This window comes from Leguminivora glycinivorella, chromosome 9 (assembly GCF_023078275.1).
Source record: "Leguminivora glycinivorella isolate SPB_JAAS2020 chromosome 9, LegGlyc_1.1, whole genome shotgun sequence".
In the NCBI taxonomy this organism is placed as follows: domain Eukaryota; kingdom Metazoa; phylum Arthropoda; class Insecta; order Lepidoptera; family Tortricidae; genus Leguminivora; species Leguminivora glycinivorella.
In genome coordinates this window covers 14,341,133-14,413,221 of record NC_062979.1, presented here as the reverse complement: position 1 = coordinate 14,413,221, position 72,089 = coordinate 14,341,133, and the positions used below count along the sequence as shown (strand labels likewise).

At 38.3% G+C, this 72,089-nt stretch overlaps 3 protein-coding genes across 3 annotated transcripts; 1 reads left to right on the top strand and 2 right to left on the bottom strand.

Annotated features, from left to right (window-relative positions):
• Window positions 1-12,944: 12,944 nt before the first annotated feature.
• LOC125229893 (circadian clock-controlled protein daywake-like) lies at window positions 12,945-34,200 on the bottom strand. Its single transcript, XM_048134831.1, has 5 exons — window positions 33,970-34,200; window positions 32,809-33,046; window positions 29,668-29,798; window positions 22,388-22,537; window positions 12,945-13,296 (listed from the first exon to the last, which is right to left on the bottom strand). The coding sequence occupies exons 1-5, from the start codon at window positions 34,025-34,027 to the stop codon at window positions 13,145-13,147; spliced, it is 729 nt and encodes a 242-aa protein (XP_047990788.1). The 5' UTR covers window positions 34,028-34,200; the 3' UTR covers window positions 12,945-13,144.
• Window positions 34,201-40,609: 6,409 nt separating this feature from the next.
• On the bottom strand, window positions 40,610-63,994 carry LOC125229638. The gene is made up of 5 exons (XM_048134522.1): window positions 63,873-63,994; window positions 63,020-63,245; window positions 56,552-56,703; window positions 49,973-50,134; window positions 40,610-40,908 (listed from the first exon to the last, which is right to left on the bottom strand). Exons 1-5 carry the CDS (start codon window positions 63,934-63,936, stop codon window positions 40,733-40,735), a joined length of 780 nt encoding a protein of 259 aa, XP_047990479.1. The 5' UTR covers window positions 63,937-63,994; the 3' UTR covers window positions 40,610-40,732.
• On the top strand, window positions 57,956-61,561 carry LOC125229637. The gene is made up of 3 exons (XM_048134521.1): window positions 57,956-58,324; window positions 58,725-59,610; window positions 61,431-61,561. The coding sequence occupies exons 1-2, from the start codon at window positions 58,117-58,119 to the stop codon at window positions 59,594-59,596; spliced, it is 1,080 nt and encodes a 359-aa protein (XP_047990478.1). The 5' UTR covers window positions 57,956-58,116; the 3' UTR covers window positions 59,597-59,610; window positions 61,431-61,561.
• Window positions 63,995-72,089: the final 8,095 nt, after the last annotated feature.

The following is a 72,089-nucleotide window of genomic DNA, read 5'->3' as shown; positions in this document are numbered from 1 at the left end:
CTATTGTGCGCGCACAGAAGGCTCAATTCATACTGGCTTTACCGGCTTTCAGCAAACTCGAGAAACTAGAAGCTTTTAACTGTAAAGAGATGGAATTGTTACGTGTAAAGGAGCATGGGATGAACACATTTTAAACACCTCCCCCCACATTTTAGTGCTATGGTTGCATTGCATTGCGGCGCATCGAATATTTTTCAACCCCTGAGAGTTTTGCCTTGTTAGAACTACGTATGTGTCTAGATAATAAAAATGTGTTAAGATAAGCTTCTTTTTCGTAATAGGGTAGGAAATATTTAGGGTTTAATCAAGCTTCCCTGTGCACCAAATATGCAGGGTAGTTAACTACGTACATGTACAGAGTGGGGCCTGTAACAAAGGCGAATAATTAAACTGTAGGCTATTCTCCTTATACTGATCAACATTTGTTCGGCGACTTTTAAAAATAACTTGTATTTTGATTTTTATCACCCTTGAAAGCTTTTTCTAAGAGGTAATGTATTGCGAATTCTGTTAAGTCTAAAGTGTGACAGACAACGTCAATGACAACAATAATGGCGTACATTGAAGCTAATATTTATTTTGTATGAAAAATTTAAAATTTAAAAACTTCATAATTTTTAAAAGTCACTGAACAAATGTTGATCAGTATAAGGAGTACAGCCTACAGTTCAATTTTTCGCCTTTGTTACAGGCCCCACCCTGTATATCATATTTAAAACATACCTAATAAGTTCAGAAAAACTTATCAGTACAAGATAAGATTAAGACTGGTCTGTTCGCTGAGAAAGGTCGTAGAATGTATTGGTTGCCAATTTGCCACACATTCCACGATTCTTCTCTTTCTTGATAGATTATAACTAAACCACACCTCGGACACTGGCGATCAAATATATGACAGCTGTTCGCGTTTTTGACAGGCGGTAACTGTGAGGTAACCGAGAGGGGGTGGGCGGCACTTTCAGCGGGGAGCGGGAGTGGCCATACTGTACAATAGTACTCTTTATTATACTGTGACTAAATTGAGGACTTATTTTACACGTCATACGCATACGGCTTTATTTACATTGCGGACTGTTGAGGTTAGATACATTCAACACACCAATCAAATACCGCAATGTACTGAAACTTGTATCTTCTTGAGCTTACCGTGGGCCTCAGTCAATCTGTGTAAGAATGTCGTATAATATTTATTTATTTATTTATATTTATTTGTATACGATGTGTTGCATCGTGTCAAAAGGCCCTAAACTCAATAGAATTATGGCATTTTACCAACGCAATACCTGTGGGTATAGCACACTAGTGGAATAAACTCTATCGCATCGATGCGGTGCATCCCTATCGCATTTACTAATGGTGCCAAAAGGACGGTCTGACGTTATATCATTTATCACACGACCGTGCTTGCCTGCCTACATCGGGTCTAATTAGATATTTTTTTTATTCAAAATAGTAATATTTCGTTTTATGTCGTTTTATAGGAACTTGAATACAAATTTTTGATCGTGCAATTTTACAGAAGTTTAAATTTGCGATCGTATCTAAGCGGACAAATGACATTACGTCCCTATTCCTCGTAATCGCGTCTCCTAAGCACATTGTTCCACCTTTATCACGTCTAAATTACATTTCGGCTTGCCGCTCCACTAGTGATGGGGGATAACAGAGTTGAAAGAAAAATCAAATTATTGGAAATAATTTCGGAGAATATTCTCGAATTTAATGAAGGGACCTATTGAATATAATGATAATGAGATATTCGATAGAATCGAGTTGTGCCTAAGAGGCCACAGTACTGGCTGTTGAAGGAATACTGTCATATTTTGTATTTGGTATAGCAACCGATTCTTTGATATGTTTGTTTACGTTTTGTAAGTCAGTCGGTCAATAACAGTTCTCATGTAAACATTGAATAAATTCCTGGTGTACACTTTCTTGGTTTCCTTGTGCTATAGATCTCTGCTATATAGTGTTAGACCTGTGGGATATCCCCCACAGGACCTTCATAATTCTATCATCCTATCCTAAAGGCCAGAAACATACATCCCCTTCTGCAGTTTCGGGCGTCTATGGGCGGAGGAGATCGCTTACTATCAGGCACTTTTTGTGCGTTGGCATCCTATCTCTTAAAAAAAAGGTTTCGTTTCGAAATGAAAATTATTAAACTTATACAAAAATAGGAATTAAATGGTAGGTAAAAAAAAAATACCTCCAAGAGAAATCTACCGACAATGTATAATCCCTTTGATATTTACTTCAGAGCGTTATAACATTTCGGCGTCGGGCGAAATTAGGTATTTTACCCGCCGCGCGAGCCCAATATGCCGACCCTTTCTAGCACGTCTTATCACTCGCTCGCACTACAATAATGGACAAAACAATCTTGATCCTTTCTATGGAATCTTGATAACAACCACAATCTACTATCTCGATATAAACTTTTGGTTTCTAATAAACATTATTTTGTACGAAAATACGAGAATATAGCGCGAAATAATATCAATTATGTTAAAATTTATTTAAAAAATTAAAGTAATAATTATAATGATGACAAAATAGACCCCATCCCAAATATTTGCTTTTGTTATATGATAAGTATTAGAGTAAAGTATATATTAATATGATGATAAAATAAGACAAATACAATTCTAATTACTTCAAGGTGGTGCTCAGGGTCTGATGATGGAGCCAGATGGTGGTCACCAATACTAATGAACAATATGACTATACAACTTCGTGGTTTACATGTCATTCCAGCATTTTCACTTTCACATTTCAAGTGCATATACCACGAGTATAGGTTTTCGGGTGTGCTGATTTAAAAATTAATGACCGATTTGGAATCTGACATTGCTGACTGTCACTTTGACACAAAAGTCGTCATGGGTGTCGTAAAATAGGTTTTAGGGGTGCTGATTCCAAAATTAATGACCAATGTGGAATCTGACATTGCTGACTGTCACTTTGACGCAAAAGTCGTCATGGGTGTCGTCAAATAGGTTTGCGGGGGTGCTGATTCCAAAATTAATGAACAATGTGGAATCTGACATTGCTGACTGTCACTTTGACACAAAAGTCGTCATGGGTGTCGTAAAATTGGTTTTAGGGGGTGCTGATTCCAAAATTAATGACCAATGTGGAATCTAACATTGCTGACTGCCACTTTGTCACAAAAGTCATCATGGGTGTCGTAAAATAGGTTTTAGGGGGTGCTGATTCCAAAAATAATGACCAATGTGGAATCTAACATTTCTGACTGTCACTTTGACACAAAAGTCGTCATGGGTGTCGTCAAATAGGTTTCCGGAGGTGCTGATTTGAAAATTAATGACCGATTTGGAATCTTGACATTGCTGACTGTCACTTTGACACAAAAGTCGTCATGGGTGTCGTCAAAAAGGTTTCCGGGGGTGCTGATTCCAAAATTAACGACTATTTTGGAATCTCACAGTGCTAATTGTCATTTTGACACAAAAGGAATCATGGGTGTAGTCAAATAGTTTAGGGGGTACTGATTCCAAAATTAATGAAATGATTTAAAAAGTAATGACCGATTTGGAACCTGACATTGCACAGTACCCCTGGAAACCTATTTGATGACACCCATAACGACTTTTATGTCAAAGTGACAGTCAGCAATGTCAGATTCCAAATTGATCATTAATATTGAGATCAGTACCCATGAAAACCTATTTGAAGACACCCATGATCACTTTTGTGTCAAAGTGACAGTCAACAGTGTCAGATTCCAAATTGGTCATTAGTTTTCAAACACCTCCGGATACCTATTTGACGACACCCATGACGACTTTTGTGTCAAAGTGACAGTCAGCAATGTCAGATTCCAAATTGGTCACTAATTTTGGAATCAGCACCCCTAAAACCTATTTTACGACACCCATGACGACTTTTGTGTCAAAGTGACAGTCAGCAATGTCAGATTAAACATTGGTCATTAATTTTGGAATCAGCACCCCTAAAACCTATTTTACGACACCCGTGACGACTTTTGTGTCAGAGTGACAGTCAGCAATGTCAGATTGAACATTGGTCATTAATTTTGGAATCAGCACCCCTAAAACCTATTTTATGACACCCATGACGACTTTTGTGTCAAAGTGACAGTCAGCAATGTCAGATTCCACATTGGTCATTAATTTTGGAATCAGCACCCCCTAAAACCTATTTTACGACACCCATGACGACTTTTGTGTCAAAGTGACAGTCAGCAATGTCAGATTCCAAATTGGTCATTAATTTTGGAATCAGCACCCCTAAAACCTATTTTACGACACCCATGACGACTTTTGTGTCAGAGTGACAGTCAGCAATGTCAGATTGAACATTGGTCATTAATTTTGGAATCAGCACCTCCTAAAACCTATTTTACGACACCCATGACGACTTTTGTGTCAAAGTGACAGTCAGCAATGTCAGATTCCACATTGGTCATTAATTTTGGAATCAGCACCCCCTAAAACCTATTTTACGACACCCATGACGACTTTTGTGTCAAAGTGACAGTCAGCAATGTCAGATTCCAAATTGGTCATTCATTTTGTAATCAGCACCCCTAAAACCTATTTTACGACACCCATGACGACTTTTGTGTCAGAGTGACAATCAGCAATGTCAGATTGAACATTGGTCATTAATTTTGGAATCAGCACCCCCTAAAACCTATTTTACGACACCCATGACGACTTTTGTGTCAAAGTGACAGTCAGCAATGTCAGATTCCACATTGGTCATTAATTTTGGAATCAGCACCCCCTAAAACCTATTTTACAACACCCATGATGACTTTTGTATCAAAGTGACAGTCAGCAATCTGAGGTACTACATATTCGTAATCTGAAAGTAATCAAGTCAATAATTTCAGTTATTTTGAATCGACTATGATTCCGAATTATTGGTAATAGTAATGATTGTATAGATGATTAGTGATTCCTTTACATGTAATGGTAATTTACCGTTTCACTTGATTACATTACAAGTAATCTGACACCCAGTAGTGTCAGATTACAAAGTAAAATCAAGTAATCGTGTAATCCGGAATCGATTACGATTTCCCCATCTCTGGGTTTAGTTATATGGTTCATTGGTACTGGTGACCACCATCTGGCTCCATCATCAGACCCTGAGTACCACCTCTTGTCAAAGGTCTTGTTGAGACGAACCCAACGAGCCTAAACACGAAGTCGTTTACTTACATGGTTCACTGGTACTGGTGACCACCTTCTGGCTCCATCATCAGATCCCGAGTACCATCTTGATGTGTCTTATCATCTTGACCGTATTGTAATTTTCACATTTTTATCATCACAATGTTGTAATACTTTAAAGATCGTGCTAACACGCGCCGTTTAAACGCACCTTAACATTCAAACATAACAAAGTATTACAAAAGCAAATATTTACGGATCTAGGATCAAATTCGTTGGTCGCTGTTTACACACACACAATGCGAGGATAGCCCGTGTATAAACAAGGCGTCCGACCCACACAACGATAAATAATATTCTCGACGTTTGCGATGAAAACTCGGAGACCAAAGCGACATACGTCTTACCTCCTCGAGCTCCGGCGCGGCACTGAAATCGCAGGCGTCCGTCGCCGGTAAAATAGCGACAGGAAGGCTAGTTTTCAAAAAATTGGCAAAAAATCATGATAAAATATTATAACGACAAATGGATAACAGCAGTATAAGCACATTGTGCAGATTATTTATATACTAAAATAACTTCGATAACATGTAGATTTTCGGAGAAATGATCACTTGTTTCGATGTATTTTCAAGACAAAATTGAGTTCGTTTTACTTTCAATTTCTCAATTTCAAAGGATTAAATGATAAATATTGTTTAATGGGCCTAAAGTACAAGATATTAGGAATTTAAATTTACCGCATTTATGAGAGTGAGCTTATCAAATTGTACATAATAAGAGCTCCGAAATCTGTGCTTCGCGCGGTTTTTCCTAAACGAGCATCAGAAAAAAAATCATTACTAATTGAAAACGCTTTTTCATCCATATGTTTTTTAATGAACCGACAGTTAATTAGATTTTCTAACTGAAACAAGTACTTTAACTGTCTTTTAGTATGAGTAAAGTTACAATTTTGCCGATAAATATTGTACATTTTACAATATATCGCCTTTTTTTGTCATAGCGCTCTTAAGTCTGACTGTCCTGGCGTCTGGTTAAACTGCTCTGCGGTGAACAGATAAGCAACTCACAAATAGGACTCTCAGGATGTCATATAGGTAAAATTCGAATCGCTTCCACATGCCGAACTTTCACAACCACCAATAAAATTCATTCGAGTTCAAGGTGAAGTAGTCATTTCTTAATATTGTCTTCGGTTACCGCGATAGTTACTCATGAAATAAAACTATGGAAACGGATTAAATCGCATATAATGAATTTAAAATACATCCCGACGTTTCGAACTCTTTACAGCGTTCGTGGTCAACGGGTGACTGAGGAAAAATTAAAATGTGCAAAAGCTACCCACTTACAAGAAATATTAACGAACCATGACCACAAATAATCTAGATTTCTAAGGCAGGTTCACACACTATTAATAAAGCTAGTTATACAATATTCAAAAAATTTTTACCATTACTCTGTTAAAAAATAATTAACCAATTAATCTACACAAAATTGACAAAGAAACAAACTGCAAATGTCCAACACCATACAACACAAATGCCTCACAGCCTTCGTCGTGCTTGTTCCATTATCAGATGTACTACTGGATCCCAAGCCGGTGGTAAAGTAAAGCCATCCTCTCTATTAAAGTTTGGATATTTCTTGATCTCAATGGCCTCTCGCAACATTCTGGGTATATATCGCTTCTCCTTAGCGAGAACCAGAGAATTTTTTGAATATTGTATAACTAGCTTTATTAATAGTGTGTGAACCTGCCTTAGAAATCTAGATTATTTGTGGTCATGGTTCGTTAATATTTCTTGTAAGTGGGTAGCTTTTGCACATTTTAATTTTTCCTCAGTCACCCGTTGACCACGAACGCTGTAAAGAGTTCGAAACGTCGGGATGTATTTTAAATTTATTATACGCGATTTAATCCGTTTCCATAGTTTTATTTCATTAGTCATTTCTTGTTATCAGGTTATCATGAATAGGAAATTTTTGAAACTCATTCCATTTTTTCGTTTTTATGTAGGTAGGTACATTCTATTTACACAAGGTAGATTATTTGTATGAAATTGTTTATAATAAATTACGAATTTGAATTCAGAATTTTACAATAGTATAATTAGAAACAATAAATAACTCTTTTACAAATACATTTTCGAGCCTGAGATATTTGTGAAACTGCACATCACTACGCATTTTCCTTTTCTTCCGTGTTTTTCTCAGAAAGACCTATGATCATGAGAGCCACGGGCAAATTTAGATCCTTTTGATGCGATGTTCGTGCTACTTTTAGTTTTTAAAGTAGAATTTTGTGTAAATTCCGCTGAAGAAGAAGGAAAACGATTTTAGAGCAACGAAAGTAGCAAATGCAACGACGCGACGGAAACAAAAATACCAACTTATAATAATGAAAAAATTAACATTAGCGATTTCTTCATTGTAATCATATTATTTCTTTAATAAAATGATTTTATAATAAAACTAAGATATTATGGTTCAAGTATGTCACCAACATACCTACATAATATAATATATACAGGGTTCGGCACAATAAGTGTCCTATTGTAATACATGTCGATATCTATTTAAATATAACTGATTTTTATTCCATGTCTATCATTTTAAATCGTCAATTTAATCCCCTTCACGGATTCTAAAAGACATTTCGGTTACAGTTTGTTTTATTATTTTTTTATAACATTTTTAAGAAGGAAATTTAACAGTGAACATTGCGGATTTGGAAAATTTAACAGTGAACATTGCGAATTGGGAGAGATATTCAACTAACTGAAAAAAGTAAATATCCAATACTACTTTGATACTGCATACCAAAAATCGTTTATAGGGGCCTTCCACTTCTGAAATTAAGTAACCATTTTATAAGAATTGGATGGTTCGTGTCAGTAAAGTAACTACAAATAATCATGGGCGATTTATACAAAATTGTGCCTAAAATCATAAAATATTCAATAACATAATATAAATGAAGAGGGGACAACGTTTTGCATACTGAAAAATAACCATGAACTAAAGGACCTTAATAGAAAGGATAATTTATGTATGTACGCTGTTTCTTTAGAAAATATAAGGGCTAGATACAAAATGCTATTTACGCGGCACGATGGCCATTTTCCTAAGAAAATGCATTTCAATTTCAGGAGTTGAACAAATGTCAGACTGATGTTGAGTATGGTGTTATATTAAGGAATAAAAACGAAGATATTTTAGCCACACACGTATTCAAAAGAGAAACTCGGTTAGAGCATATCTTCATGAGGAAAAGTGCCATTTTCCTCGAAATTTTTAAGCTGATATTTTACCTTGAAAAGTACAATACGCATCTTCATGCAACCGTTAACTATTAATATATTCATATACAAATAAATGCAGAGTTTTATTCAGATGGCAAAACGCTAAAAATGTGGTATATTCTGGGGTCGGGTAATCATTTCACATAGCAGATGAGGTCGAACGTGCCGGGTCAAATTCCTTCTACAAAAAAATGCCTAAAATTATTCAAGTTAAAGAAAAGCTAATATAATATATCACATAGGACATTAAAATATAGAATATTATGAATATAATTCATAGCACTACTCGTCAAATTATCGTGTGTTTAAAATTTAACACCACTTTTAAACTAGGTCAGTTTATCTGCCCAGCCCTGTATATTTACAGCAGATAGGTAGCTTCTACTTTACTGAGCCAGTACGCAAAGTACTCCCTTCAGTCGTGTTTTAATAAATCACTACTCATTGTTTAGTTGTTGCACTTCTATCGTTATACACTAGGTACTATGTACCTATCTGATATTATGATATGTTACTCTATAAGTCTAATTACATTTTTTAACTGACAATTTACAACTGTATTCGAAAAAAATTATGAACGTTCGTTTTGTTTTCAAAAATACCTCAATATTGTGTATCAAATTGTGGTAAAATATCAAAATATAACCTTACTTATTTCCCAATAAAAGACTCAAACATAAATGAAGTATCGTCGCCCATAGCAACATCGTGTCCAAAGCTTTCAGTATGCCTCACAACCACAGACTCACAACCGTTATTGAAATAAAATATCAATATACAATCAAATCAAAAATGTTGGTTACCGGCAAGGTACACAGTAACATCGACATGTGCTATCACATCAAAGGGATGCGATTTCATGTTTGTAAAATGTAACTTCCAATACTTCAAGGATAACTTGATTATTTTGGTTTTATTTAGTAATAAAACCTAACATGTCTTTAGAGATAATGTATATATGAAAATCATAGGTGAACTAAGTGTATTTATTTTGGTTTACTTAATTGGATCAAGTGGACCAGGCTGGAAGGAGATTGAAATAGACGCCCAGGATTGATGAAAAGTGGAAGATTCGTATGAAAGCCTTATGACCTTAATAAGCCATAGCCGAATCACATCATCATCACCAATTGACTCAGTAATCTGAGCTAGGTGAGCAGAGTCAACTTCAGATCTTACTTAAGTAATGTCAATCACTTTAAAATGCAAAATATGAAAGACATAAAGAAATTAAATATTTTGTTACTAGTGTGAATAAATGTCTCAAGGTGTTTTCCTAGGTACGACGTAAGACGACAGAGGCAAGGATAAAACGCTTAATCGCACTCCTATTTAGTTTGTTCCTTGAGACAATAAAATTTGTTGTGACTGGAGCATTTTTTAATGAATAAAAAAATGAAACTTGCTAAGGGCGTACCATTTTTGTACAATGAAGCAATTGCCTATTAACATGGCCGCGAGATAGACTAGACTACCTGAACTTATGTCATAAATTGACGTGTATTCTATGGCGCGGCCAGATCTGATACTGTGGCGGCAATCATGCGCTATCTCCGCAGAGTGACTATCGCTAAACAGGAATGAAATTTTGCCTTTTTCTGGCAATTAGGTCCCTGCGAATATTTGGCACTTACTCAGATACTCACTAAGTCTTTTTTAGGGTTCCGTAGTCAACTAGGAACCCTTATAGTTTCGCCATGTCTGTCTGTCCGTCCGTCCGTCCGTCCGTCCGTCCGTCCGTCCGTCCGTCCGTCCGTCCGTCCGTCCGTCCGTCCGTCCGTCCGTCCGTCCGTCCGCGGATAATCTCAGTAACCGTTAGCACTAGAAAGCTGAAATTTGGTACCAATATGTATTTCAATCACGCCGACAAAGTGCAAAAATAAAAAATGGAAAAAAATGTTTTATTAGGGTACCCCCCCTACATGTAAAGTGGGGGCTGATATTTTTTTTCATTCCAACCCCAACGTGTGATATAATGTTTGATAGGTATTTAAAAATGAATAAGGGTTTACTAAGATGGTTTTTTAATAATATTAGTATTTTCGGAAATAATCGCTCCTAAAGGAAAAAAAAGTGCGTCCCCCCCCCTCTAACTTTTGAACCGTATGTTTAAAAAATATGAAAAAAATCACAAAAGTAGAACTTTATATAGACTTTCTAGGAAAATTGTTTCGAACTTGATAGGTTCAGTAGTTTTTGAGAAAAATAGGGAAAACTACGGAACCCTACACTGAGCGTGGCCCGACACGCTCTTGGCCGGTTTTTTACTCTTGGTTGAGTTAAATCTTTGTTCGTGATTCGCGGGTCCCGGGTAAATTAACATCATACAGTAATATACTTAACATAAAACAAAAGATAGTAAGCGAGTTGCGCCACATTACGTTAGTGCATCATAATAATCAAACAAATGACGCGCTATATGCCCTAATTATGGAGCATATACATTCACTATATACCTACGATATATTTAAGTATACCTAATTACCTATATTTTATCTACTACCTGACATGGATATTTTTTATGCAATTTTAGTCATCTTGGCTACGAAATTGTAAATGAAGAATACTTACAATTTGCTCAATTTACTTCCAAAACCCGTGCGAAGCGGCATAAAAAGTTGTTTCGAATAATTTCCCAATTGGTACAACTCCAGAAATAATTTAAATTCAGTAAAGAATAATACTTTCCTAATCTTCACTGATCCAATTAAAAGTTCTTTGGTTGACTTTTATAATAAAAGAGACCTGCCCTTTCTTTGATTTAATTTATTCTTTGGCAATTAGTTCCTTAATCATTTTCATCTTCACAACTTATATGATATGGCATCACAGATTTCACGGATCAAGAAAAAGGTGGTGTTTTTTTTTTAAATCTTATTTATTTTATAAGCCATACATCTAGTTTGATTAAGTCGGCCGAAAAAAAAAACCGGCCAAGAGCGTGTCGGACCACGCTCAGTGGTAGGGTTCCGTAGTTTTCCGTATTTTTCTCAAAAACTACTGAACCTATCAAGTTCAAAACTATTTTCCTAGAAAGTCTTTATAAAGTTCTACTTTTGTGATTTTTTTTATATTTTTGAAACATATGGTTCAAAAGTTAGAGGGGGGGGGGACACTTTTTTTCCTTTAGCAGCGATTATTTCCGAAAATATTAATATTATCAAAAAACGATCTTAGTAAACCCCTATTAATTTTTAGATACCTATCTAACAATATATCACACGTTGGGGATGGAATGAAAAAAAAATCAGTCCCCTCTTTACATGTACCCTAACTAAACATTTTTTTCCATTTTTTATTTTACCACTTTGTCAGCGTGATTGATGTACATATTGGTACCAAATTTCAACTTTCTAGTGCTAACGGTTACTGAGATTATCCGCGGACGGATGGACGGACAGACAGACATGGCGAAACTATAAAGGTTCCTAGTTGACTACGGAACCCTAAAAAGGTGGTGTTTCCGGACCGACATTCCAACCCTCAAAAAATAAAAGGTATTCTCATCTTACCGACGCTACACACAATTACACTTACACACAACCTCCCTGTTGTTGCGGGGATCTTGTGTTGTCACTTTTTCATTCCTACAATGTCTTATTAGACCGTACCGTGAAGTCAATACAAACTTCAGACAACAGAACTATAGTAACAAATGGATGTAAGTAACAATTATTAAACTTGTGAAACATTTTATACCAGGAAAAAGTTATAAAAACAAACCTCATTTTGACATCGTACAGAAACAGTGCTAAACAGATACAAAATTGTGCCTATCTCAATTTACATAATTATCTAAATGTATTTTTGATACAAGTTTTAAAACGTAACAAATATTATACCCGTTTTTACACAAACACGATAGACTAGATCTATGTCTGGTTATAACCAGATAGATTTAGACAAAATCTAAGCAAAAAAAAATATTAATTCGGTAATTTGTAAAGGTAGCCTTGAAAGATATTTACGCATACCGTCATTAGTAAGGTCAAATACGAATTGCAAATATCTGCCAGCACGTTGACTCGGTCAATAGTAAGGTCAGTGTCAATGTTGTTTTGGCAAAATGCTATTTTTTTCACCAATTAATCGATGTGGCATGGATGTCGATAAAATATTGTTCATTTTAATAAGCATAATTTTTTAGTTGTCATTTCGTTCTTTAAAATTAATTTGTTTAAAAAACATTTTTGTTATCAGCAGACATCGCAACTTTTCCAGAAATTTTGGTGCAGCATTGTCGCTTTATAGGATCGCTTGATCGCATCGGACATATGCCAGCTGAAATAGTTAATTAGGATAAATAACAATAATATGAGCCTTAATTCTCCACACTACTCTATACTTAGAACACACATGTACGAATTCCTTTATTTCTACCATGCTGCTCCGAAATTGCTGGAAAAATTACAATGTCTGGTTATCAGTCGATTGCTCACGCACACGGTGCTATTTATGTTATTCTAAATAAAATAATTAATATTTTTTATAAATATTGAGCTTTATTATTTCACGGCGACGGCAAGCAGCGCACGTGAGAACTTGAGAATTTGCTTCTTATTGGCCCCGTGCAACGCAGTAGCCAACCGTTAATGACATATCACTAGAAGGAAAAAATTTGACGAGCTATTAAACTTCCACGCTTATTTATTAGTTTTTTAGCAACATCAATTATTCTGGCAAAAGGTCGTCGTAGGGGACTTGGGTGAGGAGTTTGTCCAGGTTTTGGACTACGGCCGCGCTGAGAGACTGACAGATGGACGGGCCCACGTCGGCCACGATCTCCCGCCACATTTCGTTCAGGAACCGGTTCACTTGATCACCTGTAAAAGCAAAAAGATTATAATTATAGGTAATAAACAAAGCGATACAAACCTTCAGCAAATGAAAATAAAAGTAAACTTATTTTTTATCAAGCAGAAAATTCGAAATTGCTGGACTCGAATTCAATTTTTCCTTTTCTTTAGAAATATGTTGTAATAAATATGTGCTTGGATTTCCATTGGCATTTGGCATTAAATTAATTACCGAACAAAAGATCTGTTATTGTCAGAACATTGCAGGACTCTTAGGAATCGATGCAATTTGTAAAATTTTGTAACAACATAGTATTCATGTCGTACCTACTCATTTATTTATCAGCGATGTAAATAAACAATCTAAATAATGTTTACAAAAGCAACCGCAATGTAAACACCTTTCCATGGGAACAAAGAATAGGTGTAATAATAATAACAGAGTGTGCGTTAAATTACGTTGTTTTCGTAAATAAATCCTTTGAAACGCAATGTTTGAACACAACAGTTGATGCCTACTGAATAAAACCACCAATGTTTTGTTTGCACCGCCGCTGGTAAACACTAATAGTTAGAAACAGAGACATGTAAATAAGATAGATTACACACTAAACTATGATACCGTAGTGGTAGTAGTAGTAGTAGTAATACACTTTATTGTACAAAGATAAGAACACACACAGTAAAGAAAAAAGAACACACACATCATTTGTACAAAGGCGAACTTATACCATTAAGGGATTTCTTCCAGTTAACCTTTGGTTAACTGGAAGAAATCCAGTGTGGTTTGGTTAGTGGTTTGTAGATTTGTTTAATTCTTCCGGCAAAATGCACCAAAGCAGGAATTACATGATATTTACTATAATTATAATGCAATTGAATGAATTTGGACGGAATAAACGAGAGAGGAAAGCCAAAGATCAGGTTGATGGAATGTGTGACAGGTGATATGAAATGGAAGCAAGTGAATGATGAGATGACGGGCGATAAAGAGCTATAGGAGACGAAGGCATGCTGCGTTGATATCAAATTAATGGGCAGATGATTTTCCATAATGATATAAGTAGAATGTCATAGAATGCCGGTATACGCAAAGCGTGACAACAAAACTGATTAGGCAAAGTGGTACTCGTTTCGGTGCAAACGATACGATACTGGCTCTATCACACCAATGTGGAAGACGGAAGAGCGATAGAGAGAAATATATAAGGTACGCTGCAGAGCGCCAAAGATTGTCATTTTGGTTATACCGACAGTTCTTATTATTCCTATAATATATTTTTTTATTCTCACGTATCTGACTTAATCCCTACAATATCTATCGCCAATTAACTAAACTCACACGCAAACTCGTTGTTTTGTCCATCAGTACGCCCACTTTGTTCATAAATTGTCCAATTTTACTGTTATCGGTTTTCAAATGTTGCCGAGCGACTATGAATCATAAATCGCGCCCTTTTTAGGGTTCCGTACCTCAAAGAGGAAAAACGGAACCCTTATAGGATCACTCGCGTGTCTGTCTGTCCCTCTGTCACAGCCGATTTCTCCGAAACTACTGGACCGATTTACTTGAAATTTGGCACACGTATGTAAACCTGTGGCCCAAAGACGGACATGTAATATAATCAAATGAAATTAAACGAAATTTAATCATTAGGGGCACTTTTGGGGGGTAAAATTGAAAATTAAAAATCAAAGTTATTAGAACTATATTGTGATACATATCAAATGAAAGAGCATTTTATAAGCATTTCAAATATATTTTTTTATAGTTTTTATTTTGGTAATTTAGAAGTTATTTAAGAAAAATTACCATTCCCCCCCCTTATCTCCGAAACTACTTAGCGTAAAATTTTCAAAAAAATACACGAGATAGCCCTCTACCTGTAGATTACAGGAAAACCTATTAGAAATCTACAGTCAAGCGTAAGTCGGACTTAAGAGAAAAAAACTCAAATTGAGATTTTCACTCACTGCCGCTGCAAGTATACTTACTAAATGTTTTGAAATTTTGTGAGCGCCATGGACAGGTAGAAAGAAATTCATTTCTGTTTAGAAATTGTTAAAAATTTTAATCATTTGCCAAAATGACTTAAGTTCCTACTAAAAAAGAGGCGCTTAAGACTGTTTAGAACTGCACTGACCATAATATTGCCCTAATAGGTCCAAAAAATGGTGTATATATACTAAAACAAAAAAATTGTGCCACCGACAACCAAAATCTGAAGTCTATTTGCTCTATCTCTTATAGTTTCCAAAATATACGCAAAATCTTTAAAGTACAAATCTAGTGTACGTTGCTATCACATGTCGTCAGGCGCTCATGACCTTTTTGTATGGAAATGTCGAAATCCGACTCGCACTTTACCGATTTTCATAGAAAGTTGTGTTTTATTATAGTTTTGAAGGAGCTTTCTTGTTTTTAACCACCAACGCAAAAACGACGGAGTGTTATAATAATAATAGGTTTGACGCTTGACATGTCTGTCTGGCATCATAGCTCCCGAACGAATCAATCGATTTTGATTTAGTTTTTAATGTTTAAGGTGAATTCGTCGAGATTTTTTTTTGTACCACGTAGGTGGCAAACATGCATACGGTCCGCCTGATGGAAAGCGGTCACTGTTACATATGGACGCCTGCCACTCAAGGAGTGGCACACGTGCGTTGCCGAGTCGACTCATTAGAAACTTGTACAAACCTGTACTTAGAAGGGGCCTGGGTGCCGACGACTTAAAGGACCGAAGGAAGGAGGAGGAAGGAAGGAGGAAGGATCTATTGTCCTAATTACTTCCGTAGGTCCTCCAGTTGCGATACAGGCTGCCAACATTTTAATTACACTTTGTGCATTTTAATCTTTCGGGTCGCATGACCACGCCGTTGATAGTTCATAATTAATGGGAAAATACTTGAACAGGCATCCACGACTACTTTCCTAGGTTTAAAGATTGATCAGGGCTTAAACTGGGACCAGCAAGTAGATAAACCGTGTGGTAGTCGGGGCAGTGCGTGCTTTGCCTTAGGTCGAGTTGCAAAGTCTGTGGCTCCAGAAGTAGCCCGGACATGCTATTTCGCCACTGTCCATTTATTAATACAGTACGTTGCGGAGGTCTAGTCTGGGGATGTTGTCCTGAATGGGAGAGGGTCTTTCGCTTTCAGAAACGAGCTGTCAGGATCGTTGCTCAGGTACCTGTAGACAGTAGACACTCCGGCCAAAGAACTCTTTAAAAAATAAGAATCCTTAAGCTAGGAACACACTACGCGGACGTCCGTCGTAAATCGACCGCGGACGGGGATCTGGACAATGAATATACACTTAACCGTGCAAACTATCGGTGGCCTTGAGCGCATGGACGTCCGTTCGAAATCTGGCTCCCTGGATGTTTTGTTCCGTGCACACTGTTCGGTCGCGGTCGCGGTCGATTTACGACGGACGTCCGCGTAGTATGTTCCTAGCTTTACACTCATTACACTGCCTGCAATTAAATAGTTATCATGCAGGTAGCCATTTATGTAAGAGAGAACTTGGCAGCATACAAAACCAGGGGCGGCTCACTCCGCGATTCTATCGCCGCGCTACAAGTACATATCAGCGGCCGCGAGTTCGCGGCCCATTCATTGGCGACGACCTTCGCGCGGCGCAATAATAGTTATTTGTATAATAGTTATTTGAAGAATCATGAACTTGCGAGTTATTTATAGAATCCTGAACTTGCGAGTTTTTTAACACACGAGAAGTAAAATACATTTGCACCCGAGTGTAACACAAAACTTTTCCCCTCACTGTAGCGAGGAAACTACAACGCAAGAAATGCGTTTATCACTGCTTCCAGTAGTTCCACAGGTGGTAAATGATCTTTATTACTAGATTCACCTACTTTTATCAATTTTAAAGCAGTTCATTTGAATTTATTCAAGGTCAAATTACTTTACCCACTCACTAGTGGGTAAAATGCGTTTTTACCCGCTGGTACTGAAGGACAAAACACGTGTTTCCGAGCTAGTGAGGGGAAAAATTCAATGTTGGCTGCTCGCGTGCGGTCCGTTTGTTAATGTAGGTAAGAATTTAGAATGGCATCATTTTGTGAACATCAAAGGAGCCTTCCGTACTTGTACTATTATACATAATATATTCTGTGACAAAACTAATAACATGTGTTCCAAGTACAACATTCGAAATGCCGGAAAGTTAGTAGGTATCGACCGTAAATTGGCGAAATCCAATTTACGGTCAAATTAACACATGTGATGGACCCTGCCGTCTATAATAAATTGCCGTATGATGAATATGTGGTTGAAGCGCCTAGTGTGTCGAACTTTAAGTACCTATCGCTTAAAAAATTGGCTGGTCGAGCACCCGTTCTACACTAATGACAATTTTTTTATTACCTAATTAGAAAAATATTTTTGTGCATTTTTTATGTGAATATTGCCTAACTTTTTGTAATTTTAATCTTCTGTCTATTTATTTTCTAAGTATTATTGCTGTATAAATATTATTTTTTTAAATCAAATCTTGATGTGTAAAATGGCGTTACAAATATGAATAAATGAATATGAGTATAAGTAGTATAATTATTTTAACCATTGAAAGTTTGTACGGAACCCTCGGTGGGCGAGTCCAACTCGCACTTGGCCGGTTTTTTTACCGAAAACCGATTTCTCGCCTATTTATCACATGACCAAGTTACTTTTGTAATATTGTTACGATTCATTTCACGTTTTTCTGGAATTTTCTGTCGAGGTTTATTGACGAGACTTACTGACGAGGTTTATTTTGATCATTGCGATTTGCGATTTAAAAAATTGAGACATTTAACGGCAAGAGGCAGACCTTTTGTAGAATTTAGCATGTCACTGGCATACTGCAAAGTTTTTAAATAAATAAATCGATGTTAGATATGTAATCTTAGATAAAATCACTATTCGTTTAGATGAAACAACTACCAAGGTACCATATACCTTCTCGAATTAAGTCATTTTATAATTAAAATACAAAAAAGTTAATATTCTTTCCACGTTTAAGGAAAACGGTGACAGCAATCTTTCACTGGCGAGACGCTAGTCATCATGGGTGAAATATTTGAAACGGGAGGTCACAGACCGAGTGAACTGTTATGACGGATGGGTGTTCAGAAATGTACTACTGTTCACCAACGTACCGACCTGGCCCAAGGACAATCTTTCACGCTATATGGCAATCAAAACGCAGTATGGATCTGTTACGACTACGACAGCCGGCCTAGCTAAAATGACAATCGTTGACGCTAGACGCCGATCGAAACGCCGCTCGCAGCCTGGCTGTAATGTTTCCAGTCTTTAGGCACTAGTCCCACCAAAACGAGTAAGCTATCACCAAAACGGTATCCAACGCCAACAAACTGTCTCACAGTTTGGCGAAAATTTAATTTAAAGTACTATGTAACTGTGTTTTTTTTTCTTTAAATAAATTAAAAAATTAAATTAAAAAAAATTTATTTCTGGCAGACGGTGACTCGTCCCCACAAGATGGGCTCCCAAAAAAAGCAACATCCAAGATGGCTCAAGGGCAACACCGGTGTGAGAACTCAAGGGTGTCGAGAGGTGTACACCACTTTCTGCCCAGTGGCTGCCAAGCCACTGTACCAACTCGCGTCTTCTACCCTACCCCTGGAGCATTTCACTTCTACCCCTGGAGCATGTAGATGTAGCCCTAACGACTCCACTCTGGACGGCCAGCCAAGGCAAGCCAGAGGTAGAGAGTCCTGTCCCACCCACCCACCGTACAGGTAACAGAACTCCCCAGGAGCACTCGGGTACGTGGGGTCGCTGTCCAACAGCTCGCCACAAGCTGCCCTGCGTTGACTGATAGCACTGATAAAACCAGTGGGCGGCTACGAACTATAACTCGCCCGCGCTATCATCGCGTCTCTTTTACTTACACGGGAGCGACTATCTTTTGTTCGTTTTTATAGCCGGTAGCAGCTCATAGCTTACTCGCTCTTGGTGGGACCAGTGCCTTACTGTGGTGCTTACATTGTACTAACTGACGCGACCACGCGATAATGCGACCGCAACCCATTCATTATTTTGACAGACGTAAAGGCAATACGACAAAACCAAATGTGTGTAGACAAGTTCGATTACGTTCCATAGCGTATTTAATTCCTCTATTGCTCTTCTATTTTAGATCTATACTCCCAATTGAATTTCGTTCACCACGGAGCGGTAAGAATTGTGAGTTTGGCTGGGCCTGCATTTGCGGACGCATTGATAGATAGGCAATTATGAAAAATGGTTGTTTATTTATTACCTGCGATAATATATTACACATGTGACATAATTGACATGTGTTTTGTTTAATTGTAGGTACCTATATAAATATTCATCCTGTGTGAGTAAATAATTGCTAACGACTAAATAAAAGTTCTGTACCTATATAGTATAGCATAATTATGCTAATTCCCCGTGTGGTGACGGGTTAAGAGCGTTATAACATTTCGGCGTCGGGCGAAATTAGGTATTTTACCCGCCGCGCGAGCCCAATATGCCGACCCTTTCTAGCACGTCTTATCACTCGCTCGCACTACAATAATGGACAAAACAATCTTGATCCTTCCTATGGAATTTTGATAACAACCACAATCTACTATCTCGATATAAACTTTTGATTTCTAATAAACATTATTTTGTACGAAAAGACTAGAATATAGCGCAAAATAATATTAATTACGTTAAAATTTATTTAAAAATTTAAAGTAATAATTATAAACTGTGATCATATTTAAGTAGATCCCATCCCAAATGTTTGCTTTTGTTATATGATAAGTATTAGAGTAAAGTATATATTAATATGATGATAAAATAAGTCAAATATAATTCTCATTACTTCAAGGTGTTACTCAGGGTCTGATGATGGAGAGAGATTGTGGTCACCAAAAATCAACTCGCATATTTGAATAACATAAAAAAACGAAGTGGTTCAGTTACATGGGTTTATTGGTACCGTACCGGTGACCACCATCTGGCTCCAACATCAGACCCTGAGTACCACCTCTTGTCAAAGGTCTTATTGAGACGATCCCAATGAGCCTAAAGACGATGTGGTTTAGTCATATGGTTCATTGGTACTGGTAACCACCATCTGTCTCCATCATCAGACCCTGAGTAGGTACCACCTCTTGTCGACGGTCTTTTTGAGACGATTTCAATGAGCCTACATACGAAGTGGTTTAGTTCCATGGTTCATTGGTACTGGTGACCACCATCTGGTCCCATCATCAGACCCTGAGTACCACCTCTTGTTAAAGGTCTTATTGAGATGAACCCAATAAGGCTAAACACAAAGTGGTTTAGTCATATGGTTCATTGGTACTGGTGACAACCATCTGTCTCCATCATCAGACCCTGAGTACCACCTCTTGTCAAAGGTCTTGTTGAGACGAACCCAACGAGCCTAAACACGAAGTCGTTTACTTACATGGTTCACTGGTACTGGTGACCACCTTCTGGCTCCATCATCAGATCCCGAGTACCACCTCTTGTCAAAGGTCTTATTGAGACGATCCCATTGAGCCTAAATACGAAGTGGTTTAGTCATATGGTTCATTGGTACTGGTGACCACCATCTGGCTCCATCATCAGACCCTGAGTACCACCTCTTGTCAAAGGTCTTGTTGAGACGAACCCAACGAGCCTAAACACGAAGTCGTTTACTTACATGGTTCACTGGTACTGGTGACCACCTTCTGGCTCCATCATCAGATCCCGAGTACCACCTCTTGTCAAAGGTCTTATTGAGACGATCCCATTGAGCCTAAATACGAAGTGGTTTAGTCATATGGTTCATTGGTACTGGTGACCACCATCTGGCTCCATCATCAGACCCTGAGTACCACCTCTTGTCAAAGGTCTTGTTGAGACGAACCCAACGAGCCTAAACACGAAGTCGTTTACTTACATGGTTCACTGGTACTGGTGACCACCTTCTGGCTCCATCATCAGATCCCGAGTACCATCTTGATGTGTCTTATCATCTTGACCGTATTGTAATTTTCGCATATTTATCATCATAACGTTGTAATACTTTAACATTCAAACATAACAAAATATTACAAAAGCAAATATTTACGGATCTAGGATCAAATTCGTTGGTCGCTGTTTACACACACACAATGCGAGGATAGCCCGTGTATAAACAAGGCGTCCGACCCACACAACGATAAATATTCTCGACGTTTGCGATGAAAACTCGGAGAGCGAAGCAACATACGTCTCACCTCCTCGAGCTCCGGCGCGGCACTGAAATCGCAGGCGTCCGTCGCCGGTAAAATAGCGACAGGAAGGCTAGTTTTCAAAAAATTGGAAAAAAATCATGATAAAATATTATAACGACAAGTGGATAACAGCAATTTAAGCACATTGTGCAGATTATTTATATACTAAAATAACTTCGATAACATGTAGATTTTCGGAGAAATGATCACTTGTTTCGATGTATTTTCAAGACAAAATTGAGTTCGTTTTACTTTCAATTTCTCAATTTCAAAGGATTAAATGATAAATATTGTTTAATGGGCCTAAAGTACAAGATATTAGGAATTTAAATTTACCGCATTTATGTGAGTGAGCTTATCAAATTGTACATAATAAGAGCTCCGAAATCTGTGCTTCACGCGGTTTTTCCTAAACGAGCATCAGAAAAAAAATCATTACTAATTGAAAAAGCATTTTCTTCCATATGTTTTTTAATAAACCGACAGTTAATTAGATTTTCTAACTGAAACAAGTACTTTTACTGTCTTTTAGTATGAGTAAAGTGTACAATTTTGCCGATAAATATTGTACATTTTACAATATGTCGCCTTTTTTTGTCATAGCGCTCTTAAGAATTTCACCACCCCCTTTCTTCCCGTGGGTGTCGTAGAAGTCGACTGTGGGATATGGGTTTAAATTGTGGCGTAGGCGAGAGGCTGGCAAACTGTCACTGCAATGTCACAATTGGGATTTCTTTCAACCCCTTTTTGCCAAGAGTGGTACTGAAACTTAGTAGTTCATGTGCTCTGCCTACCCCTTTATGGGATACAGGCGTGATTATATGTATGTATGTATGTATGCTAATGATGAAAATCATAGTTACCAATATTTTTATCATTCAACAAGTTTTCTAGCCGAAAACTAGCCTTTTCCACTTCGTATTTAATGTCGTGTTTTGTTATTTTCCAGTGAACTTTTCCATCGTCACCATCGATGTGCTCGTACCAGAAGCGGATGTGAAGATTAGCGTTTTCTGAAATTATTTAAGAAATAAGTTGTAATTAAAAAAAAACCAGAAACCTAATGTATATGTATTATATTAACAAAACAATACACTAAGGGTAAGTCCTGAGTGCGCGCTCATTTTGGTCGTGCAGCGGGGAGGAGCGAGCGGCGTGCATGTCAAACAATTAAGACGCTACGGGAGCGAAAATGCTAAAATGGAAAGGAGTCCCCCTTTCAATTTGGAAATTTCAGTTAAATATACTGGTGTTATTAACTAGATTTATTTAAAATCGAGGTTCCGCTCTCGACTGTTTCCTCCTTCAAAACTTATTTAAACGGAACGAAATTTGAGAATCTGAATAACAATGAAATAATCTGTGTCGGACCGTTTAGATTTTTTGACTAATTGTTACCGATCTTGAGTATCACACCTTTTTTTGAGCCATATTGAAAAGGCCGTTTTTAGAAATTTTTGATTGGCTCTAGCGTCTTATAAAATAAATATAGCAATAAAAATCAAAACGGTCCGACACAAATAAAAATAATAATAATCTGTGTTGAAAAAAATCATTGCTCTATTTTTAAAAACCAGGAAGGAAATAGTCGAGAGCGTTTGTATGGAGAATTGACCTGTATCGTATCGTCTTAAAGCTCATACAAGTGACCTGAGTCGACGCTGCATTAATTAGGGTGAACGCACGCCCGTCCCGCTGCTTGCTCCGCCGACCGCTCCGCTCCAAGCGTCCACTCAGGGGGGTTACCATGACGTACTAAAGACGTTCAGTTTAGGTTGAGAGAAAGGGACACAGCTTGGGCGGAGGCGGGTCCATGTGCAAGTGATAATTTGCGACCGGTCGCTCCTTGCGGTGGGTCTGTCTCTATGTCAGATACCTGTCCGGTAGCTGGCATGGTGAATGGTCTCGGGAGTAGCACAGGTTGCAGAGATCCCCGAGGCAAAACTGGTTGTGCTCCTTCCCGAGGTTACCGCCTGTTAACTGCCTGGTTCTACCGTAGAAACAGGTAAGAACGGAAACAACCAGTTGAACCTTCGTAGGGCAAGTTTTGCAAGGGAGCAGACACAAGGACCGGAAGTAGGTGTTGTCATCCGGATGACTGCACCTCCAACTGGGCCAAGTGAGTGAACCATTGTAAAACACCCTTAGTGTAATCCCAACCTATCCATATCCCTCAGATGGGTCGCAATGTTTGCCATCATGATGACGCCGCTGTAGGCTTGACTTCTTTATGAGGACGAGTCTGTAGGGGTGGGATGGTGATGGCAAACAACGATCCGTATCCCGTATAATCAGCCGTAGGCGATGACGTGGCATGTCGCAGCGGGCTTCCCATCCACAAAGAAGGATGGGAGGCGGTAGAATGCCACCCGCGTGTTTGTGCCGTGCGCGGGGACCCGTACGGGTGGAGAAGGAGATCCTGGGAGTCTAGGCGAAGCAGGGGTCTGCGGTCGTTATCCCTGTTAGGCGAAGCTCCTTTGGCTCCATATTCATCTCACACGGGCGGTCTTAGTCTAGCCAGCTAGGATCAATCGGCTGCCGTGTCCAGTCAGATGGCCACAAGGTTAGTTCTCTGGGGTGTAGGGGTCTGTAATCGGCGGAGCACGATTCACTGCGTCGGCTGAGGAGCTGACCAGGGTTTTGGCACCGTGCGGATTCACGGACAACGCATCCTGGATTACTATAGCAGACTTGGTAGCCCTAATGCTTCAATGCATTCCAAATGTGTGGCTCCGTGGTGGGTGGGGAACCAGTTTGCTGAAATTTTTCATTGTCTTTTTATGGATACAAAAGTACCTGTAACGACGGGGGAGGGGACGCCGTACCCGTACGGGATGAGGCGAAGGCGCATAGCGCAAAGGTTGCTGCACCAGCGATTAGTGGGGCTGTCTGTGACAGATCCACGAGCGTTGGCAGCGGCAACACGTGGACGTCCGCTAGGACGGGGGCCAAGCGTAGGGGCCACGGCGGAGCTGGCCATCCCAACAGCACCAACCCGTCTCTTCCCTTAGGGTTGAAGAGTGGGGGCGCAAAGCAAGCACCCCTCGGGGAGCCGACTAGCGCTGGTGCTGGGGGATGGGCCGCGGAGCAACGGCCAACTGCGGGAGGGACGTGCCGCTTCCAAATTCTGGTGGGGCGGCTCCGGGCGCCATTGACGACGCTACTGCACCCCAGGGTGTGGATGCGCAGTCGGGTGGAGGAGTAGCCCCAACCAGGAGGCAGAAGAGGCGTGCGAAGGCGCGGGCGAACCGAGACGCGCAAGAGGGGGCCGGACCCTCCACTAGTGGGGCGGGGAGGCAGGCAACTAAGAGGTCACTGGGGGCCAGTGGCGACTCTTCTCTGCTCGCTGGCGACCACAAGCGAACAAGGGTGGGGGGGACGTTCGCTGAGGTAGCGGCGAGCGAGAAGATGGCCATCGTCCCAGTGACCTTTCCAGAGGAGAAGGTGTTGTTGGAGCATAGGTCGGCCATAGTGAGCGTCCTGCTCGTGGCGTTAGACGAGGCGGCCGATACTATGCCCGACATCACGTTAGGTGCTGTCACGGGGGGTGCGCTTCACATCACCTGCGGAGGAAGCGACGCAGTGGGATGGCTCCGCTCGGTGATCGGAAGAGGAGAGATCGGCGGGCGGCGCCTGAAAGTCGTGGCTGCCAAAGATCTGCCGAAACCGGTCAAGATGGCCTGGCGTACGGCGATTGATGGCAGTCAGGACGTGGCGCTGGCTCTGCGGGTGATGCAGAGGCGCAACCCCAAACTCCGCACCGACGAGTGGAAGGTGGTCGACACCGTGATGTCGGAGCTGAACACCAGGCGCATCGTCCTGATGGACCAGGTGTCAGCTGACGTCATCAGGGAGGCCGGCTACGTTCTGCACTCGGGGCTCGACACCAGCCACTTCAAGCTCCTGGAGACGGGGAAGGAGCGTGAGCATGAAGAGGCTGGGGTGGAGCCCGGTACGGACGGGGGGAGGGGGACTCGGCGGCCGACAAGGCTGCGGGCGCCGCGGGGGCGGCGACGGGGAGGCCCCGGAGCGGGACGCGCCGCCTGGCGCTCCTGCGGAGGTGGCTGGGGACCGGTCGGAGGCGGGGGAAGTGGTGCTAGTCGGGGAGAGTCTCGCTGGGCTGCGCTGGGCCCGAGAGTCGTCACCGATCTCGTCGATGGCGGGCTCGGAGGACCTGCGCGGTCTGGAAGAACTCTACCTGGAGGGCACCACTTCGCCCATGTCCTGCGACAACACGGTCCAGGAGGTGGCCGCTGATCTCAGCACCACCAAACACTAACCGCCGTAATGGAGGGGCTAAGGTGTGTACAAATAAATTTACAACACAATAAGGCCGCCACTGCCCTTCTGGCCAGGCAGCTAAAAAGCGACAAGTTCGACATTGCCCTTATTCAGGAACCATATATTTACAAGGGAGAGATAAGAGGCTTGAATGGTACTGGCGGGACGATACTGTATATCTGCTCCGAAAGTAATATGAGGACATGTATTTATGTTAAAACCGGCATTGATGCTATGCTTCTAAATGCTTTCTGTTCCAGGGATCTGACCACGGTCAAGATCCAGAATAAAGGGGGTAAGGCACTAGTCATCTCATCAGCCTACCTTCCTTACGAGGCGGCGGATCCCATCACCACACAACTGCGGGATCTCGTCGACTACGGCAGCCGGGCGAACACTGACCTGATCATCGGCTGCGATGCGAATGCACACCACGTCATCTGGGGAAGCTCGGATGTCAACAGAAGAGGAGAGAAGGTACTGGAATTCCTGGTAAGCTCTTCACTACAACTCTTGAATAAAGGCAATGAGCCGACATTCGTCAATGCTAGGCGAGGTGAGGTCATTGATATAACGCTAGCGTCCAACAACGCAAGTAATAAAGTTAGTTCATGGCATGTCTCTGGGGAGATATCTTTATCGGACCATAGATATATATGCTTTAGGTATACCACTAAGATCAAAGTAGAAGTTATACTAAAACGGAATCCCAGGAATACCAACTGGTTATCGTTCAAGGATGACCTTAAGGCGGACCTGGGAAACCCCAATGGTAAGCTAAACTCTATTATTGACATAGAACTTGAAGCTGACAAAATAAGGCAAGCCGTCCATACGGCTTGGACAAATAACTGCCCGGAAAAGAAAATCCTGGCGAAGAAGGTACCCTGGTGGAATCCGGAGATAGCAAAACTCAGGAAAGAAACTAGGGCTGTCTTTAACGATGCCAAAAGAAGTAATGATTTTGAGCTCTACGCGCGAAAACTCACAGAGTATAGCAAGGCAGTGAGAAAAGCGAAAAGGAAAGCGTGGAAAAACCACTGCGATCAAATCGGTTCCATTCCGGAAGGCATGAGACTCACGAAGGCACTAGCCACAACGAAGTCAGTCCCACTCACCTCTATTAGAAGGAGTGATGGTGGAATGACTGAAACGGGGCTAGAGACCCTCAAGGTGATGTGTGCCACACACTTTCCAGGCTCGATAATAAATCAGAGTGTACCAGACGATGAACCAATTAGTGTTACGGAACAGTGCACTCGCACGACCAGGCATAATTGGGACACGTCGAAAAAGGTAGTAGACCACAACAAAATACAATGGGCATTATCGACATTTCAGCCATATAAAGCCCCGGGGCCAGATGGAATCTACCCCATACTACTACGAGAAGGCGCTAACGTACTTATACCCCACTTGAGTAGACTGTACAAAGCGTGTATTGCCTTCGGACATGTACCACGTGCATGGAGGTTAGTAAAGGTAACATACTTGCCCAAACCAGGCAAAGAGGATTACACAGAAGCCAAATCATATAGGCCCATCATAAGTCTATCATCATTTCTCCTTAAAACTTTGGAGAAACTGGTGGACAGACACATCAGGGATGGTCCGCTCAAGAGACATCCACTACACCGCTTGCAATGTGCATACCAGCCGGGCAAGTCCACGGAGACAGCACTACACCTGGTGACAACTAGAGCGGAGCAGGCCATAGAAAACAAAGAACTATGTCTTGCTGCATTTCTGGATGTCGAAGGTGCCTTTGATCACACCACATATGGTGCAATCAATAATGCTGCACTCAAACATGGCATAGAACCTACCATCTGCCGCTGGATAGGTAATATGTTGAACAGCCGGCTAATTAAGTCCTCCCTCATGGGGGAAGAATTACTAGCCACAGCAACAAAAGGTTGTCCACAAGGTGGGGTTCTCTCTCCGACTCTATGGAGCCTGGTAGTGAACTCACTTTTGGAAGAACTAAATAAGGGCCCAGTATATACAGTGGGTTATGCAGATGATTTAGTGATACTCATAAACGGGAAATTCCCGGGAACGGTGTCAGAAATCATGAATACAGCACTGAGGCAAGTGGAGAGGTGGTGTAACCACCAACAACTCTCCATCAATCCAGGCAAAACAGTGGTAGTACCGTTTACCAGGAAAAGGGCCCTTACTGGCATGGAGCAACTAAGGCTCTATACTACTTGAACTTGGGGGTACTTGAACTTTCCAATGAAGTGAAATATCTAGGGGTAACACTAGACAAAGAACTGAACTGGAAAAGACACGTCGAACTGACCACAGCCAAGGCACTTAGAGTGTTTGGAATGTGTAGGTCAGCTTACGGCAAAACATGGGGTTTAAACCCAAAGGTACTAAGGTGGATCTACACCATGATGGTGAGACCTATAATCCTGTACGGAAGCCTGGCCTGGTGGCCAAGGACATTACTGAGCACATGCAAGGATGTCCTCATGAAGGTACAAAGGACAGCATGCATGGCTATAACGGGTGCGTTCAGAACGACGCCAACAGCAGCATTGGAGGTACTATTGGATCTCCCGCCGCTACATCTAGTGATACAGTCTGAGGCACTGAAATCGCTACACCGGCTGGCTTTAACAGGCCTCTGGAGCGATAGCATGCCGAAGACTAAACACACAAGCATGGAATACAACAATTCTATGGGAAGGCTGATGAGTATGGGCTGCGACAAAATGCAACCGAAATTCATCTTCCACAAAAACTTCAAAACCAAAGTCCATACTAGAGCCGAATGGAAGGAGGGGCTGGAGACACCCACCCCTGATGACAACACCATCATCTGGTATACAGACGGGTCCAAGATGGCATCTGGTACGGGCGCAGGCATTTATGCAAATGACTACAGTGGTAGTATCAGCATGGGCAATTATGCCACGGTCTTCCAAGCCGAGACATATGCAATAATTGCCTGTGTACATGAGAATATAGTTAGACAAATCCAAGGTAAGACTATCTATATACTCAGCGACAGTCAAGCGGCACTCAAAGCCTTCACATCGCCCAGAGTTACCTCTAGACTGGTATTAAACGGCATCCAAGCTCTTAACAAGCTTGGAAGGCAAAACAAGGTGCAACTGGTATGGATACCGGGGCACGAAGGCTTCATTGGCAATGAAAACGCTGATGAACTTGCCAAGGCCGGATCTGAAGACAACTTCATAGGTCCGGAACCTTATGTGGGCCTTTCACAAGGAACCATCAGAATGGCTATGAAAGACCAAACAAAGGCTAGTCACCAAAAAGAGTGGGATGCCCTGGTTGGTCTGAAGCATTCAAAGCTCTTTATGCAGAGGGTAGACTCTGGATGGAGCAAAAAGCTAGGGAAGCTAGGCAAAAGACAACTCCAAATTATAACGGGGGTGTTCACAGGCCATTACGGGGTCAAAGGAATTTTGGCCAAGATGGGACACGCCGACAACACTGATTGTCGCATGTGTGGCGAAGAGGAAGAGACCGTCAGACATTTAATGTGTGAATGTCACGCCCTCGCCAGACAAAGAATGAAGAACTTTGGAGCAGGCTACCTGGCACCGAAGGACTTCAGAGAGCTACCCATGAGCCTCATCATCCGATACGTGGAGATGGTCGAGAAGCTCCTGAATAGCTGAAGGATCTTAGGATCGTAGGGGGTAATTGCACAAAAGATCCCGATGGGTCGAAGTGTATCCGTAAGGGCCCCCGCAGATTTAAGATAAGATAAGATAAGGGACACAGCTATAGCAGTTACATAGCTCCGTCCCTGTCTCTCAACCTAAACTGAACGGCTTTAGCACGTCATGATAACCCCCCAGGCCTTATATTGTCTACATACTAAGCTTGATAGAGGAGTCGCCAGCTGATTTGATAGGAATCACTAGTAGTTTTCCGCTAAGATCGTATTTGCTTGTGACGTCCAAATTCACCAAGGCATCGGCCGTTATCATCTTCTTATTGAGATCAAACCTGCAAATAAGAATCAATGGAATCAGGCGTTACTTTGTGGAAATCCATGTTAATCGTAAACTAGAGCATTCCTTTGCTAATCCGCGAATTGATAACGTGCAAATTAATCAGTGCTAACCCAAATAAGAAAGACATTTATTCCTGCAGTTTTGTGGATAATTCATTTACAGCAGCAGAATAAACCCACTTCGTTGGTACGTAACTGCTTATGGTTTATAGCTATTATTAAGTAATAATGCTATATTTTATAATATTAATTATTTATTTTATTAACACTTATATTGACCGGGATTTAAACCGTGATCCCGAGTTTCCCGTGTTCATAATGCATGCAACTGCGTTGAAATATTGGGTCCTCAATAAAAATCAAAAAGGTATTTACGGTTTATATCCCGGTCAATATAAGTCTTATGAAACGAACCGTGAATCATTTAAATCTATTATTATATTAACATATAACTGCATCTGAAAATTTGTGGCTATTTTTACATAGTTCCTGTTTTTGCAAGTTATTTAACGGAGTCTCTTTTTCGTTATATATTATTATGAAAATTATTTGTTTTCAAATATTCATCAATATCAGCCCTTTACTGCCCAATGGCTGAGGATAGGCCTCACTTACACCTACCCAATAAGTAGCTAGTTAATTTCAGTAATGACAATGCAATTTCAAAGAATTATCTCGATAGGTAGATCCAAAATCCCAGACTCAAAACACTTCTAAAGCCTGACCAGAAATATATGACTACGCGCCATCTTGCGGAATTTCATTAGAACTATTTTCTTCATACTATACTGAACTGTCAACCCATACATCAGAATAACAGCGCCCTCCTGACAATAGTCATATATTTCTGGTCAGGGGGCCGATTTTTGAATCTCGGCCATTCGATTTCGTGAAATTTGTTCAATAATATCTCCACTACTAGCGATTTAAATTCTACTAACAGAATCGAAAACGAGTGGTCATTACCACTAGTTTTAAAATTACTAGCCGTCCTTTTTCAAAAATAGCATTACGTCGTTTTCCACAGACTTCCGAATGGCGAATTCGTGCGTTCGAAATTCAAAAACCGATCCCCTGGCTTTACTAATTAGTGTAACTCGCCTTAGGGTGACTAGGGTGAGATAGATTTACTAATCTAACCCCAATTTAAGTCCAAAGCCTAATGACTTACATAACACCCAGACGCCTTGTCAATAGCCTCAAACGTATCACATTGCCCCAAATCATTTTTCACCTCATTAACCCTTCAGGCCATCGTTCAATGAATCAAGGCTTTGTGCTTAATTATTTAAACGACCTTTACTAAGGCGTTTTCATAATATTCATAATTAAAAGAGCCGGAGCTAATTGTCCGTAAGCCGTGACGTCGTTAGGCACATAGTTCGTTATTGAGCGTACCGTCAGCGTTATGAAAGGAATTTTATGAAGGGAACTGGTTAATAAGCAAATCGTTTATAGTAAACAAACTGAAACTGAATTGAGGAACTGGTAGCCGAGCCAAATATAATAGGTGAAAGCAAAGCGTGGTCTCCGTTGGCTAGATCACCTTGAAAGGATGAGTGAAGATCGGGCAGTCAAAAGAACTTACTTGGGAAGACCGAATGGACGCCGTCCTGCTGGTCACCCAAAATATCGTTGGGCGGATAGAGTGGAGGTTGACCTCCGTGAGCTCGGCTTCGGCGAAAGCTGGCGCGATACCGCTCAAGACCGAGCAAAAGTGGCGTGCTCTTGTGTTGGAGGCCAAAACTCATTTCGGGTTATCGCGCCAGTCAAGTAAGTAAGTAAGTAACCAAACTAATACTTCTTGGTTTCAAGGTTGGTTGAAAATTCTAAACATGCAGGGGTAATTTTTATAAACGGAAATATTTTCTGGTTATGACGGGCTGGCTATGTAAAATAAAATATAAAAACGTCAAATACCTATCATTATATTGTCTTCGGTTATTATCGTATCCCCACCCGACCCGACACGAAGACGCTATACCAGGCGTGATATAATATACGTGGTATATTTATTTTAAATACGCGATAAAATCCGTTTCCATAGTTTTATTTAATACATTTATTATCCAGAAATTCCAGAATACTTAAATAATTCAGTCAAAAAAATCCGCATATTTGGCATATACATAACTAGCATATATTTTGCCATATAAGTATTTTAATTTCCTGGATTAACGCACCCAGTAAACATTTAGTGAAAATTGCAAAGTAAGTCTTTTTCTAGCGGTGTTATCATGAATTTGCAGTCTTTACCCGTTATGTTAATCATAGCGGGGGCAGGAAATGTTGATGGAATTACTTGTGCATGTTTGTACAGTCTACTCTGCCTTGCTCCGAACAAATATTGGTAAAAAAAAATTACAGTCTATTACCCGTTTTGGAGTTTTGAGATGTGGCAAAAATACAAATTGTCTTCACAATAAACTCTTACTTACATACCTACTTAGGTAACGATTCGAGAAAACTAAAGTATGTGTTATAAAATCATGTCACTGCTTATATAATATATTATAATATAATATTTATTTACAAAAAGAAAGTTACAAATATTACAAATATGTATCAAGCATCAACAAAACAGGGAAATTTATCAAGTGGAGGAAGGATTGGGTAGGGCTGCGCCATCATTTAAGCCAAAGAAGTTTTTGAACGTGTTAAATTTGTATCGCGTACCCCGGATACACATGCTTGTAGCACGGATTATGGAAATTGTAATTTTTGATCTTAGCCAACCCATAACCACGCTGAGGGATCTGTCTCATCGTTCGGCGATTGCTTCACCCAGATTTCTTTCTTCACTGCTTTATCATGACAAATTGATATAACCGTAAGATACATCAATTTAGTGGTAACAAAGTTCTATGGTATTATTGGGTCACATTATTCTACCCGTGAAGAAATGAAAAACGTTTTAGATGATACGAAACTTCAAAATCGATTTCGAACAAACTAGGTTTTAGAGAGATGTCATGACAATTCAGTGTAGATTTACATACTCACTTCAAATCATCAAGTCGCAGTACTGACAGTCCGCTAAACGAGTTGTCGCTAAAGACAAGTTTCAGTCCGTTCTCATTGGGTACATAGACCGTCATCACCGGAACGAAAAGCGGGTCCAGAGGGTCTAGACCCCTGCTCGCGTCACCCATGGAGAACTGATGCAGAGAATCTCTTGCCGATTTTAGGGCACACGCGTTCAAATTGGGGTCATTTCTTGAACACGATTGTATGTACTCAGCTGAAATATAACAGAAAAAAACGATGATAACGAAGTATACATGTATACAGCAAGGTTTGTATTTAGATAAAAAAGTTGACAACACTCAGGTTTTTTCATACCATCTTAAGCGTGTCGCGTTTTTTTTTACAATTTTAAATGTTCGATTTTTTGTAGCACTGTTTAGTAAACAATACTTTTTTTTATTAATACTGATAGCTATGGTTTTTTGTGTTATTTGGGTGCCAAACTGTTGACGTATTCATACTTATATTATAAATGGAAAAGTGTGTGTGTCTGTTTGTTTGTCCGTCTTTCACGGCAAAACGGAGCGACGAATAGACGTGATTTTTTTAGGTGAAGATAGTTGAAGGGGTGGAGAGTGACATAGACTACTTTTTGTCTCTTTTTAACGCGAGCGAAGCCGCAGGAAAAAGCTAGTATGCAATATTTTACAGCAACTTTGTGCACTGGGCAGCGGAATTGCGAATTGAAACTGATCGATACATTTATTTCATTGCCTAATATGTGTATTAGGTGAGTACCTACCAGTGTTTTGATGATGAGTTCAACCAAAGCAACTACCATCATTTGAAATTAATAATCTTGTGGATTTAATTACTTACTTAATAATATTACCTACATTAAAATATTTACGAATGCCATTGACATTTAAAATTATCTAGGTAAAGTATTTATTTGTAATAAAACTTGTAATTTATACCTTAGCTATTTAACTGACCAGAATCAAGGTACACAAGTACCTATAAGTTTATTCGATGACAATAATTATGAGGAAACTTGATTTGTAAAACATATCGCATATAGCATAGAACATATCGTTGCTCGCACAACGGGTCTACAGTTGCATTTTTTAAGTCTTTCAGACTACTTTATAGGTAAGGGGGATAGAGCAGCACGCGTCAAATTTAATTAACACTTACGTAGACCCAAGCCGGTGGCAGATGCCACAACGCACAATACCAAGCACAGTGCTAGCATAGTCCCAACAGCACTTGAAGACAGGCTACGCTTCCAGTACCCTGCTACTCGGTTTTATAAACTAGTAATGTTGCAAAATTACATGTTCCAGGGCTCTCATCAACCACTCACGCCCATAAGCAAACGTAAACAATGCATGCACGAGAGCATAATACAAATGCGTTTCCAAGACTTGTTATATTCGCTGTTTATTGAGCGGTTAAAACGTGCTTATATTAATGAAGTGTAATGAAGCCTGCAGTGTATGCGCCGCACGGCATTCCGTGCGGCGCATACACTGCACGGGATTATATTGCCAATGATATATGATCGCAGAATCTCAGCGTTATCGTATTATGAGTTTATGAAGCTTAGCGACTTTATGACCCTGTGTTAAAACCACTTTTGCAGTAGACACGACACTTTATGACGTATCTGGTGACGTAGATTACTTTTAAAAATGTAATCGGGCTGCTTATACCTGATATTACGACGGATTAGATATTATTACAGTTGTTATGGAGCGTTGAATATACTTTTACGTGGCAGTGATGTACACCCGTTGTGAGCCTATGATCATTTGCACAAAAAGGATACATTGTAAGACTAGATGAGTCTATATTATTAGAATAGTCGTTACGTTAGACGAGTTTATGTGACTTTTTGCTTAGTTATGTTTTAGCAATAACTAATTACAAACTTAAATCACCTCTAGAATGTTTATAGCCAGACTGGTTCTTTATGCGTAGTCAGGATGAAAATGTTTTTACTTATGTTAATTTAAAGTCATCGCAGGTTAGGTGGATTAAGGTTCTGTAAATTTATCAGTGCGAAATTTTTTTTTTTTACATTTATCTTAAACACGCTTGTTTAATATCTAAATATGGGATGGCCGGAAGTGAAATTGTCCACTCCACAGCTCGCTATGAAAAGAAGCGAGGGTGAAAAATTATACCGCTTAATAAATCACGCGGAAATGCAAATAGAATTGGACAGTGGCAGTAACTGGAGAACATACTCAATTGGAACATTAATCATATTTTAAATAACAAAAAGGCAGTAAAACTGTGTGGGGCACATGGCGACGCATTGTGTTTATTGCAATGAATCCCTAAGTTGATACGAACGTTACTTTAAAAAAAATATGAGCCTCTGTCATGCATTGACGTGTTAAAATACGTTATGTGCAAAATTTGCAACAGTAGGTAGGTCAACTCATATAAGTCGTATAAATATTTGTATTTCGATTTTATGCTAGGGCAGAAGTAATTTCATCACGTTTGATTTTTTAACTAATAATGCTTTTCGCTAGTATTTTAATAGTCTTGTTTTGACAAGACGTCAAAATAGTTTCGCTGCATCTACTCGAAGTATTAATAAGATGAAAACATGTTTTGCTTTACCCACTATATAAGGTAATGGGGTGTTCATTTTAGTCTTGAATCTATTAAATTTGGACCATTTAAGATAGTTGATCAGAAAAAGGTCTCGAAAGCACGCCTTATGAAACTTCATACAAAAAGAAACAAATACAGAACATCATACAAATAACATCTCTGATGTTATTTTAAGGCATGTCTTAAGTATCCTTTTGTATATAATAGAAGAGAAAACTGTATAACGTAATTTATGATTAAAAGAGCTAACACGTAATAAGCACCGTCTACGCTTTTAGACATTACCTAATGGTAAATTTACAAATCAGAAGATTCTTGACATAGTTTTTCTGAGAGCAGCTTGCTGTAGCTAGGCAGGGAATAAAAATAGCTTGGAACTACTAACTACTAGTAAGTATACAGTGCGTATACGTAATAAGGGCGATAAATGAAACCAGGCGTATAATTCAATATTGTTATCATTAATTAAGAGGTGTTTTAGATTTACTCTTAATTTTCACCCCATAATGAATTTTTGAAAAAAATCTCAGCAGCAATGTACTGTAAACGTGGTCGCAATGACAATCAATGACAACTGTCAACGAGCGTTTAACGGGAGTGTGTTTGCATTACGTTGCGGGCCGAATTAATTTGTATGGATAAAAAAATATTTCAATTTTAAGTAAAAGTTATCTAATTATATACGTCCTATACTCACCACCGTTAAGAGGTTCGCCCGTATTAGGTTTACACCCTGTATAATAGCCACGTCGTATCATACAATTACTTATTTGGAGCAGTAACGTAGGTAATTATCAAAATTTTTGAAAAGTACCCAATGAATGTTGTGTAAAACGACATTAAATTAAATTTTGTAGAACAGTTCAGTTCAGTTCAGTTACACCACTATAATATAGTTATTATTTTTAAGGCTTAAATATGCTAATGACATAGATGTCACACATATGTATAAATATCAATGGAAAACGATGTCTCATAGCAGTCATAGCATAACACATAGTGTTTATAGCTGACTCTACGTTTTACAGAGGCACCTTCCGATTTTATATTTATCTACATATTATTTGGACTCACATTTTGGTTTGGAAAGAACGCACGCGATTTCTGGTATTTTTATATTAAATTCTGGCTGTGCTTCCCTCTTCCCAGCACTTTCCTTTTCACGACAAAAATTCACTAATTTAAAAAAAATATATTAAAATAATCTTCCTAAAGATCAACATGCTTTGAGGTATGTTTTAAAATAAATAATAGTTATTACTGGAATAAAGTACATATATTAGAATGAGTATAATATTTACCATGTTTATTTTTATTTCGAAATTTTAATCAATTACATAAAATTAAATAAAAACATTTTTTTTTTATATATTTTATAGTCATCGACACTACAAGATGCAACTCTCGCATCCTATAATTAACATTTGTAAGTATTTTGTAAGATACAATGACATCCAAAAAAAAAAACAATTGATGGGGTAATATGGGGGAATATAAAGGGGATTGATATGGATAAATGTCCCAATTTACCCAATTTTGAATAGGGCATATTTCAAATCATGTTCTAATTTCCAAAAATGAAGGATAAAAAGACAGTCAAAAATGTTGGCCTTTGGAGCGTTAGCCGTCTTAGTACAATCTGTTCCATAATATAATAAAACACAAATTTTGTTGCATGATTTTTCTACTTTTTAGACGATATCGAAAACAAATGATTCCCACTCTTCTGTTTATAACATGTACATGTCTAACACATAACAAATAATAGTTAAATACATATAATTTATTGCAGCTACTGATGAACCCCGCAGAATTCATTTTCATTTTCATTTTCATTTCAACCCACGTTGCATCTCTAATCAGAATAACGAGTAACATCGTTAATCATTCTAATATTGTTAGTGTCGCGTACAGCTCCGCTAAAACGGTATGACAGTTCATAAAGTAAACACCGACTCTAACTAATTTCCTCTAATGCTCACTAGTCAGCGGATTTCAGTGTAATTAAAAGGGTGATTTTACAATAGGCGCAATCCCATTGTAGGAAGGAATATTAATATAATACAGAAGTTTGCGGGACATAAAGGGTTTAAAGTTAATAAATTTTTCACTTCTCATGCTCAAAAAGTGTACCTTTATGTCGTGCGTAGACGACATAAAATCGCATTTTATGTTCTAAACATAAAGTAAAATTTTCTTCTAAAACTAAGGTGGTCTCAACAGCCAAACAGTTAAAATACATATATTGCACAATTTGAATGAGCAATAGAATTGTGTAGATGACAAAACTTGTTATATTATTTTATTTTTTCTACAATTTATTAGAATTCCGTATTTTCTGTCATAAATTTAGTAAATCACATATAATAGAAGACGATCAGGGTTCAAAAATGCTCCAAAATGTTTGACTTGGCAGAAAACCAAGCATTTGAAACTAAGATCACATGTTGAAAATAATTTTTAAGAAAAAAAAAAACCGCCGCCTTTGGGGTTCTGGTGAAAGCTACTTGCGAATGTTGGATTATGTAGAAATGTGTAGGTATTTTTTAAAACTGCTTTTAATACTTTAATTATTTGATGGCAACACAAATGTTAAGGTTTGAGGAGTTTCCTAAACAATTCCTCATGAACCCGATTATAAGAAATCGAAGCTTGACAAAATTTTACTTGAAAACTCAATATTCTTAACAAACATAACTAAATAAATGTCACTGTTCTGAACTTAAATACTTGCTATTCTTATAAAAATACCAAAGTCACGATAAGTGTGCCGTTCAGATATAAGGAGTTCTGATCTGATCTTCATCAGCAGTTCCACTGTACCAAATGTTACTGTTCTGGACGTATGTGCATGCTGTTCTTATAAAAATACCAAAGTCACTATAAGCGTGCCGTTCAGATTTGAGGAGTTCCGTTCTGACCATCATCAGCAGTTTCACTGCACCAAATGTCACTGTTCCGTACGTAAATGCATGCTTTTCCTTAAAAAACACAAAAATCACCATATGTGTGCCTTTTAGATATGAGGAGTTCCCTTGATTTCTCCAGGATCCCATCATCAGAACTGGGTTCTGAGAAAAATGGGACCAATCTGTATGCATATACATTCAATCAAAAAAAAATTTACAAATCGGTCCAGTAACGACGGAGATATCGTGGAACAAACATTAAAAAAAAACATACAGACGACTTGAAAACCACCTTTCTTGAGAGATTTCAGGCGGCGGTTAATTAAAAAAAATATAAAGTTAGTTGACGGGAATTGGTTAAATGGTTATGTATCATGTTCTTTCGCTTTAAGAGAATTTCATGGTTTAAATTGCCGTGAAATTGCCTCTGGTAAAAATGGGTCACTTTATGCCCTTGTTGTACAATCTACTATTATGCAACCGTTGTTTTCTTCTTCTTCTTCTGCGTATTACTCTTGAAACAGTGGTCGTGGTCATCATGCGATGTACTGAGGGACACGTTTTACAATTTTCGCCATTCTTCTCTGACGGCTGACCTGCGAGTGCCCACATGTACAGTGAATTGCAAAAGTGCATGGCGAATAAATCAATGAGTTCATTCATAATGTCTCCGTGCAGTTTTGTAGCTCATTGTACTCTGGGCCATTCGCCTGGTCTCTCTGGTTGTTTTAGGGTCACTTGCACTACTGAAAATGGAGGGTTAACCCGAGGGTAACTCACTATTTTATATGGAATTTGACAGTTGACAGCCCACTAATCTTGAGTTAAGCGGGTGGTGCAAGTGGCACTAAAGAGAAGTAAAAAAAATGTATTTTCAATACGACTATGCTGATTAAGTTAATGCCTCTGTAGTTTTTGCTGTCCAGTAGTTGTGAGCTTATTTCTTTGTTAAGGACATAAGTAATTATTCTAGTTGGTTTGTTATGGGTATATTAGTGTCGAAAGTCACGTTTATATATGGAAACAAGGTAATTTTAATGGCGCACTCTATGCCTCTTTTTAAACGAGGGATTCAGCCTTTGAAATCACGAGCTACTTTCACATTTTCATCAATTCCACGGTCAGGAGACTAATGTTATATTATGAATTGCATTTCTGCGATGCGGAACGCCGCAGAAATGTAGTCTGACTCTGTCGCGCCAATACGCAAGAGCGATAGAGATAGCTACGAAATAGTTATTTGTTATACATGGGGGCAAAGTTGTATTTTAACGCCGAGTGTGGAATTGAAAAACGAGCAAGTGAAAGGATTCTATAGTTGAACCACGAGCGAAGCGAGTGGTTCGAGAATAGAATCCTAAACTTGCGAGTTTTTTACGACACGAGAAGTAAAATACATTTGCACCCGAGTGTAACACAAAACTTTTCCCCTCACTATAGCAAGGAAACTACAACGCAAAAAATTCGTTTATCACTGCTTCCAGTAGTTCCACAGGTGGTAAATCATCTTTATTACTAGATTCACCTACTTTTATCAATTTTAAAGCAGTTAATTTGACTTTATTCAAGGTCAAATTACTTTACCCACTAGTGGATAAAATGCGTTTTTACCCGCTGGTATTAAAGGACAAAACACGTGTTTCCGAGCTAGTGAGGGGAAAAAGATATTATCGTGATCGTTTCGTGAGCGTTTGTGTATTCGGCTACGCGCACTGATCAAGTTCAGTGACTGACTCACAGTGGACCTCCGTGAGACATACTACGGATGCCTAGGGGCAGTGGACCCTTTTAAGAAACCCAACCGTAAACGCAACAGTAGGTGTCTTCTATAGCGTCGATCGTGCGACTAAATTGCCCAATGTAAACGCGCCCTTACTTGCTGCCTTATCTACTAATTATCTAATTGCGGTCGTGTCTTGGAACTAACTGCTGGTTTGAGACATTGTGAGATTCTGTTTGTTCAAGGTACAGTTTCAGGTTTAGCTACATCGTAAATAGAGCATGAAGGTACTTTACTTATTATAACTTAAGCTACTGAGTCTCTACCCATAAGTTGTTGACAATTGAGAATAGTCTAATGGACTTGATAGCGTATTGCCACGGAAAATGAAATTGAACACAAAGATAAAGGTATTTTGGAACTCGCTGTACATGAAAGTGCATGGCGAATTTATCAATGATTTCATTCATAATTTTCTGCATGCAATTTCGCAGCTCACGTCACCAACTTTGGAGTTGCAGCGTCTACTAACAGGCAGGTCGTATGCGTTTTGCTATCGATGTATTAAAAAGCATAATACTCAAACAAAATACAACTTTATTTGTCTCTTAGGTACGAACTTAATTCAAATTATTCCAATTGCTTTGAAATAGAACACTTTTTAATTATAATAATTTAATAGTAATATTTTTAGCGTCATCTACGATCTAGCGTAAGCGGTCAGGTCTTCAATGATGTAGTGCTTGATTGGCACAACGTCGTAGAACCGATGTGTGAAGATGTAGAAGAATTCCATCGCCTTATCCATGAAGGAGCGTCCGAAGGTCTGCAGCAGGAACTTTCCGTTTTCGTTGAGGAACGTGGTGACGTATTTGCCTGGAATTGAAGAGGACGTTATTTGATAACCACCACAATAACCACTTAACATTTTACAAGTATCTAAACTGAAGCAGAATTTAATTTAATTTAATTTTTGTATGAAAAGGTGCAACGATTTTTTCGGAAATGATTAACTCGTCCTTATATTACACGAAAATGATATACGATTTGCCCTAGTCACTAAGAGCAAAAAGAAGTAATGTATAGATTTCACCGAGGAAACCGGCCCTTTCCCCTTGTCTTTGTGGGGGGTAGTGACGTGCGATTTCATGACTATTGAGCTAAATCGGATCAGTTTGACCCAAGGAACAATTTTGTGAAGCAACATCGCCACAGGTAAAAGAGCAAAGTCGCTAGTCTTACTTATCGTTCAGGTCACCAAAGAGAAATATCGTTTGGGGGAAATCAGCATAGTTTGAAAATAATAAGTTCTAGCTTTATACTTCCAAAGACAATATTGTAGAGAATTTTATGAAGAATATACTTCTTTTGGACATCGTGATAGTAGCTTTCACGGTTTTCATGGAAATATTAAAAAACTGAAATCAGGGATACAAAAGTGGGGGGAAAGAGGGGAAACATTGACACCTCGGCGTGTTTCTACTTCCATATTTTCTTATAAACCTATTAGTCCTGCGGCGCTGGCTATATTTTGGGTCCTAAGTTAAAAAAATATTAAAGTTGATTTTGTTTTCGTTTATAAATACTTTGCTAACATATAAAATTTAATATTTCGTTTTGGGTCACATTCCTAGGGTGCTTTTTCAGTAATTTGGTAATTTGTGGTTATAATTTTTAATTTCACCTAATGTGGTCAAAAAAATATTCGAGAGAAAAAATGTAACTGTAATGCATTTAGTATGACATTTTTAGCGTGTATACGTAGTTTGTGTTAATTTCCTCGAATGCTATATGACAATTTGTCATACCTAGCGAAACAGACGCAAAAAAATATTCATGTTAAAAAAAATTAGTAAAGCCGCATTACCTCCTTTAAATATATCAATAAACTGAAATTGTGTTTTTCTACTCCAATGCTTTATAAAATTTGCGATAATTTAGCTAAAATAGGTTCTTACCATTACAAAAAAATATTAAGAGGATACGGTAGCGAAAATGCTAAAATGGAAAGGAGCCCCCATTTCAACTTGGGAATTTTAGTTAAATATACAAGTGTTATTAACTAGATTTATCGAAAAAAAATTGTTCATTAAGAACAACTCAGTCAAAAGATATTTCAAAAAAATCTTTAAAATCGAGGTTCCGCTCTCGACTCTTTCCTCCTTCAAAACTTAATCAATCGGAACGAAATTTGAGAATCTGAATAACAATGAAATAATCTATGTCGGACCGTTTAGCTTTTTTGGTTCATTGTTAACAATCTTGAGTATCACACCTTTTTTTGCGCCACAATGAAAAAGGCCGTTTTTGGAATTTTTTGATTTGCTCTAGAATCTTTAAAAAGCAGAATATCAAAAAAATCAAAACGGTCCGACACAGACAAAAATAATAACAATCTGTGTTGAAAAAATCATTGCTCTATCTGCAAAAACCAGGGAGGAAATAGTCGAGAGCGTTTGTATGGAGAATTGACCCCTAGCGTATCGTCTTAAAGTTACTAGAGTTCACATCTTAATAACTAAAAAGACAGGGTAAATAAGATACATGAATTTGGGTCAGTTTAATAGAATGCTTCGAAAAATAATACGGTATTAATATTGGCGTTCGATCAAGTCAAGCGGGCGCGTCCGCGCGGCCGTGGCGCGGGAGCAGGGAAGGGCAATGACCTCTCTCGATATTCGACAAACCGCACGTTGCGTACAAAACGCAAATTTATTTCAACTGTGCGCCCGAATCACGCTATTTAATGCTAAGCCTGAAAAGGTTGTATTTGATAAGACCACTAGAGTAGCAATTTTAATTAAATATACCTATTTTCCACATGCATCAAAAAAATAATTTCATTTCTAAATAATAAATTTAGTATGCAACGTGGAATCTACCACTACTACTGCCAAATAATTAGTCGATTTATCTTCTAAGTACTTTAAAATTATACTTATATTAAGCGTGTCACTCACTATGCAGATTGAAGAGCGCTTATCTTTCAATATGAATCCACATAATTATATTGGGTTGGCACAAAAGTAATGAGACACTTGGTTTACGTTTTATATTTTTTATTATTATTACAATACAAAAAGCTTAGTCGATGATGTAATCACCATTAGCATCTATGACTTCTTGCCAACGATCCGGCAAAGTTTGGATGCCTTTCGCCCAGAACTCTGATGGCTGTGCCTCGAAAAAGTTGTTCAACTCCACCTGTACATCATGGAAATCATTGAATTGTTTACCCCGCAAATGTCGTTTCAGGGCTCTAAACAAATGAAAGTCTGATGGTGCGAGGTCTGGAGAATAAGGTGGGTGGGGTATCGTCTCCCAGCCCAAGTTCTGCAGCTGTTGGCGAACGGTAGATGCGACATGAGGTCGAGCGTTATCATGTAGTAAAATTACAGTGGCTCGTCTTCGTCGTTTTTTCTTGATAGCAGAAGATAGTTCGGTTAGCTGTGTTGAATATTTGTTAGCGTTTACAGTTTCATTGTGTAATAGTTCATGAAACAGCATGCCTTGCGAGTCCCAGAAACAACAAAGCAAAACTTTTAAGCGGTTCTTTTGACTCAGCACCGGTTGAGTTGGTGGCGTTTCTTCTCGAGGCAGCCAAAAAGCACGACGTGTATCGTTCTCATAATAAATCCATAATTCATCTCCCGTAACCAGATCAGTCAAAAACTCTTTACGTCGGGGTCGCAGCAAAAGTGATTGACAGATGGCGACACGGACTGCACGACTGGCGTCGGTAAGGATGTGTGGTACCCATCGAGCCAAAACTTTTCGATACCCAAGCTCATGCAGATGGTATTCCACAGCGTGGTGACTGCAGTTAAGTGCTTCCGCTAATTCACGAGTAGTAGCATCAGGATTCGACTGTAGTTCGCGGCGTAAATCGTCATCATTGAATGCAGGTGGTCGCCCTGAGCGTGACTGACTTTCAAGGCTCCTGTCTCCTGATTTAAAACGGTCAAACCATCTGGACACCGTGGCATGGCTTGTACTTCCAGCGCCCAATGCAGTGTTGATATTGTCAGCCGCAGCCCGCGCACTTATATCGGAACAAATTGTATATACCTCCAACAAAGCTGTCACTCGTAGCAAAGAATGCATTTATTATGTGTATAAAGATTTATAATCAAGTGCCGGACGAGATTAAGGATTTACCATTCAATCGATTTAAAAAAGAATTAAAGAAATGGCTTGTGGATAAATGCTTTTATAGTATAAACGAATTTCTCAACTATAAATAAGCTAGGTTATTGAATAGATTAGAATGTAAGTACATTATGCATGCCTGTAAGGTAGTTTTAGTGATACCTCTGAAGTACACACTTGTATTCCTAGATATATATTTCCACCTTTCTGTACCTAAAACTGTGCGTAATAATAAATAATTTCATTTCATTTCATTTCATTTCATTACTTTTGTGCCAACCCAATATAAAATAATATATAATTCAATGAGCTAACACACGCACCGCCGATTATTTATATTTTATATTGAAGTACATGTGGGCATCGACGTAGGTACGTCTATGCCCACATGTACTTCAAAATATTATATCATAAAACGGTGAGGAATTTATCTGTATAAAATACAGGATTATAAAGCAAAATACAGGATGTACTTTTTATAACCGGCAATATTTAAGGAGGTGAAGTCATATAACTGTTACCGAATACAAAACACTAAGTAAAACTGCATCATAGTAAAAAAAAAACGCCCAATGGACTTGCCTCGCGTGACGTCACGTAGTGTTTTTAACCGTCGCCTCAAATCTTTCAAGAAGGACGGTTCTCAAGTCGTCTGTATGTTTTTTATTTTATGTTTGTTCCTCGATATCTCCGTCGTTACTGGACCGATTTTGAAAAAATTTTTTTTTTATTGAATGAATATGCATACAGATTGGTCCCACTTTTCTCAGAACCCAGTTCTGATGATGCGATCCTGGAGAAATCGAGGGAACTCCTCAAATCTGAAAGGTATACATATGGTGATTTTTGTGTTTTTAAAGGAACAGCATGCATTTACGTACGGAACAGTGACATTTGGTGCAGTGGAACTGCTGATGATGGCCAGAACGGAACTCTTCAAATCTGAACGGCACGCTTATAGTGACTTTGGTATTTTTCTAAGAACAGCATGCACTTACATCCAGAACAGTGACATTTGGTGCAGTGGAACTGCTGATGATGGCCAGAACCAAACTCCTCAAATCTGAACGGCACGCTTATAGTGACTTTGGTATTTTTACAAGAACAGCGTGCACTTTCGTCCAGAACAGTGACATTTGGTGCAGTGGAACTGCTGATGATGGCCAGAACCAAACTCCTCAAATCTGAACGGCACGCTTATAGTGACTTTGGTATTTTTATAAGAACAGCGTGCACTCTCGTCCAGAACAGTGACATTTGGTGCAATGGAGCTGCTGATGATGGTCAGAACCAAACTCCTCAAATCTGAACATTGAGAAATAATACATATATTACAAAAGGACTTTTAAATAAGACAATTTTTAATCATGTATTTCTTATATTTAAAAAAGAAACAACCCCAATGAATGATCGATTAACGTTACACCGTTACGCCACCGTTTTTGACTTTCCCAAAAAAAAATTCTCATTCCTATTTTTGGCCTCCGGTTTTACCTCGTGCCAAATTTTACCGCGCTCGGACCGAAGATAAAAAAATCAAAGTCGGCCATTTTGAAATAGTGTAGTTCAAGCTTTTTTGAACTTTTTCCAACCGTTACGGAGATATGGTTATTAAAAAAAACTTCCATACAAATTTCAATTTGCCTTCAAAGACCGCCACTTTGTATACTAATCTTGAGGCGGCTGTCCACCCGTGTGCCGAATTTCAGCGCGCTCGGACCATTTTGAAATATAAAAAAAAAGTCGGCTATTTTGTTTTATTTTTAAATGTCATTCGATGGATCTCAGATGACTGTACAACATTTGTTCAAGCACTTTTAACTTATTTGTATTATTATGGAACCATGGCGACTAAAAAAAAACCTCCACACAAATTTCAATTTCAAACCTTCACAAAATGGCGGCCTTTGAGGGCCAATTGAAATTTGTGTGGAGGTTTTTTTTTAGTCGCCATGGTTCCATAATACAACTTTTCTAAAGTACAACTTTTTTCTACTCCGAGACTTGTATGACATTAATTTGGTCGAGCACCCCCGGCTAACTCTTACGATTTAAAAGTTGCCATATAAAACAAAAGTGGCCAGTTTTCTCACATTTGCAGCAGTTTTAGGATTCCGTAGTCAACTAGGAACCCTTATAGTTTTGCCATGTCTGTCTGTCCGTCCGTCCGTCCGCGGATAATCTCAGTAACCGTTAGCACTAGAAAGTTGAAATTTGGTACCAATATGTATATCAATCACGCCGACAAAGTGGTAAAATAAAACGTAAAGCGGGGACTGGTTTTCTTTTTATTCCAACCCCAACGTGTGATATATTGTTGGATAGGTATTTGAATAACGGTTTAATAAAATCGTTTTTTGGTAATATTAATATTTTCGGAAATAATCGATCCTAAAGGAAAAAAAAGTGTGTCACCCCCTCTAACTTATGAATCATAATATGTTTAAAAAATATTTAAAAAATCACAAAAGTAGAACTGTATAAAGACTTTCTATGAAAATTATTTTGAATTTGATAGGTTCAGTAGTTTTTGAGAAAAATACGGAAAACTACGGAACTCTACACTGAGCGTGGCCCGACACGCTCTTGGCCGGTTTTTCCAAAAAAAAATTATTTCATTCCAATCAAGGCTGCTTGGAGATTCTACGACCAAAATTTGAGTGCTCTACGACAAACTTGAAAAATCGTCAAAAATAGTCGGCCACTTAGAAAAAAAATGGCGGCGTCAAAAACAGCCCAAGATCCTCTATGACATTTGGTCGAACACCCCCCGGCTATCTCCCGCCGTTTGGCCAGGCCGTCCAATATTTTTTTACCCGGAATAGGTAGACCGACGGTCGGATTTCTATAGGGTCGCAGGACAAACCTCTATACGGCCACACTAAACACTGCCACCGGCGGAACCTCCTTCTGGCTATTTTTGGAAAAATGTCAGTCGTGTTGCAGCTTTATATTATAATAGCTTTTGCACGCGGCTTCGCTCGCGTTAAAAAGAGACAAAAAGTAGCCTATGTCACTCTCCATTCCTTCAACTATCTCCACTTTAAAAAATCACGTCAATTCGTTGCTCCGTTTTGCCGAGAAAGACGGACAAACAAACAGAAATACTTTCACATTTATAATATTAGTATGGATAGATAAATGTGAGTAAAAAAATTACATACCTATTTTGATTAGGTACCATTTTTTTTTAAGGTAAGGTTAAATTCTTAACCAATTGGGATAATGTCGAAAGTCTGTGAAAAGGATTCTTATGCCATATAATGAGAATAATAACAATAATGGCTACCGCAGTCTCACCACCCGTGTTTGCACACACGCGCGCGCACACAGACACACGCGACTTTTGTTTTATAAGGTGTAGAGATATATTATACCGCCGTGCGCTTCGTGTCCATTATAAATGAAAATTAAGGAAAATATGGGAAATAATATTCAAGTTACAATTTATTTTACTGTTTTTGGGTTTTGTATTTATTTGCATCCATAAATATTTACCGTCATAAAAATTACACCCTGTATTGTGTAACTAAAAACTGAAATCAATAGTTACAATAATATTAATCACGGTATATGAATAGGAGTGCCGGATCGAATTAGGCACTTCAATATCGGAACAAAGGGTTCCGGAAATTCGAGGGAAATGTAAAATAAAATAATAGTGCATTAGGGTAATTCCGAAAGTCGTCTAATTACGAAAGTCACATAAAAATCACCATTATTTCCATCATATCAAGATTCCCTTTTCGGAATTACCACAGCATTTTTGTCATTCGGTATTACCCTAATGCACCACAATAAAACTTAACTATAGTTTAGCTAGTTTAATTCGTTTATTTTAGATACCTTTACGTGTTTTCGAGATTTATAATTGGTCTGTTTTCATTACTAATGTAATACAGTTCTTAAGGTTAGTAATGTATAAGTTTTAATTGGGAAGACATGCAAAAAAAAATCAGGAGAATCCCGCCAAAGCCCGAACTTCTGGCAGTTCTGGCAATCTTAAATTATGTATGACTGCGCACGAGAAGTAGGTACCTACGCCTCGTGTCACAGCGCGGCGTCGCACCAGCGGCATGCGCCAACCTGATTGGCTATCGGTTGCGCGCCACACAGCGCGAAAATTTAAAATACTACTCTATTGCGTTGCGTTTTATTCTGCCAAATATTGAAAACCCATGGATGAAAGTGACCCAAATTAAAAATGATGACTTGATATCATATTATAATTATGTAGACGTCAACTTTTTAACATGAAAATTTTTTTGAGGCTTTGACAGGGTTTTTATTAAAAAAATTTTTTTTTTAACCTAAGCATTGGATGAATGTGACACACTTTTAAAATATATATATATAACAATGTCCTGAATAGTATAAGACTTCACTTACCAACTCTAATATTTTATTAGGTGTTTAAGGGCCAATATTAGACATTTTTAAAATATAATTAAACCCATCTATGAAAATGACCCAAAATGCATATGTACATCGGCAACCACGTTGTTTTTACATAGATACAAATAATTTCTTCTCGAATATTTTTTTGACTGAACACTGCTTAAAAATAGAAATACCTAAATTTCGAGCTAAGCAAGTACCTAGGACGACCCAAAATATTATTTTTATATTTGATCAATAGTCTGAAAACCATATGCAAAAAATAAGCAACATGAATATTATCGAAACCTCAAAAGTTATCGCTACCCGACTATATAAGCTATATACATGCCAAGTTTCATGCTTTCTGCCAGACCGGACTGTACATCTGGTTAAGAACTCGTACTAATATGTGTATTTATTTTTAAAATATGAAGTGGAAAATTATTGTCTAGGTTGAGACTTCAACTCACGGCTGCTGGATCGACAATCTAGCGCTCCATCTGAGCAACCAGGATCATCAAAGTTAGCGAAACTTTCCACCATATGGGATTTGTAGCGACATTTACCGTAAGAGTGGGATATTTTCCGTTTTTTTTTTGTATTAAAACTGGATTTCAAAGCTAAGACGTTACCGTATTACATTGATTGTGTTGTTTTCCAAATTCCATCCCTTCCCACATTCTACGAACAGTTGAGTTTTATAATATGTTGTTAGGACGAAACCATTAACTCTTAGTTTTACTGAGGTGCAAATGACCGTTTCCAGTTTTCATGTTCGCCACATCTAGATCTTGTGGGTAAAAATGCTGCTTTAAAAGAGCTATTTTTGTATTTCGTTCCTTTTCTTTTACGTGTTTTCTTATAAATTAAACCAAAAGAAAATTAATATTGCTATGCACGCTGTATAATCAACTTAAAGATAACGTATAATACTTAAATACTACTAACTATCGCTAAAAGAACTCGACACGTGTTTCGTCTCTCTACGAGGCATTCTCAAAAGTTGTCCTGAACTAGGACAACTATTAACAACTACCGACAACTAGGTAGGTTGGGGAAGGTAGGTAGGTTGTCTAGAAATAATTGACAGTTGTTGTTGTTGTAGATAAAGATGATCGCGAACATATATGCAGCCGTGCAGCGTCTCCACGGCGTGCGTTCATGCGCTAGGTGTATTGTGGCTTGTATGCCGCCACCAGCCGCTCTCTTCACAGCATTTGACCAACTCATGGGTGCCTTACAATGAGCACGCTTGCCATCCATTTGCCCCACTATGATTAGCTTCTCTAGTTCACACTTATCGGAGCGCATAATGTGTCCGAAGAAGCTGAGTGAACGTTCTTTGCGTATTGTGGTGTAAAACGCCTAATTCTATTCAATAATAATGTAGCTTATCTATTCTGAAACTTACTCAAGTCTTCATCGCCCAAGTACAAATGGTCGATGTAGAAAAGCGACCGTCCAGCGATATCGTACGTATATTGCGTCTCGTTGTGCTTGCATTTGAAGTACAGCTCGCCGTCGGCACCTCTCTGGATGAAGTAGTCGTAGTTGATTCGCAGGTTTAGTTGCTCTGAAAATAAAATGTAATTTAATTAAAGGAAAAATGGACAAATTCACACAGCCGGTTGGACTCGAACCCGTGACCCTCTGCATTACATGTGCCGCTTCCTTGCTGTATTGTTTCCATTAATTTAAAATATTTAGTTTCCCTCGCAGATGTTTGTGCAAGACAAAATATAATTAATAAAGGTAATAAAAAATCATGATGTCTTATTTGAAAATTTCACGATACAAAAATAAATGCAACTCAGCTCAGTTCCAATTCCAAAGTTATTTAAATTTATATGAACTTACTTGATTTAAATTTAAATGAACTGAACACGTCCTATAGGTTTTTTATTTAATAATTGTTCCACAATCAAATTCTGATTTAAATTTTCTCAATTTCATTAAAAACAGACATGAATATTATGTCAACGAAAAATAGTTTTATAACTTACAACATTTTACATAAAGGTGTCATTTGTTTATTGTTGTTAAAGTATGCCTTTAAATCTCCCCCCTATACCTAATGTCAAAACTCATTCGGTGAAGGGGTCAGTAAGTATTTCAAGGGGCAATCATTATCTAGAGGGTATAAGTCACAACATCAGTCAAAATAATCACGTATTTTATGTAAGTAAATAATTGAGCCAATTGGAACTCGCATTCCGAAGTCAAAATTATATAGTATAATTTTGTTACTTATTGCACATGCATCTCGCTCGCGCCATTATACATACTCTCAAGCACGAGCGGAATACACGCACGAACGATAGTAAAATAGCATCATTTTGATATTGCACAATAGATTCAAATTGGCATAATACATGATACTTCAAAGAACCAAGTAAATTGACATAATTATATGTCTGAGCCAAATGACTAGGTGCGTATATTTATAAACTTGCATAAGGAAATCTAGTTCTCGATAATGCAAAGCAATTTTATACCTCTAGATACGCGTAATTTAGTCGTATTAACCTTAACTAAGGTTACAATGTTGCATAGTGTTTTCAGACTAATTTTCTATAATTAGTTTCTAGTAACTTCTCTTGTTCAAGCAAGTCATTAAGAAGTTGACGCGGAGACTTAGCACTCATAATCATAGTTTTTTATTACTTATAAGTAAATAAACTAGCTGTTGTGCACGACTTCGTTCGCGTGGACTTATTTCCCAAAAAGAATTTATTTCCCGGTATGGATTAATGAATGTAGAATAGTTATCGTTACATAATTAAAATAAAATTTTATCACAATGCAAACGTTTTTCCCCTTTTTAACCTCCTTAGGTTTTTAACACGCTTTTATTAGGTCGTCGTGTATGTAACTAACTATGTAATGGAATCTGAGGAGGCTAATTTAACCATCTTCCAAGGATCGTAGCGTAATGAAAATTGGCAGCTATATGTAGTTCCGATGACAATACAATAATATGGTACTGTTGAGCTGATCTGATGATGGAGTCGGAAGATATGAACTGGAACTACATGATGGAACATCGTATCATAGCCGTTTTTGGGTTTCTTAGAAAAGTCTTGTAATGAACTTTGACTACAATTAGGTTTCAAGGTCTGATGATGAAGCCGAAAGATATGAACTGGAACTACATGATGGAACATCGTATCATAGCTGTTTTTGGGTTTCTTAGAAAAGTCTTGTAATGAACTTTGACTACGATTAGGTTTCAAGGTCTGATGATGGAGCCGGAAGATATGAACTGGAACTACATGATGGAACATCGTATCATAGCTGTTTTTGGGCTTCTTAGGAAAGTCTTGTAATGAACTTTGACTACAATTAGGTTTCAAGGTCTGATGATGGAGCCGGAATATATGAGCTGGAACTACATGATGGAACATCGTGTCATAGCTGTTTTTGGGCTTCTTAGAAAAGTCTTGTAATGAACTTTGACTACGATTAGGTTTCAAGGTCTGTTGATGGAGCCGGAAGATATGAACTGGAACTACATGATGGAACATCGTATCATAGCTGTTTTTGGGCTTCTTAGAAAAGTCTTGTAATGAACTTTGACTACGATTAGGTTTCAAGGTCTGATGATGGAGCCGGAAGATATGAACTGGAACTACATGATGGAACATCGTATCATAGCTGTTTTTGGGCTTCTTAGAAAAGTCTTGTAATGAACTATGACTACGATTAGGTTTCAAGGCCTGATGATGGTGCCGGAAGATAAGAACAGAAAAAGGGGGGGGGGGGGCTCGAGGGGGGAAGCATGAAAGAAAGATCAACGTAGTATTTAAAAAAAGTTGGGTTAGCGTTTTCTTGTGACCTCTCAGAGCAAACAAAGGGGTGCTCGGCGGGCGAAGCCCCCCGCAAGAAAGAAAGATAAACGTTGTATTTAAAATAAGTTGGGTTAAGGTTTTCTTGTGATCCTTAAGAGCAAAGAAAAGGGGGGCTCGGGGGGCGAAGCCCCCCGCATGAAAGAAAGATCAACGTAGTATTTAGAATAAATTGGTTTAGCGTTTTCTTGTGACCTTTAAGAGCAAACAAAGGGTGGCTCGGGGGGCGAAGCCCCCCGCATGAAAGAAAGATCAACGTAGTATTTAAGATAAGTTGGGTTAGCGTTTTGTTGTGACCTTTAAGAGCAAACAAAGGGGGGCTCGGGGGGCGAAGCCCCCGCATGAAAGAAAGATCAACGTAGTATTTAGAATAAATTGGTTTAGCGTTTTCTTGTGACCTTTAAGAGCAAACAAAGTGGGGCTCGGGGGCTGAAGCCCCCCGCATGAAAAAAAGATCAACGTAGTATTTAAGATAAGTTGGGTTAGCGTTTTCTTGTGACCTTTAAGAGCAAACAAAGGGGGACTCGGGGGGCGAAGCCCCCCGCATGAAAGAAAGATCAACGTAGTATTAAGAATAAATTGGGTTAACGTTTTCTTGTGACCTTTAAGAGCAAACAAAGGGGGGCGGGGGGCGAAGCCCCCGCATGAAAGAAAGATCAACGTAGTATTTAAGATCAGTTGGGTTAGCGTTTTCTTGTGAGCTTTAAGAGCAAACAAAGGGGGCTCGGGGGCGAAGCCCCTGCATGAAAGAAAGATCAATGTACTATTTTAGATCAGTTGGGTTAGCGTTTTCTTGTGACCTTTAAGAGCAAACAAAGGGAGGATCGGGGGGCGAAGCCCCCCGCATAAAAGAAAGATTAACGTAGTATTTAAAATAAATTCTGTTAGCGTTTTCTTGTGACATTTCAGAGCAAACAAAGGGGGGCTCGGGGGGCGAAGCCCCCTGCATAAAAGAAAGATCAACGTTGTAATTAAAATAAAATGGGTTAAGGATTTCTTGTGACCTTTAAGAGCAAACAAAGGGGGGCTCGCATAAAAGAAAGATTAACGTATTATTTAAAATAAGTTGGGTTAGCGTTTTCTTGTGACATTTCAGAGCAAACAAAGGGGGGCTCGGGGGGCGAAGCCCCCTGCATAAAAGAAAGATCAAACGTTGTATTTAAAATAAGTTGGGTTAAGGTTTTCTTGTGACCTTTAAGAGCAAACAAAGGGGGGCTCGGGGGGCGAAGCCCCCCGCATGAAAGAAAGATCAACGTTGTATTTAAAATAAGTTGGGTTAGCGTTTTCTTGTGACCTTTAAGAGCAAACAAAGGGGGGCTCGGGGGGCCAAGCCCCCCGCATGAAAGAAAGATCAACGTAGTATTTAAGATCAGTTGGGTTAGCGTTTTCTTGTGAGCTTTAAGAGCAAACAAAGGGGGGCTCGGGGGGCGAAGCCCCCTGCATGAAAGAAAGATCAATGTAGTATTTTAGATCAGTTGGGTTAGCGTTTTCTTGTGACCTTTAAGAGCAAACAAAGGGAGGATCGGGGGGCGAAGCCCCCCGCATAAAAGAAAGATTAACGTAGTATTTAAAATAAATTCTGTTAGCGTTTTCTTGTGACCTTTAAGAGCAAACAAAGGGGGGCTCGGGGGGCGAAGCCCCCGCATAAAAGAAAGATTAACGTATTATTTAAAATAAGTTGGGTTAGCGTTTTCTTGTGACATTTCAGAGCAAACAAAGGGGGGCTCGGGGGGCGAAGCCCCCTGCATAAAAGAAAGATCAAACGTTGTATTTAAAATAAGTTGGGTTAAGGTTTTCTTGTGACCTTTAAGAGCAAACAAAGTGGGGCTCGGGGGCTGAAGCCCCCCGCATGAAAAAAAGATCAACGTAGTATTTAAGATAAGTTGGGTTAGCGTTTTCTTGTGACCTTTAAGAGCAAACAAAGGGGGACTCGGGGGGCGAAGCCCCCCGCATGAAAGAAAGATCAACGTAGTATTAAGAATAAGTTGGGTTAACGTTTTCTTGTGACCTTTAAGAGCAAACAAAGGGGGGCTCGGGGGGCGAAGCCCCCCGCATGAAAGAAAGATCAACGTAGTATTTAAGATCAGTTGGGTTAGCGTTTTCTTGTGAGCTTTAAGAGCAAACAAAGGGGGGCTCGGGGGGCGAAGCCCCCTGCATGAAAGAAAGATCAATGTAATATTTTAGATCAGTTGGGTTAGCGTTTTCTTGTGACCTTTAAGAGCAAACAAAGGGAGGCTCGGGGGGCGAAGCCCCCCGCATAAAAGAAAGATTAACGTAGTATTTAAAATAAATTCTGTTAGCGTTTTCTTGAGACATTTCAGAGCAAACAAAGGGGGGCTCGGGGGGCGAAGCCCCCTGCATAAAAGAAAGATCAACGTTGTAATTAAAATAAAATGGGTTAAGGATTTCTTGTGACTTTTAAGAGCAAACAAAGGGGGACTCGGGGGGCGTAGCCCCCCGCATAAAAGAAAGATTAACGTATTATTTAAAATAAGTTGGGTTAGCGTTTTCTTGTGACATTTCAGAGCAAACAAAGGGGGGCTCGGGGGGCGAAGCCCCCTGCATAAAAGAAAGATCAAACGTTGTATTTAAAATAAGTTGGGTTAAGGTTTTCTTGTGACCTTTAAGAGCAAACAAAGGGGGCTCGGGGGCGAAGCCCCCGCATGAAAGAAAGATCAACGTTGTATTTAAAATAAGTTGGGTTAGCGTTTTCTTGTGACCTTTAAGAGCAAACAAAGGGGGCTCGGAGGGCGAAGCCCCCGCATGAAAGAAAGATCAACGTAGTATTTAGAATAAATTGGTTTAGCGTTTTCTTGTGACCTTTAAGAGCAAACAAAGGGGGGCTCGGGGGGCGAAGCCCCCCGCATGAAAGAAAGATCAACGTAGTATTTAAGATAAGTTGGGTTAGCGTTTTCTTGTGACCTTTAAGAGCAAACAAAGGGGGGCTCGGGGGCGAAGCCCCCCGCATAAAAGAAAGATCAACGTTGTATTTAAAATAAGTTGGGTTAGCGTTTTCTTGTGACCTTTAAGAGCAAACAAAGGGGGCTCGGGGGCGAAGCCCCCGCATGAAAGAAAGATCAACGTAGTATTTAGAATAAATTGGTTTAGCGTTTTCTTGTGACCTTTAAGAGCAAACAAAGGGGGGCTCGGGGGGCGATGCCCCCCGCATGAAAGAAAGATCAACGTAGTATTTAAGATAAGTTGGGTTAGCGTTTTCTTGTGACCTTTAAGAGCAAACAAAGGGGGGCTCGGGGGGCGAAGCCCCCCGCATAAAAGAAAGATTAACGTAGTATTTAAAATAAGTTGGGATAGCGTTTTCTTGTGACCTTTCAGAGCAAACAAAGGGGGGCTCGGGAGGCGAAGCCCCCCGCATAAAAGAAAGATCAACGTTGTATTAAAAATAAGTTGGGTTAAGGTTTTCTTGTGATGCATAGGTCGCAGACGTGCCGCTCACGAGCGGAGCCTGCCGCTGTTCCAGCGCCCCACGCTTTTACAATCAAATATTATAATTAAAAGCACATAGTTTTTAAACTTCAGCTCACAAATAGAGACAACTTGAACGATCCATAATTTATTTTTGGCTTTTACGTGCATTTATAAAAGCGTGTTTTATAGTGTTTTTTAAACTATTAATTTATTTATTTTCTGTTAGCTTTTGTAGTTTCGGCTCTGATGATGAGTTAGCCAGACAGTCAGTCAGTCAGGACACTTCGATAATTCGGCCACCATGCTTTATATTTATGAATAGATTGTGTATAGTCACTGGCATAAACAAGTGATGATTTCTGTACCTTATCATACTTACGTCTTGTTTGAGATGTCATACGAAATTGTCAAACGATTAAAAGCGACAAGGTACAGAAATCATCACTTCTTTATGCCGGTGACTACACAAAAGTGTTGTGGCTTTTTTAAGATAACTTTATTAAACTAACGGGTAATTTCAACTAGGAATTCAAAAAGAAATCCATGTGGCTCTCATAATAGTTGATAATGTAAAACATGAAAATATTTAGAATAGTTGTAATTATTACCCGCCAAACGAAAATACCCACGCCCCCGTGTACCTTACATATTTTTAAAAACACAAAAATTAACGGCATTTATTTTTTAATTAGTAAAACCGATAATAAATAAAAACTTACCTAGCTTAACCTTGGCGTACCCATCGCCATGGATGGACTGCTTCCCAAAAATGGACCTGAGGAGGGGGCTATCCGATTTGAGTTTGTAGCGTCCCTTTATGGTAATATCACAAGTGAGATCCATCCACGCATGCTCCTTCTCTAGTTCAGTCCTGAAATTATATGCGCATTTTAAAATTTTATTCCTACAGACCTCTACCTACAGGTCTTCCATTACAACAATACAAATCCTTCCATATAGTAGACCGCGATGTCATCGAAAAGTCTTCTAGAACTCAATTTTCACTCATATCTTCTCAAATATGGGTGAACTCAGTATGGTCTTCTGAAAATTTAATAATTTTAATACTTATGATGATCAGATGAATTGAGACGACAAGTGCAAAAGTGGTGGGGTAGGGGTAGAAACTGTGACGTCACAAATTCGTTGTTAATGTAATAAGAATGCTAATTTTATGCAAGTGTGAGGCTCTAAAAGTGTAAAGACCTTATGCAAACGCTAGGTAAATAATAAATGCCATGTCAATGTCACAGTCTTCATGACATTCGTTTTCCTTATTTAACCTGCACAGTTATTTGAACGATGCATGACAATAAATTCTGAACGTAACAAGAGTAATGAATATCCATACATTAATATTATAAATGGGAAAGTGTGTGTGTTCGTTTGTTTGTCCGTCTTTCACGGCAAAACGGAGCGACGAATTGACGTAATTTTTTAAGTGGAGATAGTTAAAGGGATGGAGAGTGACATAGGCTACTTGTTGTGTCTTTCTAACGCGAGCGAAGCCGCGGGCAAAAGCTAGTTATGAAATAAAAGTATTATTTGTGACGTCCAAGCTCTTAATATTTCTGGGGTAATAATTTTAACCTTGTTTTAACACAAGGACACGAAACCCGCCAATCATTCGCACTCCGTGTTGGTGACAGATCTTATGATTTTATTTATTTAGTGCGACGGGATAGCTACGTTACACCGCGGAGAGTGAAAGCTTGCCCTCTTATACGCATCCAGGTATAATGAAGATAATGAAAATTATTTTTATATCATTGCCCGAAGATAACACCACTCAGATGGCTGAGATGCGCGCCATATTCGTGAACGGGTGCTGTTTGTGAAGACCGGTCTCTTTCAGCTAATAGGGGCTATGCTATTCTATGTAACATTAATTTTGAATGAGATTACGTTGAGGCACTCTGTTCGGTCCTTGTTTGTTTATTTCTTTCTGACTCTTGGAGACCATATACATCTCCAAGGAAAAAAGTATTCATTTCATTTCATTTCATTTCATTTCATTTCAGAATTATACTTCTTCGAGCTTCAACCGAAGACGATTTAAGTTTACAAGGCAGCAGTACACGGAATGATGCTGTCTCGGTCACACATTTAGAGCCCAACGCAAAAACTAGTTTTTCCGTCTCACTCGCACGCTCCTGGTGGTAGTGGGAACCTGGGCTCGCGCCATTACGCGTTTTTGTGCGGTCGAGGTCACACGTATAATATTCAGTTATTAATTTATCGTATTCCCTACTTCGTACGCGCACAAAAAGATCTCGTCATCGCCATGGGAAAAAGAAAAAGATCGCGTTCAAGGGACGACGATTACGACAGTATATTAAAGAAAGTTAAAAAACTGGAAAAACGGTTACAAAACTGTCGACGAAGTTATTCGCGCTCGCCGTCCATTGAACAGGAAAATATAGACGTGAATATAGACGGTCATCAATCGGAAGTGCAGTCGCCGTTGCGCGACATGGAATTTACTGAACCAGGTAGGTAGTGCTGACTGATTAGTAATCTACCGCCAGAAAAAAACATATAATTCCGAAGAAAAGTTATTTTTCATTTTTTTAATCTTCGATGTACCTACGTATTGGCTCACGTATATCGTGTGGCTTAATACAAGTTAACTTCCTATACGGAATGTTAAATCTCCACTTGTAATAGTGTTGAGTACCTACTTAAATGACCTGACAATAACATCCTATATGGATTGTTATTTGATAATTTCCGCGTATATCGCGTTGATAATCATAGGTGCCTTTATGGCCATTAATTGTTGAATCGCAAAGGTGCGTAGGTAGTGTAGAATTTCTACCTACAACTTGAGTGTGTAGACATTGCTGTTTGCTGTTACATGCATGTCAGCGCTTTGTTTTTTTTGCATTGCAGATAATAAAGATATCGAAAATGAAGATTGTGTAAATGAAAACAATGTAGATAACGCCGAGCAGACTACGAACGTGGAACCTGAGTTGGACCCTAATATTTTAAGCATCTTAGGAGATGACCCCCAAAATCAGACCACTTTTGGCGAAAAATTACACAAGGATATTTCAACAAGATGGCAACATATTTTGTTGAACGGGCTACAAAAGGAAATAAAATCTGAATTGATTAAATTATACCCTGTCCCCGAAAATTGTAGTAATTTAAAGGCGCCAAAACTTAATTTAGAAATAAAGGCGGCACTTACTGAAGTGAATTTGAAAAAAGATAACTTCAGTGAAAATAAGCAAAATCAGCTGTCTAGCGGTATTGCAGCCCTAGGAAAAGCATTAAGCGTCGCATTTGGTAGCAACCCGTCTTCTCAAGACCTAATAAAATACCTAAGCGATGCAGGACGCTTGTTATGCGATTACCACTACAGAGAATCACAATCACGTCGATACTCCATAATAAATACTCTGAATAAACAGACTCGCGATACTATCAGAGACAGTAAATTGGACGAATACCTATTTGGATCTGATCTGGCCGACCACTTGAAGTCGTCTAAGGCAATTGAGAAATCGGGACTAGAATTAAAGCCCGTGTACACGCCGCGGGTGCAATCCAGGGTCGTTCCAGCCACTCAACCTCATCGAGGGGCTTTAAACTCACGGGGGGCGTCGCGGACAGCAGCCGCCGAGACACGCCCGTACGCCGCTGCCCGCAGACAACCAGCGCCCGCGCCGACGACCAGGGATGGCAGGGATCGCCGCTACGAACCGTCGACGAGCCGCTCGAGCTACCATCATCGTCAGCGAGGGAGGAGACGCTGAGCACCGCGTCGCAGGTACACTACCATGACATTCCACTCACGGGGAGATTAAAATATTTTTATAAAAACTGGTGTGAGTTAACACAAGACCCCACGGTTTTATCATGGATCAGGGGCTATTCTATACCCTTTAAGGATAAGCCTACTCAATCTTCGTTACCTAAAGATCGTTGCTATTCTAGTAATGAAACCAAATTAATCAATGCGTGTATAACTGATATGTTAACAAATGGAATTATTTCATCCTGTGAACCGTGTGAAGGTCAATTTATCTCACCTATTTTTACGGTTCCGAAACCAGACGGTAGTTGTAGATTTATTTTAAATTTGAAAGATTTAAATAAGTTTGTAGACGTGCAACATTTTAAAATGGAAGACCACCGTACTGTTTTAAAATTGTTAAATTATAATGACTTTATGGCAACCATTGATCTTAAAGATGCATATTTTCTGGTGTCTATTGCCGAAAATGATAGAAAAATGTTACGATTCTGTTGGAATTCACAATTATTTGAATTTAACGTATTAGCGTTCGGCCTCTGCACCGCCCCGTATATGTTTACGAAACTATTAAAACCTGTTGTGCAATATTTACGAAACCTAGGTTTGATGTCGGTTCAATACCTAGACGACTTTCTTTGTATAGGAAAGTCTTACTGGGATTGCTTACAAAATGTTCAGATGACAAGGTCGTTTTTAGAATCTTTAGGATTCATTATCAATACTAAAAAAAGTAAGATGCGTCCTAGTACTTCGTGTATTTTCTTAGGTTTTTTATTTAATACCGAAAATATGACAATTAACTTGACAGATGAAAAAAAGAAACGTGTGAAGGAAAAAGCTATACAATTTTCTAAATTAAAAAAGTGCTCTATAAGGCAATTGGCCGAGTTTATAGGTTTATTAACCTCAGCCTGCCCAGCTGTAAGATATGGCTGGCTGTATACAAAATTATTTGAGAGAGAAAAGTTTTTGGCTTTAAATTATACTGAAAATTATAGTAAAACAATGAATCTAAAATCGTACCTAAACAAAGATTTTCAGTGGTGGATTAATAATATTGAGGAATCTTCATGTCCCATAAATAGTAATCATTATGATCTCGTGATTTTTACTGATGCCTGCCCCACAGGCTGGGGTGCGGCCTGCGGTGACCAGTCTACAGGAGGGCATTGGGACAAGTCTAAACTAGATTGGCATATTAACGCTTTAGAATTGAAGGCCGCTTTCTATGGGTTAAAGATGTTTGCTCGAGGTTATTGCGACTGTCAAATTTTATTAAGGATAGATAACACCACTGCCATATGTTATATCAACAGAATGGGGGGTATTCAACATACCCACCTGAATGATATAGCTAGAGAGATCTGGCAGTGGTGTGAAATTCGAAATATTCACATTTTTGCTTCTTATATAAAATCTGAAGATAATAAAATCGCAGATCGCGAGTCACGTCAAATAAAGATAGACACAGAATGGGAACTTTCCGATTATGCATTTAAAAAAATCATAAAGTCATTTGGCAAACCTGACTTTGACTTGTTTGCAAGCTCACAGAATAACAAATGTAAAAGGTTTGCATCATGGAAACTTGACCCTCACTCTGAGTTAATAGATGCGTTCACTTTTAATTGGCAAAACATATTTTTTTATGCCTTTCCGCCTTTTTGCCTAATTTTAAAAGTCTTACACAAAATTATTGCCGATAAAGCCGAAGGCATTGTAGTAGTACCTAATTGGCCATCACAGCCGTGGTACCCGCTGTGGTCTCAATTAATCGTATCAAATAAATTAATATTTGATCCTGACAAATATCTTTTACATTGTCCTTTCAGAGCCTGCCACCCACTGCACTCAAGCCTTTCCCTGGTGGCCGCGAAGTTATCGGGCAGTCGTTTATAAGGAGAGGAACACCTCATAGCTCCCTAAAGGTTGTCTTGGCCTCTTTTTCTGATAATACCATTTCTCAGTATAGTTCATCATTAAGATCATGGTGGACATTTTGTCAAAGGAATGATTATGATTTTTACGAAGCTACACCTTCTCAACTTTTATCTTTTTTAACAGAGTCATTTGAGAATGGTGGCAGCTATAGTACACTTAATTCTCATCGATCAGCACTATCGATTGTTCTCGGAAAAGAAATAACCACAAATTATTGTATAAATCAGTTTCTGAAGGGAGCATTCAGATTAAATCCTCCTAGACCTAAATATGATCAAACATGGGATCCTGTTAAAGTTTTAAATTACCTATCAAAGTTGTACCCGTATAATAGTATTTCGATTAAGGACCTAGCTTTTAAGTGTGCCACATTGCTGGCCATCGCTTCCGCACAGCGGATGCAAACTTTGAGTCTGATTAAATTAAAAAATATTTCTATTGATAACGATGCCATTGTAATTAAAGTGCCAGATTTAATTAAAACTTCCCGACCTGGAGCTTTTCAACCAATGATTAAATTACCCTTTATTCGCGAAAATCCTAATATATGCCCTGCACTGGCAATACAAACTTATATTGATAAGACGGCGACCTTACGTGAGCAGTCTGACGATCACCTTTTTATAAGTATCCAGAGGCCGTACAAAAAAGTTGGATCTCAAACAATTGGCCACTGGGTTAAAAAGATATTGGCTGACAGTGGTATTGATGTGAGCGTGTTTGGTGCGCATAGCACCCGCCACGCTTCTACGTCAGCTGCCCACAAGGCTGGCGTTAGCCTAGATGTGTTGAGAAAAGCTGCAGGTTGGAGTGACAAATCAAACGTATTCTTAAAATATTATAAGAGAGATACAATTAACTACTCCAATAACGAGTTTGCTAATGCAATTTTTGACATACAACCTACTAAATGATTAGGGTGTCTACATATAAGAAATGTAAATCAATCAATATTGAGGCCCACTCAATAAATTTATTGATTATGTGAATGTAGTTTAATATTTTTTTTTTCTCTCTCTCCCCCACTTGCAGTGAAACTCTAAACATCTGCCTTGTAAACTTAAATCGTCTTCGGTTGAAGCTCGAAGTATAATTAGGAATTAAAGGAACTTACCTTGTGAAGTTCAATTCCAATTATGCGAGAGCTTCAACCGAAGACGATTAGCATTCCCACCCTTAACCCAAAAAAAAAAAAAAAACTACATTAAACCTCTAAAAAATAATGGCGCGAGCCCAGGTTCCCACTACCACCAGGAGCGTGCGAGTGAGACGGAAAAACTAGTTTTTGCGTTGGGCTCTAAATGTGTGACCGAGACAGCATCATTCCGTGTACTGCTGCCTTGTAAACTTAAATCGTCTTCGGTTGAAGCTCTCGCATAATTGGAATTGAACTTCACAAGGTAAGTTCCTTTAATTCTCAGGAACAAATATCTGTGCTCATATTTCTTTTCTTAATAAAGAACATTAAAACTATGCATACTTGAAGTCGTTGAAGATGCAGTTTTTGACACCGGTAGCAATTCCATCGACCATAGTCACCTCCAACTGGTCGAGCATATTAACAGTCACATTTTTCAGCTCAATGGGATCAATGGGCGGAATAGACAACTCCTTGATGCCATTCTTGCCGATATCTTGCAGCACCGTCTGATACAGATCCTTTAGACAGTCTCCGTCCTTGATTGAGCATTTAGTCAGCGTGTCAACTAAAATAAAAATAAACGCTTAATTTATAAAAAAATAAATATTATAGGACATTCTTACACAGATTGACTGAGTCCCACGGTAAGCTTAAGAAGACTTGTGTCGCGGGTACTCGGACAACGATATATATTAGATGATTTTAGAATTTATATGACTAAATAATATTATTATTTTGATCCTTTTATAGGCCACTGGTCAAAAGGCTAAAAAGGCTCCATACATATTTCTTGGGGAGATACTGAAGAAAAGTTATTTCGTTTTTTATTCTTCTCTTAAGGAAATAAGTGGACACAAACTCAAACAATTTACAACTGACATTTTTTTATTAGACTTGAAACTTGGTGATTAAGTAAATCATAATAATAAATAGATAATTTTGGTGGTTTTAAAAATTTGTCCTATTATAAAATTCAATTACATAAGTATTCTCAAAAAAGACGTTATATTTGAAGAAGACGAAGATGTGTGATTGATAGAAAAGATAAATTAAAATATGTGAAAATACTTTCATAGAATAACGACGGTGTAAAAATGTATAAAATTTTCATTTTCTTTATTTGTGTAATATTTTTATGTGATAATAAACAGCTAAATGGAAAAAATGTATAAAATTTATAAACAAAACTTACTGAATGCCGATTCAGTGACGACGGTCGCGCATAGTAAGAAAATTATAGGTTTCCAAAGAGTCATCTTGTGTAGATGTCCGTCCCAGCGTAGTATCCAAGATATTATAAAGCCAGAATTACGGCAACCCGTTTTATATAACCGTAGCTATTTGAATCCTTAATTAATACAGATCTTACAAAGTGTATTTGTTTTTATGATCACTACTACGACTGACGCAGTACTGATGATATAATGGTCTAGGATACGGTATGAGGAATACATATAATCGTCCGTTAATTATTAGTGAATATAAATGATAGATAATATTTACATTTACACGTTGCACAATGCACATAAGTTGCTAATAAAATCACGTATAGTCAGAATAAAAATATGATATTTTTTATTTGTATGTATATCAGTCATCTGATATCAAATGATATATTTCGCTACGGTATCATTAATGTTTTGGTCCGTCGCTCGCTGGCCATCGCCTCTGCACTTTTCGAATCCACTGGCATGGCAAGAGATGATGGCAAGCATCCTGAAGGGGTGCCGTGTAAACTATGTAGGGACCTGGTGTGGGACGCAACATTCCTTTGCATAGTCCGATCTGCGCTGCTGACCAACCTACTGGATGCCTTTTTATAAATATTCTTATTTTTAGTGAGTTTAATATTATTTAATATCTAGGTTAGCCTTTAAGTGTCGGCCAGCTGACTCCCGGCCGTTTACGTCAATCAAATTTGAAATTTGATTAATTAGAATAAAATCCAAATTCCAATGACTCAAAAATCAATTTGGCACCCAAGGAGTTAATCAATTATACTAAAATTTTACGTGAGAGAGAAAATAGTAAACCCACGTAAAGTTTTAATTATTCAATAAGCAATTGTATCATTGAATATAACGGACAAATTAAGGAAACCATCAGTTGTGTGCTTATTTATACACGATTTTATAACGTTTTTTAAATAACGGACGAGAGTATATATTATTCGTAACGTCTCTCCTGCTATAAAGTATGCGTCTATTTTAACCTACGTGATATTAAATAGTCTGTATAATAATATGTTGTTAGAAATACTGAAGAATCAGGATATTTTTTTTATTAAAATTTTTAGCTTTGCAAAAAGTTGCCTTAATAATGCCTCTATATTATTATCAATGCTATCAGCAAACTGCATTAGAACTGTATCTTTAATATTCAATAAAATTATTTTTTTATGTGTCAATCATATCGTTGAACGTCTTTCTTCCATGGCACTTGAACTGCCAGAGTATTTATTTTATTGCCAGAGTATGTATTTATAGATTTTACTTTGTAGCTAAATAAAATTAATAATTTTCCCATGGTTCAAATAAAAAAAGGAAATATTTGTTCTTTGGCCGCAGACCAGTAATTCAAAGTTTACACATGTAAGCTAATTTCTTGACGTATGTATGGGAAAGATAACACCTCTCCTGTAATTTACCTTAAATCACTCCAATGAGTACGTCGATAATCAGATTTTTATGATACATAATACAAACTTGACATTTGACTCGGTAGACATAGCACGTGTAACATGTTTTTTTTTTTTAATTTTTCATTATTATAAGTGGGCTTACTCTTGGCCACAGACTAGCTAAAGGCAAAGACGTGGCCTACGATGGAGTGACCTCGCCTAGAAGATGCCTGTTCACCTTAGATTTAAAGTTGCCGCGGGTTATATGAGCTCGGAAATATAGCCGCCGGCAAGGATGTTATGTTTCAGTGCCACCCCTTAGAGTTTTTTGTGCTGTTGGCGTGCATAGGTCTCGTGAGCAAGAAGGACCCCGCTAAGGATACGTCCTTACAGAATACAATAAGCGCTACACTTTTATACGCTTTCCTAAATTTAATTAAAAATCGTTACAAAATATAGTATACTCGTAATATTGTAATTTTATGTCTTTTAATATTTGCAGTACATCACTGGTAATTTTTATTCTATTAATTACAAGGTCTACTGTAAATGTCATTTGAAAATACTTTTTGAGACTAAATTATATGTGTGGTTTTATTTTCACCCGTATTGAACACATTAAGCATTATTTCAAAAGGAGTATTTTTATAGAGACAATGGTCCATGAACTTTCAAGGTACGTTCAATGAGAGACGTTGACCTAATTGGCGTTGTAACAAAATAAACATTCCAATCAGTTAAATTATACATTTAATATTTTGTTAATTACTATATTTACAAATTGCAAAACAACATAAAGGGCGTCAAGGGCATATTTCAAATGAACATAAAGTCTAATTAACTTGATATCTGCAAATAACTTTGAAGGGCGTCATTTGAATAACATTCGTACAAACAAAATTATATTTTCTATTTCCGTAATCTACGGGCCATTTACACCGCGCAAAATCGCAAGCGATTTTAGTTACATTTCGGACTGCTGACGTTACAGTCATGACATCTTAGGATACACCAATCAACGCATAAGTGGCTCCCCTGCCGGCGTATCATGCTGCCAATTTTATCTCTTATCCACGTGGATAAGACATCTGTCACTCTCACACTGACATACTTGCTAAAGCGTGACGGATGCTTTATCCACGTGGATAAGTGATAAAATTGGCAGCATGATACGCCGGCTGATGTTGTTTAGCTTATGTCCATGGGCGTGACTGCTTGACTGCTTCCCATCAGGCAGCTCGTCTCCTCGTTTGCTACCATCATAAAAAAGTCACATACTTTTAATAATAATGAACAGTCACGTTTCGTTGAAAGGTGACAAAAAAGCAAAGCGGGCTGTTTAGGTTACGTACAGTTCAGTACACTACTCAACAACTTAATGAATTTATATCGCATGCAAGTTCTCGCTCTATGTAAATGGGCCATGAAAAGTAACTATTTAAGTATTATTAAAGCATAAACGCCATTATCTTCGCCATCATCTTTATCATCATTATCAGCTATTTCTCGCCCACTGGAGAGCAAAATCCTCTTATAGCAGAGAGGCTTATGGCGTTAGCTCTCTAAGGCCCACTTGCACCAACGAAAATGGAGGGTTACCATCCATTTCCATTTTATATGGAATTTGACAGATGACAGCCCACTAACCCCAAGTTAAATGTTTGGTGCAAGTAGGCCTGAGTTAACAAGGATTAGCCATTACGTCTCTGCACGATTTCGATAATGGATTTTCGAAGGATAACATTTTTGTCGATAACAAAGAACTTCAAGTTTTTTTGTTAATTTATCTAAATTATTAGAAGAAATACCTACTTCGTTAGTATTGCTGCGTGAAAAGGCTACAAATCTAACAATAGTATTGTTTTTTAATTAATAAAAATGTTGTTGAGTAGGTAGGCTCCGAAATATTTAAGTAAAATTCTCTCGACTGAAAATATTTTTTATTCGTAACTATATTAGAAAACTTAAGTAGCGATCCGTCCCGCCTTTGAATGGGTTACACAAAAATTTTCAAGTTAACTACACTTCACAAAAATGTCTGTTTAGACAAGTCAAAATCGCATCAGATTTCCAAATCAGTTCCTTTTTGAGTTCATCGCGAACGTAATAATTATAGATACCTACCGACAAACAAGACGGGGAGCTTTATTTTTTGATACAAAAATGCTAAAAACGCACATTTGACCATAAAATTACTTGTTCAGGCCAGTTTTTTTTTGCCTTTTGAAGATTATGCAAATATGCATAGCAGGCCTAGCCGACGTGGCAATCGTTGACGCTAATGGCGATTAAAACGTAGTCTGCTCTCTGTGGTGGCACTAGAGATGAGCAATAGGGAGAGCTACGTTACGCTCACGTAGCGTAAGCAATCGTCTCGTTGGCTAAGGGTAAGGACCGAGGTCACGAAAAAACGCTCTGATGACATTAGCACTATGATTCCGCGTCGGGTCGCTAACCGCCGTACAACTGTGAAAAATAAATGTGGTTGGGGCAGTTTTTTCGTGGCTTTTCGTTCAGGCATGTATCAACATGCATGCATGCATTTCAGAGAATCATCTCTGAAACCGGTTTTATTGAGACTGCGCCATCTAATTAGTTTTTGTTATGTTTTTGGAGAATAATAAGGCTATAATAATACAATTAATGCTAAGCCTTGACATTGGACTTAGAGCACTATTTACCTGCTTCTATTGAATATAATTATGACTGTGATAACAATTAAATAATATATAATTATATGTACCTGTACATATTATAAAAAAGTGCCCCACTGCTTTGATAATTGAACACTTGCACTTTGAAAAAAGTTTGACTTAACAAAAACATGATTTACCATTACCAAGCAATCTAATATACGGATGGACCAAAATGTTGTACCTTATCGGAAATATAGCATATTATAAGTACCTAATACAGACTAGATTAGGAAAGGTTAAAACCATGAATTAATAAAAACCATTTTTAGCTGTGGTGATAGCCCTATCCTCCTCGTATTCTAACATGCGGTTAGAATAAGGAAAGGAAAAATTCGGAAATCAAGATTATTTACGTTTATTTACGAGCGTTGACGTTCACCTTTGACACCTAACACAATGATGCATGAAAATATAAGAAATGAATTCTAAAATATGATTAGTATTACTTTATTACTTTAAACTACATCTAATATTATTTTCACGTTTGCATACGGTGTTCAAATGTTCTTCCACCTTTAGTAAGCAGGAATCGTCTTCAAAATATTCTCCTTTGTTTTTGAAGTATAAACGCAAATATTAGAACAAAAAATTAACGATATGCCGCTGCACCTCTAGTATGAATTTCGTCTAACTTATTGCACGTATAGCTTGTAAAATATCCTAATTTGTGTAATCAATAAACTCTAGGCTATTAAGATTGATTACAAACTATAATATAGTTTTAAGTTAGGTGAATTTACGTAAGTAAATAGGCTGAAACGTATCGAGCTTATGAATCTGGAAAAAAATGTTTTTACACAATTGGTCTACATTGCAAACCTTGCGAATAGGATACAAATGGTGTTGAAATATCCGTGGTGAATATCGAAATATAAAATATAAATTATATGCCAAAAAAATGTTTTTAGTAACTTCGTTATTTTGGTTTATTTCAACATTTCCCTAATCTTTGTCAACGTAATTTTGGGCTACCTTGTAAGTTTGTAAATTTTATAAATACTTGCCGAGATTCTGAAGGTAACCGTAGTCGTAAAGCATAGTTAATTTAGAATTGGTACGCGATGGGAGGAATTTCATTTTTAAATGAAAAGAAAAAAGTAAACAATATTTTTTATTGCAGAATATAAAAGATCGTTTATTAATTTATAGCGTGTCACATATATTTCAATCATTCAGTATGTTTATGCACAAAATTACGGACTTTTCTGAAAATAGTTTCATCATCCTCTGAACAAGATTTTCATCCATCTTTTTTGTCTGTTGATTCCGTGTGGACCGCAAGGAGTGGATATTTTGAATTATTTTGCCACTATTATTTAATTGTTCTTTAATGAAATAATGATATGGGCAATAATTATTGCCTAGTAGTTTTCTAGAAATTCAACAATTAAGCAATCATTGACCCAGACCAAGGGGATTTTTCACGTATTTGTTCACAGTGCATTTTCGCCGGTTAACGTCCATCATCAATAACTTACAAACGCAAAAAGTTAGATCAACCAAATTTCTAATATAGAGTTATCAATGTATTAAAATTAAGATGTGATTATCAGTTTTTTTTTTTTAAATTTTTAAATATATTTTTTTTATTCGTCGCTAAACGCGTGCCAATACTATGTTAACTATGCTTTATGCCACAATTATAAACTTTAAGGTGCATAAGTGGGTTGTCTATTGTTTGCCCGACAGTCATTTAACATAATATTCATTTGCCCGAATCTAACTTGCCTGAATTTCATTTGCCCGAATGATTTGTTTACCATAAAAATCATATGACATACTCGTTGTTTATCCGAATATTACCTTCCATAATCATACAATGCCATACTATTTGTTAGCCATATTATTAAGTGCAATAATATGGTTTCATAGAATATTCAAACGCCATAAGCAATTATTGCCATATTAATTGTTGCCCATATTATTACCTAACCTAACCTACTTTCTGATAGCAGTTTCATTTTCCAGGGGTCACAGTTCTAACCTAACCTACTTTTCCAGCAGTTTCATTCTCCAGGGGTCAGAGTTCTAACCTAACCTACTTTCTGATAGCAGTTTCATTTTCCAGGGGTCGCAGTCCTAACCTAACCTAACCTACTGTCTGATAGTATTTTCATTTTCCGGGGGGTCACAGTTCTAACCTAACCTAACCTACTTTTCAAGCAGTTTCCTTTTCCAGAGGTTCACAGTTCTAACCTAACCTAACCTACTTTCTGATAGCAGTTTCATTTTCCAGGGGTCACAGTTCTAACCTAACCTAACCTACTTTCTGATAGCAGTTTCATTCTCTAGTCCTTCTAGTACCTATTACAGTAGTTTTCGATTCTGCCAAAGCACATTATGGAAATTGACTTTTCTGGACGCTAATTTGTATGACAAATGATGGTATGGAATGTGGTAATTACGGATTTCGATGATTCTGACGAATGACATTATGGAAACTGACTTTATGGGAAACAAAGTTTCTGGCACTAGATTAATATAGTAAACAATGATTATGGCATAAGATGTTATGAGAAACAATATTATGATTGTTGAATAGGATGGCAAATAAAATTATGGCAAATGAAATTCTGGCAAATGGGGGTATCCCGCATAAGTGGCATACGACCACGGCCAGCGGACGGTTAAGACGATTTAAATGACATATCGTTTGTCAAATTGTAATGAGTATTTTAGAAGTTATGAGGGAACAGATGAACATACATACATACATACCGGTCAAAATCATAACCCTCCTTTTGCGTTGCCGCAGTCGGGTAAAAACACATTTTTAAATTGAAAATTGAACAAACGAACAAATAGATTCACACTTTCGTTTTCTATCGACCCCTTATTTGCCAAGAGTGGCACTGAAACTTGAGTAGTTTCATGTGCTCTGCCTACCCCTTCATGGGATACAGGCGTGATTGTATGTATGTATGTATGTAGATTCACAAAGAGAATGGTGTCTTAAAATCAAAATAAATAACACTAATAAAATATTGTCACTGAGTTCACAAGGAAATTCATTGACCCTGTAATCTGTTTAGGGATGGCACTTAGTACTTTTTTACACAATAGTTTCAAAGCCTTTATAGCTCCTATAAGTTGAAAATAGGTAGGGTATCTCACATTTCTGGCAGAGTTATCTAAGCCATAGCTAATAAGTGAAGCTCTAGTCTGGTCATTATTAAATAAATAAAGTTTTTATTCAAACAATAAATACTTTATAGCCGAATAGCCGCAACGCAGGATAAGTAAAATACCTGTTAACTTATTTTCTAAAATATTATAAAGATAAAAAAACAGCGGTAGTAAATTATCTAAAACTATGAACTACCTATATCAACCAGAATAAATAAAAATAATTATTTTATTGTCTAGCACTTGTCTACTTAATAATACTTAATAAATGGCATAAAAGTAGAAATAGTAATCACTTTATTGTGTACAAGATAAAGTATTATAGACGTACGGCCATATTATCCGTTCTCATAGTGCTATTTCATGAGTAACTATCGCACAAACCGAAGAAAATGTAATGCATTTCTGGATTAAGAACTTAATTAAACTAATGAATACTGCAGCATTGCGATACAGCGAGGAAATATCGCCAGTATCCTTGGTACAATGCCTCAAGGGCCTATTTTAGAATTAGCTAGCTTTTAAGTTTAGTCTTAGTTTCTTATACAGGGTGTAACAAAAATGGTGGTGATCCGTTTAAGGGCGTATTCAGTATCGTATTCTCATCAGGAAAAAGTAGGATAAAAATTTTTTTTCGCAAAAAATTTTTTTATCTTTGTATGGAGATTCGACCGATTCGCGCGGCCCGGCTCATACAAAAGTAAAAATTTTTTTAGCGAAAAAAAAAAATTTCTTCTACTTTTTCCTGATAAGAATACGATACTGAGTACGCCCTTAAACGGATCACCACCATTTTTGTTACACTCTGTATGATTATGTAAATATGTTGATGTAAATAAAGAATTAAAAAAAAATTTATACTTACTTAAATTAATGAAGATAATCAGGTTCAGCATTATCAGTCACGGAGCCCTAAAACTCGTAAACAATATAAAAAATCTAGCGCCAGCTGGTATTTAAGTTGGAG

Coding starts and splice junctions, on each gene's coding strand:
- LOC125229893 (XM_048134831.1), bottom strand. CDS start 34,027: ATGCTAGCACTGTGCTTGGTATTGTGCGTTGTGGCATCTGCCACCGGC. Junction 29,799..32,808: donor CTGCGACTTGATGATTTGAA/GTGAGTATGTAA, acceptor TCTTATTTGCAG/GTTTGATCTCAATAAGAAGA. Junction 13,297..22,387: donor GTTGAATGATAAAAATATTG/GTAACTATGATT, acceptor TTGCTTTTACAG/GTGATCAAGTGAACCGGTTC.
- LOC125229637 (XM_048134521.1), top strand. CDS start 58,117: ATGGGAAAAAGAAAAAGATCGCGTTCAAGGGACGACGATTACGACAGT. Junction 58,325..58,724: donor CATGGAATTTACTGAACCAG/GTAGGTAGTGCT, acceptor TTTGCATTGCAG/ATAATAAAGATATCGAAAAT.
- LOC125229638 (XM_048134522.1), bottom strand. CDS start 63,936: ATGACTCTTTGGAAACCTATAATTTTCTTACTATGCGCGACCGTCGTC. Junction 63,246..63,872: donor CGTCACTGAATCGGCATTCA/GTAAGTTTTGTT, acceptor TTTTTATTTTAG/TTGACACGCTGACTAAATGC. Junction 56,704..63,019: donor TGCATCTTCAACGACTTCAA/GTATGCATAGTT, acceptor ATATAATTTCAG/GACTGAACTAGAGAAGGAGC.